Here is a 72,089-nt window from a genome sequence, read left to right as displayed (position 1 = left end):
AAAAAGAGACCCCAATGGTCACTACATTATGATCAAGGGGACAATACTTCAAGAAGAAATAACACTCATTAACATATACTCACCAAACGAAAGAGCACCAAAATATATCAGACAACTGTTGTCCTCTCTGAAAACAGACATCAGAGAAAACACATATGTAGTGGGAGACTTCAACACACCACTATCAACAATGGATAGATCAACAAGACAAAAAATAAGTAAAGAAACTAAAGCTCTAAATAAGGACCTAGAGCATTTGGGCTTAACAGACATCTATAGAACACTAAACCCAAAAAAAACGGAGTACACATTTTTCTCAAGCGCACACGGATCATTCTCTAGGATCGATCACATACTGGGGCACAAGACAAACATCAACAGATACACCAAGATTGAAATCATACCAACCATCTTTTCTGACCACGAAGGCATCAAACTAGAAATAAATCATAAAAAGAAGGCAAGGAACTATCCTACCTCATGGAGATTAAAAGCCACACTACTGGAAGACCACTGGACTAACGAGGAGATCAAAGAAGAAATTAAAAAATTCTTTGAATTGAATGACAAGGAGGACACCAATATCCTAAATGTATGGGATGCAGCAAAAGCAGTAATAAGAGGAAAATATATAGCAATAGAAGCTCACATCAAAAAACAAGAAAGAACTCAAAGAAACAACCTAATCTCGAAGCTCAAAGATCTAGAAAAAGAACAACAAAAAAACCCCAGAACCAGCAGAAGAAAAGAAATAATAAAAACCAAAGCAGAAATAAATGAAATTGAAACTAAAAAAACAATCCAAAAGATCAATGAAACCAAGAGCTGGTTCTTTGAAAAAATAAATAAAATAGACAAACCCCTAGCCAGGCTCACAAAGGAAAAAAGGGAGAAAGCACAAATACACAGAATCATAAATGAAAGAGGAGAAATCACAACGGACACAGCAGAAATCAAAAGAATAATCAGTAACTACTATGAACAGTTATATGGAAACAAGTTCAACAATCTAGAGGAGATGGACAAATTCCTACAACTCTACAATCACCCAACGCTAGATAAAGAAGAAATAGAACACCTAAACAGACCAATTACAAGCAGCGAAATTGAAATGGTAATTAAAAACCTCCCCAAAAACAAAAGCCCAGGACCTGATGGATTTACAAATGAATTCTACCAAACATTCAGAGACGAATTAGTGCCTATCCTTCACAAACTCTTCCAAAAAATTGAGAAGGAAGGGACAATACCAAACACGTTCTATGAAGCCAATATTACACTAATCCCAAAACCGAATAAGGACAACACAAAAAAGGAAAACTATAGGCCAATCTCCCTAATGAACACTGATGCAAAAATCCTCAATAAAATTTTAGCTATCAGAATCCAACAATGTATCCATAAGATAATTCACCACGACCAAGTAGGATTCATTCCAGGGGCACAAGGATGGTTTAACATCCGAAAATCAATCAACGTTATCCAACACATCAACAAAAAGAAATATAAAAACCATATGATAATATCAATAGATGCTGAGAAAGCTTTCGACAAAGTGCAACACCCATTCATGATAAAAGCCCTTGAAATTCTTGGGATACAAGGAACATACCTCAACATCATAAAGGCCATCTATGACAAGCCAACAGCCAGTATCATTCTCAATGGTGAAAAGCTGAAAGCAATTCCATTAAGATCTGGAACAAGACAAGGATGTCCACTCTCACCTCTGCTTTTCAATATAATACTGGAAGTCCTAGCCAGAGCAATAAGACAAGAGAAAGACATCCAAGGAATCCAAATAGGAAAAGAAGAAGTCAAACTATCACTATTTGCAGATGATATGATAATATACATAGAGAACCCCAAAATCTCCACAGAAAAACTAATTCAACTCATCAATCAATTCAGTAAAGTGGCAGGATACAAAATCAACACGCAAAAGTCAGTAGCCTTCCTATACACAAACAATAAATCTGAAGAAGAAGAAATCAAAAAAAACCACCCCTTTTATTATCGAAACAAAAAAAATCAAATATTTGGGAATAAATCTAACAAAAGAGGTAAAGGACCTATACAAAGAAAACTATAAAACACTGTTAAAAGAAATAGAAGAAGACACAAAGAAATGGAAAGACATCCCCTGCTCATGGATTGGAAGAATAAACATTATTAAAATGGCCATCCTACCAAAAGCAATATACAGATTCAATGCTATTCCAATCAAAATCTCAATGGCATTCTTCAAAGAAATAGAACAATTATTGATGAAATTCATATGGAATCACCAAAAACCCCGAATAGCCAAAGCTCTACTGAAAAAAAAAGAAGGAAATGGAGGCATCACACTCCCAGACTTCAAACTATACTACAAAGCCATAATCATCAAAACTGCATGGTATTGGAACAAGAACAGACATACAGACCAATGGAATCGAATAGAAAATCCAGAAATAAACCCACAGATTTATGGTCAACTAATCTTTGACAAAGGAGCGAAGACTATGCATTGGAGCAAAGAAAGTTTGTTCAATAAATGGTGCTGGGAAAACTGGGTCGCTACATGCAAAAGAATGAAGCTTGACCACTACCTCACACCATACACAAAAATCAACTCAAAATGGATTAAAGAACTAGACATAAGACCTGAAACCATAAAATACATAGAAGGAAATATAGGCGAAACACTACGGGATTTGCACATCAAAGACATCTTTACAGACACATCACCCAAAGCAGTGATAGTGAAGAGAAAGATAAACAGCTGGGACTACATCAAATTAAAGAGCTTCTGCACAGCAAAAGAGACAATAACAAAAACAAAGAGAAACCCCACCAACTGGGAGAACATTTTTGCACCCAACACTAATGATAAAGGACTGATCACAAAAATCTGCAAAGAGCTGATGAGACTCAGCAACAACAAAGAAAATAATCCAGTCAAAAAATGGGCAGAAGAGCTAAAAAGAAACTTCTCTGAAGAGGAAATGCAAATGGCCAACAGACATATGAAAAAATGTTCAACATCACTTGTAATCAGGGAAATGCAAATCAAAACTACCATGAGATACCATCTCACACCAGTGAGAATGGCACATATTAAAAAAACTAGCAACAACAAATGTTGGCGAGGATGTGGAGAAAAAGGAACTCTTGTGCACTGTTGGTGGGAGTGCAAACTGGTCCAACCACTATGGAGAGCTGTGTGGAGATTTCTTGACCTACTAAACATAGAGCTTCCATATGATCCAGCAATTCCACTCCTAGGTATTTACCCAAAGGACACAGAAACATCAATTCCAAAGAGCACCTGCACTCCTATGTTTATAGCAGCACTGTTTACAATAGCTAAGCTTTGGAAACAACCCAAATGCCCAAAAATAGATGACTGGATCAAGAAGATGTGGTACATATATACCATGGAATATTACTCAGCATTCAAAAAAGATAAACACATGCAATTTGCAGCAACATGGATGGCACTGGAAGGGATCATGCTCAGCGAAATAAGCCAAAAAGAAAAAGAAAAATACCGGATGGTCTCACTCATAGCAGGAATCTAGAAAACTTAAATAAGGGACCAGGCAAATGAATATAAGAAAGTGAAAATCAAAATCAACAAAAAACTATGAACCAGAGACACTTTTTGGGGGGTGGGGGCGGGAGGGGAAGGATTGGGGTCAGAATGGGGCGTTTGCAATTGTATGGGGGAATATAAAAATAAAATTTAATATTTAAAAAAAAAAAAAAAAAAAGAAAATTTTTAAGCAGGACTAGGATTATAATTTATATTAGGAACACTAGTCACCAACAATATTAATAAACTAAGAGATTAGAGAAAAGTGGTAAGCAATGACAATAAGGGAAGTTAGTTGAAATCATATCATAGTAACCTGGGAGGTAAGTGACAAAGACCTGAGTGAAGTCAATAGGAATGAAAAGTCAAGGTTGGAAATAAATTAAAAGGGAAATATAGGGAAATAGATTCATGTGACAGATGAATGAGGAAAGAACTCAGGATGGCTTTAGAAACTGAATGAATAGTAGTGTACTAACTGCAGTAGAAAATTCAGATGAAGGAAAGCGGGATGGGACATAATAAGTTTGTGCAGTCTCTAGACTACCAAGTGCAATAATCCTGGGCATAGCTTACTATGTGGATCTGGAACTCAACAGGAAGGCAAGTCAGGGCTGAGGGTCTCTCTATGGCTAGAAAACAAATACAAATAGTGGTTGAAAGTATGACTTTAAACTAATTCTTTTTTTTTTTAAGATTATTTATTTATACAAGCACTGGGTACAGTCAGAAGCGCGGGAGGGTGAGAGGATCCACCAGAGCCAGAGCGGGGAGCAGAGCAGGCAGAAGGACCGAAGTACACTGCTGAGGGGAGCAGCGGGCAGCAGGAGAGGTCTGCGCGCCATGTGGGACCCTCCTCCGGTGGCCGGGGAGCAGCCGGGGATCGAACCGGCGCTGCAGAGGCTGCGGGCAGCTTCGCAACCCAGCGCTTAACCGCTGCGCCACCAGGGAGGCCCTAAACTAATTCTTAAAAGAAGACTCAGGAAGTTAGAATAGCACCTATTCCAGTAAGAACCAGAGCTCCAGAATCTTCCATTGTAATTGTCCAAAATTTCATTCTTTCATTTCACCAAAAATGTTCAGATTGAGTGCCTATTATTGCCCAAGGCAATGATTTTTTGCATTCCATATACTAAATATACACTTTTTTATTCCCAGACTAGAATAATATTTTCTAGGGGAGAGACTATGTCATACCTACATCATCTCCTATGACAAGCATAATTTTGGCACAGAGAATGCCCTAAATGTTTACAGAGTTAATTCCTCACACATCTGGTAACCATATAATGCTATTCCTGATCTTCTGTTTGAGTCACAGCTGTTTCTACATTTTAGTCCAAGTTCTTCTGTTTCTCTAGCTCCCACTTTATACTATCCAGTAAAGTCACCCAGTGAACCATAGAGAGATCAAGCAATCACAAAACAAGTCAGGAGAGAACAAGTTCAACCTTAAAGAAGCTGAAAGTAGATACTTTTCTCTCTCCCAGCTATCACTTATGAATAACTCTGGGCCAGAAATAGGAAGTAGAAAGTCACAGTATCACTGACATTGCAATCTGTGGATAATCTGGATACTGCCATGTTGGGAATAAGATGATGCCCCTTTTAAGTGGAATCAAATGTAGTAGAGAAATAACTTGGTCTGTAAGATACCTTTATCCTATTTCAGGTCAATCCACCATATAAAAATTTAACCTGAGGACCTATCAAAAATGACATTATCTTGGGCCTCCTTGTTGGCACAAGGGGTTGAGACACAACTATGAAGCTGTCCACAGCCACTGCAGAACGAGTTCGATCCTGACCAGCCAGGGAGCTACCCACATGGTGCAGCAGACCTCTCCTGACTCACCCGCTGCTTCCCTCAGCAGTATATTTCATCAGTCTGCCTGTTCTATTCCCCACTCTGTCTCTGGTGAATCTTTCATCCCACCCCCCACACCTCTGGCCAGGACCCCAGTTCTTGTTGCTGCACCTCCCCCTGCAGTGACCTTTAGGGCTAACCGGCCCTAGGTCCGGCTGGGCAACCAGCGCGCAGGGGAAGAACAGCAAAACCCTACCTGCTGCACCTCCCCCCACAGTGATCTTTAGGAATGGCTTTCGCCACGGTCCCTAGATCCGGCTGGGCAACCAGCGTGCGGGGAGAGAACAGCCTGAAGCAGAGGAAGTGCAGCGGAAGTTCCCTGAAAAGGCAGAAGCTTATCAATAGATAAGGACCACCAAGAACCACTACAAGAATGCTAAAAATCTTATCCTGTCTTTCTAGAACTACGAACTTTAATCCCTTATTTGTCTTTCTAAACTTCCTTCCTTCTTCTATAATGGTCATTGCTTGTTATGTAGATCACCTCCCTGATGATGATTGACTGAGCCCATGAGCAAGCTAATTTCATTGATATTCATTCCTGTGCTTTTGGAAAACATATATATACTGGTCACAAACTTAAAGAAAATTACACTCAGATTTTCACTCTTGAAGTGTGTCTGTTTGTCATTTCTTTCGCCGAGCCCTGACCACCCTGCACGCTTCTCTCAACCCTGAGGTGGCCTCATCGTCTACTGTCTACTGCTGTGCTGGTCCACGGCACTTGTATACATAAATAACTAAATCTTTAAAAAAATAAAAAATAAAATTTTAAAAAATGACACTATCTTCCAATTGAGAATTTTGAAAAAACAACACTCATAGCATTAAAAAAAATGTTCTTTAAAAAGAAGTTCTAAAATCGGCTATAACTTTCCAAATTAACATTTCCAGTTTTTTCTTCTCCCTTGCATTGGCACTATCAGAACTTAAAACATCTTTCTGAAACTACACAAGCTAGAAATTGAGAATGGATATTAATTTCAGAGAGTTCATCACAATAGCTATGCCTGAATGTGATTGTTTTGAGAAATATCTGATGACATCAAGTTGAAACAGGGAAACTACTGCCACCCTCATCTCATCTGAAGATACTTCCATCCCTGACACATAGAAATCTCAACTGGCTTCCCTTAGGACTCCTACTGGACTTAGTGTTTGTGTCAGTCTTCAACCTCTCTCTTATTTCCATAGGAATGGAAACATTTCTTGCACCTTATTGTTTGCACAGTGTAGACTTGACCATGGGATCCACCTGCAGGTCTGCCTCCAACTCTCTGATTGGATGGACATTATTTTCAGAACCAAGAGAGTAGTTCTGTGAAACAACTGGATGATTCCTGAAATGCAGAACTTCTGATGTTCCAAAGGTGGGATTATAAGGGAACAAAAACCTGTCACCCCAAAAGATGTATTTTGGCAACGTTTCTATCAATGCAATAGGAGAAATTCTAGAGGCTAAGTAGAGACTTTTAGAAAACATTATATGTAAACTGCTCTAGAAGCTTCTCTCCCAAGGTCTAGTCTCTTCATGCTTTTCAATGGAGAAGGCAGAAATTAATCTGCATACTTTTGTCTACTGTGCCTTCTCTGCTGCCCTCCCTAAAGATCTTCCCTTATTGATCAGCTTCACCTGTTATAGCTATTTAAGACAGTGAGTAGTTACTCAGTTGTGCTGGGTTTCTCCCATGTACACAGGATCAATGCATGTTATTATTGAGATTTTTTTGGTCTTTTCTCTTAAAAACTGTTTCATTCTGAAAGAAACTACATTTCCAAAATGTTGAAAACTGAAAAGAAATCATGTTGAAAATTAGCTCCACACAAACATTTGCTCACAAAAAAAAACCCTAAGAACAAATAACATTTGGGAAGTAGTTATCTTGCCCTGACTATGTGTTAAAAGAGAAAAGTCTCCGAATGCTTAATTTCATTTTGAAATGCCTGTCAACCACAGAAGCTGGCAATAGTTGTACCACATTTCCAGAATTATTAGTGAAATGTTAAATACCATATGAGTACCATTGAGAAATAATTGCATAATTGAAAAGCATTTATTTTATAATTTATTACATTAGGATTGCATAAGACATTTAGAACAGAAGAACATTTAAAACAAGTAATATTTTTTACTAAATAAAAGTTTCTAAAATTGAGTTGATCAAAAAGCAACATATTTTTCAATAAATCAATTAGGAATATGGCATATAATATAATGAATTAAGGTAGTGAGGGAGGGACATTGCCTAAATTTGACAACATATTAAACACAGGTAAGCAGTGGCCTATTTTCTCATTTTTCTTATTATCATCATTAATAATTAAGGGCAGTTAATTATTGCCTCTCTGAATTTTAAGTCAAGCTATCACCTTAAGGATCATCTGGAAAGAGTGATGAATTTCAGTTTTTGTCAGCGTATGCACAGGTAGTATTTATGAAAATTAAAAACTTACATTACTTGAAAAAATGCAATTAGCCACATGGAAAACCAACCACAGAGGAGTGGACCTGTTAGTGTGCAGAGTAAGGGGTACTTGGGAGCCCCGAACCAACACACTCTAAATAGGTTCTGCCATCCACCACATAAAGGCAAAGCATTGTCTGAGTGTGAAATAAACTTTAATTGAATCAGCGTGCAAAGAAAGAGAAGAAAGGATAGTACTGTTCAATGAGAGACCCAGTGTTACCCATCCCTTTGTAGGTAAATGTCCAGCCAAACAGGGTTGGCCCAAAGTGGGATTGCTAAGGCCCAAAAGCTTGCTACAAGTTGAGGGCACTTTCTGGCAGGGAACCATAGAAAAGCAGCAGAAGGGGCCAGGCAAGTCTGGGATGAAAGGAGGAAAATCAAATTATAAATCAAAGGAGTAACCACCAATGTTGCCCTCCCTATGAGTCTCTCATCCATGTCTCTTGCCAGTATCTCTACATGTCTCTTCTCCATGTGTCTCTTTCCATGTCTCCCAAATCTCTGATGCAAGTCTAAAGCCAAGAAGCAAGCAGGAGGTCTTCTTCACATGTCTATCTGCTCCATGGTTCTCCTCATATCTTCTCTAAGTCATCTCTAGCATCCCTTTGTCACTCAGCTTCACCCTTCATTACATGGGGCAGAGGACATGGAACCTCCCCTTTCCATGGAGATCCTCTGTAACAGAACCACCAAGCTCCTTCCTGGATACAACTTGATATACAGGTTGCTTATTGAACATAATATTCCTCTTTTACTATAGATTAGTGTCATTTATGTGCTATTTGGGATGATTTGTTATGTTTTGGGTCTGGGAATGCTCAAATTTTTTTCCATATGAATTAATGATAATTGCATCTTTGCTTCACACTACTGAACATTCCACTTTCATAGAGTGGAAGGATCCTATCTAGCATAATAGCAATGGTAGCCAAAATGCCCCTTAGTTTTGCTGATTTACAGAAGTCATCAAAGTGTGCATTTTCATACAGACAGAGCGTTTTCCTTAGATACAATTCTAAAATATCTTGGTCACTTTATCACAGCTAGAATGATAAAGGTAGAGATGTATGAGAAAGTAACTACAAAAGGAAATCAATTTCTCCAACTCCTTATTAATCTACCTAATAAATAATAACACAAGTAACATATTGCATAACATTTTAGTGTGCATCAATAATGCAGTCATCTGATTAATAGAAGCCATGCACTTTAGAAAAAATAAAGGCAAAAAGCAAATGAGATTGCAATCTTTGGCACAGGCCTATTGAATACCTTTGTGTGTATCATTGTAAAAAGAGGACAGTAGCCATCCTTCAAAGAACCTGTGTCAGAGACGGACTGACACAATGACCCTGGAGCTCTCTGTTCCCATTCTTTACAGTGGCAAATAATTAACGAACTATTATTTGTCAACATGAATTAGCCCAATTTCCCTTCTGAGTAGGTAAGAGTCAGGTTTGGAGCCACCATGACCGCTTATGGTGTCCAAAGACAGGAGAGAGGCATCCCCTCCAGAGCAGGGTCAGAGAACAGCCATAAAGCATGACATCCTGCAGGGATTCGGTGGTAGATCCTAGAATCAGACTTTCGGAAAATAATCCGTATCTAGCCATTCACTAAGCACAGAACCTCAAGTAAGTTACTCAACCTCTTTGTGCCTCAGTGTCTCTTTAGTCCATGTGGTTGTGTTAATAGTTAATAGTTAATAGTTACTTCAGGGGTTAAACAAAACAAGGCATATGCATGAACAGAGCTCAAGAAAAGTTGGCCATCAGGCCTTCCTGGTGGCGCAACGGGTTGAGCGCAGTGCTATAAAGCTGTCCACAGCCTCTGCAGTGTGGGTTCAATTCCCAGCCAGCCAGGGAGAAACTCACATGGCACAGCAGACCTCTCCTGTCTCGCACGCTGCTCCCCTCAGCAGTGTCTTCAGTCCGTCTGCCTTTTCTGCTCCCCACTCTGTCTCTGGTGAATTCTCTCACCCTCCCGTGCCTCTGACCATACCCCAGTTCTTGTATAAATAAAAAAATCTTTTAAAAAAGAAAAAAGAAAAGTTGGCCATGACTGTCATTATTCCTGAACATTAAGTGCACTTAGCCTGCATTCTGGGCCACATACAGTGTGTCTGTTGGATGGCGCTCCCCCAAGTTTCTGTGTGCCCCTATTTCTTATGCTGGAGGTTGAAGAGCCCCCACAGACAAACAGTTGAACTACAGTCACAGTTAGAGTTTATACCTAGAGGGAAATATATGAGGACCAGGGATATCGATGAGACGGTAGTGACAGGAGGAACATTCAATGCCAAACTTGAGTGGGGGACTCCGGGGTGGAAATTACTTGAGGAAAGAAGGGCTTGGCCCAAGGAGGTAGGGGTAGGAAAAGAATTAGAGGAAACCATAATTGTAGGTGCAGAGGGTGGTTATTATTTGAAACTATCCCAATTCAGCTATTTTAATGGAGTGATTAAGAGAGAAAAAAAAAGGCTACATTAGGAATTCTGAACTCAGGCAGCAATGCTGGGGATCCTCCTTCTCCCTGATTTGAACAGAAGGCGGAGGTGGCATCAACATATGAGTTGAATCAGCTGAGATCTGACCCTCAGCGAGGCAGGTGGTGGAGGGTAGAGTTGCGCTGCTCGGCTGTCAAAGGCAGCAGCTGTCGAATCCAGGATCAACTAAATGCGAGGTCGACAGATCTTTAGCAACCAGTGCTGAGGTGATGGAAAGAGTCCAAACAACACAGTTAGGTCAGTGGTACAATACACAACAGAGAAACCAGCCCTGAGAGGCAGGCTGATTGCAGGCACTTGTAAGGCGCCTTTTAAGAACCCAAAACCCTCGGGAGAGGAGTCTGGTAGGGGCCATGATTATGTGAGCATGAACCCAGGCAACAGACCCTCCTGGAGATGCCCTAGCTCACAGGCCTTCATTCAGAGTTCCCTGGCAGGTCAGTTTTGGCACAGTTGGCTTTGTGTTATGTAGTATGTGTTGGCCTTTCTCAGGAGAGTCGGTGTTCATTTTTCTGCCTGAATTCAAAGTAAGGAGTCTGGCTTGACATGTCAGAACAAAAGTTGTTCTGAAGATAAATAAGCCACAGCATTCAGATAAAGGAGAGAGGTTCATAGCCCAGAATCAAGCCAAGCCATAATGCGGTCACAGGTGTCAGCTGACCTGAAAACAAGATTCTGTGTCCCTATTTAGGGTAGGAGAGTGGGTGATCATGGAAATCCCTCAATAGATATCTTCTGCTGCTTCTGACCTTTTTTCCAAGAGAATTATGGCTAAAATATGTAACAACTTAAATAGCAGGAGATGAAGAAAAATATCAGATAATTATGACTATATCATGATGATTTCTTGTTTGCACACTTGGATGTGTAAAAAATATCTTTAAGTATTTTAAACCAAACTAAACCAGCCAAAACACTAAGATGCTGAGCCTCCATCCCACCAGACTGTCACAAAATTCAGCCTTCTTGAAATTTCCCATCCTTCAGCTTCTCACTCCGTCCCCTCCCTTGGATGAAGTAAAGGTTAAGCATCTTACAAAAGAATGAAGGCCTTGGGGAGGCCCTTCTTGTCAAGACACATCATTGCCCACTGCCTTTGCTACTGTGATGTCACCTTTGGGTCTAGACATCTTTAAGGAGGGTTGGAGCCTCCCAACTGAGCACCCAGCCTCCCCAGAGGTTCCACTCAATCTATCGGTTGGAGTCACAGAGCCAACGAGGAGCTCCACTCTTAAAGCACAACAGCCCCTCTATTATTTTCCATGAGGGAACAATATTTCTCCCTGCTCTGACTGACATTAGAAGTTTAAAAAAAAATGAAATATATGTAGAAATATGCAGAGCATAAAAGCTTCCTGAATCCCAAAGGCCCAGATCCTGACTTCCTACTTGAAGGCATGAAAGGGGAGTTGGGAAATACATACAAAAAATCATAAATTTCTGTGTCAAAAAAATTATCCTACTGCAAATGAAGAGTCATAGTGACAATTTATTTACTTGTCAAGTCCTTACTTAAGCGTTTCGCACAAGCCAACTACTCTTCTAAGCACTTCACAAACACAAATGATTCAATCCTCATAACATTCCTATATTATCCTTATTTTGCAGTGAAGAAACAAAGACCTGCAGATTAATTAGCATGTCCCAGTTCACAGAGCATATTCAAAGAGTGGCCAGCAGACTCCTCAGACTCTACTCTCACTCACTGTTATGTGCTCCTTCTAAAAGGCAGAAATGGACCTGTGAGCATCACACTGTTATATTCTTTCACTGTTTTCTTCTCCTGCCACCCTCTTGCTCTGAGTCAGCACCACTCCATGTATGTGAGTCACAATTGGCTGGGCTTCTGTTCTGAAGTCTAGACCTGAGACTGTACTCATATCCTCTCATCTTCAACACTTGCTCTTTGCTTCCTCCTCTGTTCTTCCATCTTCATTTTCCCCTTACCCTCAGACTTTAGGAAAGTTTTTGTTCCCTGGTTTCCACCCTCAAAACTCCCTGACTTTTCCTTTTTAGGTTCTCAGAGTAATCTCCTGACCAAGTTCCAACGTCTCAAATCTAACTTTGACATGATGTCTCTGGTCCATGTCCCTGCTGAGATTGTTCTAGCAATCCTCAAGGAGAGAACGGAGTTTGGGAGAATTCTGGGAAAATATGACATATTCTGTATTCCCTGAATTCAGAAACTTCAAAACACTTAAAAATATATAATACAGTTTTTCACAATACAATATAGTTCACATTTGCATTGTTAAGGTACTTAGTACTTTAAATGTCTTCATTTTTCAAATTTTTATTACAAAATAACATGATTCTATTACAGAAATTTAGAAAATAAAGCACTCGAGTTATCACCAAGTATTTTTATATGAGAGATTATTTTCATATCATGTGCATTTATATATGAACCTGATAATAAATCCTTGAGGTAAATTGCGTAAGAGACTTAAGTTGCTTTATACCAATGATTTCAAATGCTTTCGATTACAAACTTTAATAAGAATTAAATAAATAATGGGACAATCCAGGGCACACATATTAAAGCAAGTTTCCTGTAACACCTTTCCTGTCCTGTTTCCTATGTTCAACACACTCTGACTTAATGTATATCATGCTATTTCATTTTTCAAATAAACTCACCAAGTTAGGTGTTAATATGAAAAATGTGCTACTATTGCTTTCCTATTTTTTCAATAAACTCATCTTATCCTTGCTTCTTGCACACACACACACACACACACACACACACACACACACTGCACAGAGATACTTCAAAAATGCACCCCTAGGACAGAAGCTGGCTCTTTTCACAATTCTAAAGACCATAGGAGCATCATGTGAGCACATGGATTTCCTGTCCCTGAGGTCCAAGGGATCAATTGATCAAATACCGGAAGGCTGTGTGTAAGAGTCTATCCTAAAGCAAATGACAATGGTCAAGCTTGTTCTCTCTGTCTGAATGAGGTAGTATTGACCGTGGGACACGCACTATTTGTCAAAGGAGCGATAAGTGATACTTGAGGTTTAGAGCGGGAGCTCTTTACATGCTGACAAGAAAATACACTCCAGCTCTTGTCTAGAATATGCTACATTCAGAATTTTTAGATGATATGGATTAAGAATATAGAATTTCTTAATGATAATGTGCCTTTCTCTGTAATCTTTTTTATGTCTGTGGTATAAAACTAAATTACTTCATTAAGTCATCACAAGTTTTTAGAGAAGTGTCTGGGATAATTTTAAGAAGATTCAAACAATAGTCTTCACCTAAATCCATTAAACTCTACCCTTAATAAGATTTGCAACCAAGACCATTAGGAAATAAAAGTCCATGTCCATGATATATTGAAATCCTAACTCTCAATGTCACAGTTTTGCGAGGTAGGACCTTTAGAAGTTGATTCGATCACAAGAATGGTGTCCTCACGAATACAATCCATTATTGCAAGGGTTAAATATTGTTGAAAAGAAGGAAAGAGGGGCCTCCCTGGTGGCACAAGGGGTTAAGCACAGCGCTGAGAAGCTGTACACAGCCACTGCAGCACAAGTTCGATACCCAGCCAGGGAGGTGACACACATGGCACAGCAGACCTCTCCTGACTCGCTTGCTGCTCCCCTCAGCAGTGTATTTCAGTCAATCTGCCTGTTCTGTTCCCTACTCTGTCTCTGGCAAATCCTCTCACTCCCTACACATCTGGCCTGTACCCCAGTTCTTGTATGCATAAATAAATCAATCTTTAAACAAAAAGAAAGAAAAGAAGGAAACAGTTCATTACTTTCTTTACTTTGCAATTGATTTTATCTTCTCAACCCTAAGGGTATAAAACAGTAAGGAGAGGAAAAAAGTCAAGAAACAAAATGTCCACAAAAAGTGGTGGTAGCAAGGTTGCCTGGAGCAGTGTTTTCACTTAAGAAGGGAGAGTTAATATGACATTGAAATTATAAGCGGAACTTAAATACTACTCTGTCAAGTAAGTAACAATAGACATACTTGCTGGGTCTCTTGGGGGACAGACAATTTCATAGTTATGGCATTTATAAATGCTTTAGTTTCATCAAAACTCTAAGTCTATCATCGCCTAGCACATTACTTAAATTATTTATGTAATTTATTTCAAAGATACATAATCTGTCTCTAGGGGATTCAGTCACTCTTCTCTTTCAAATGTTCATTCAAAACTCATGCACCAGATAAAGGCCGTCCTGTCAGTCATCTTGAATTACCTGAGCATTTCTTGCCTACACAGCTTATGTTTGCACCTGATGACACCGAAAAATCCAACTCGCTTCAGCCTTGTGACTGTACAGGTGAATATGACTAAAGAAAAATCCCATATTCAGGCAGATACTTCAAATTAACAACCACAGTTCACAGTGAGCCTTTAATCTTGTACAGAAATCCAGTTAAACTTTCCTAGTCTCTCGACTTCCCCATCTTCTAGATGATAATCCCACATCTTCATTTTTCTCATACCTCCAAAACCTTCTATTCTACTCACACTTCCAGCAAGAAGGGACCTGCTTTCTAATATAATGAAAAAATTCTAGCAATCAGAAGTGCACACCCTCAGCCTCCACTGCTAACACTTGGACTCATCCACTCAGGCCTCCTTCATTTGCCTTGAATGAATTATTGACAGAATTATCCAAAGCTCAGCCATCCATTTTTGCTTCTCTCACAATCATCAGAAATTTAGTCCCTTCGGAATCATTCCCACCAGAATACAATAATTTGTCTTGGCCCTTCTACACTTCCCACCCATGTGTCCATGCACCCCTTCAATAACCTTTGTAGCAAAACTTATTGAAATGCTTATCTATCTTTTGCCTACATTTGATCTCACTGTAATTCTTTTAAACCCATAACATCAGACTTCTATAAATTCACCAAAATATCTATGGCTAATGTCACAAATGACTTCCATGTTGCTAAATGCAAGGGTCAATTGTCATTTCTCATCCTATTGCACAATTAATCATTCCTCCTCTTTTGTATAGTTTCTTCAGTTTCCAAAAGATTACATTCGTCTATGGCCTCCCTGGTGGCCTAGAGTTAAGCCTCAGCACCATCACTGCTATTGCCTGAGTTGGATCCCTGGCCAGGGGGCTACCACATGGCACAGCAGACCTCTCCTTTCTCACCCACTGCTTCCCTCAGCAGTGTATTTCAGTAGATCCACTTGTTCTGCTCCCCACTCTGACTCTGATGAATCCTCTCACCCCCACACCTCTGGCCTACACCCCAGTTTTTCTACACCCAAAAAAAGATTACATTTCTCAATTTCTTTCCATTCCTTCTCACCCTTTGTGGTCGCTTTCCCAAACTCTTCATATTAGAGTGCTTCAGGCTGCAGTGCTTAACCCAGCAGAAGACTTAGGGTAATGCTTATGAACTTCAATGTTAGCATCCACAAACTTCCTTTGCATGGATTTATTTCACAATTCTGGAAGGGCCCTATGAATGGTTCATCTATTGTAACTAGAATTTAAGACATTTTCTTTTTTGCAATTACCTTCCCCTCTGTTATACTTTCTTGCCTGTCAGGTACTATTCAAGTAGCAGCAATCATTTTGGATATGTAGCCAAAAGCAAGTAAAGTTCAGTAATGTAATTTATGTGATTAACAGTCATTTCATTTACAATTAAACTAATGCAAGTCACCCCATATAGGAGAAGGCTTCAGAGAGTACTCTAATCACCCATGTGCCAGAGGTCCTGTTGCAATTTGAATGCATTCCAAGGCATCTGAGAAATATGTTGATTGAAAGGAAACAGGTTTAAAACATGATCCAGAAACTAGTCTATGGAAAATTCTTCCAATCATCAGACATGCAAAAGTAATCCCTAATCAAAATGGAAGTTCTGCCCTGTCAGGAATACACTCAGTAATGCAGTATTTCAATTAAAAATACATCATTTAGGGCCTCCCCTGTGGCGCAGCGGTTGAGCGCTGGGTTGCAAAGCTGCCCGCAGCCTCTGCGGCGCCGGTTCGATCCCCGGCTGCTCCCCGGCCACCAGAGGAGGGTCCCGCATGGCGCGCAGACCTCTCTTGCAGCGCCCGCTGCTCCCCTCAGCAGTGTACTTCGGTCCTTCTGCCTGCTCTGCTCCCCACTCTGGCTCTGGTGAATTCTCTCACCCTCCCGCGCTTCTGACTGTACCCAGTGCTTGTATAAATAAACAAATAAACAAACAAACAAATAAATAAATAACTCTTTAAAAAAAAATACATCATTTATCTATTTTATAGAATAATATGCAATCAAATAAATTTGAATTCTTGTTTGGGGGGTATAACCTATATCAGTATTACAGTGAGTATGTCTGTGAGTAATGTCATTGTGTTAGGTTATCAAAACCTAAACTGGATCCCAGTAATCAAAAACAGAATTTGATAAACATTTCTATTTTCTAGGGAAAATTTCTAAAGTATTACCATGGGGAGTACTATAAGATTACAAAGGCCAAATAATTGTAGTAAATGAGGTTTCAGTGGTTTATCAATTGTTAAATTTAAAAAAATAGATATTTTATGGAGTTTATAATATTTTTATATTTCTCAACTTATAAGATAAATAATCTATATTAAAAGTTTACTATTGCACATATTTTTTTCTAATGAAGTACCATTATGTCACATCACTGTTAATTTGGAGGCAGTATCAGATTTCTCCCAAATAAAAAATTTGATCACAAACTTGGTACATAAATTTGAGAAAATTTCACAGAATGCAGAAAAAAAGAGAATGAGATGAAAAATGCACTAAAGAAATGGATTTGGCTAGGAAGTCAAAAATTCAAAAATTAATGTTATAAAAATTAAGAAAAAATGCAAAAGAGGAAGAAGGATCAAAGAAATACTAGAAGAAAGTCACAGAGGGTTATGGAGCATCTGGTTCTAAAATAAAGGGCTATAAAAGAGTAACATGAAGGTCCTTGTGGGGACAGAATATCATATCAGATACATGATACACAATTTTTTTTTTTCCTGATCAGTTGCTTGTCTTTTTGCCTTCTTAAAAGCATGTTTTGCAAAGCAAGATTTTAAATTTTTGATGAGGTCCAGTTTATCATTTTCCCTTTCATGAGCTATTTCTTTGTCAGTGATTCTAAGAGTTATTTTCCTGACCCTAAAGCCCAAAGATTTTCTATTTCTAAAGCGTTTATAGTTTTACATTTTGCATTTAAATTCATGATCCATTTTAAGTTACTTTTTGTATAAGTTTTATATAAAGGTTTCAATCAAGGTTCATTTAGTTGCCCATAGATGTCCACTCCACCAGAACCATTTGTTGAAAAGTCACCTCCTCCACTGAACTGATTTTGCTCCTTTTTCAAAAGTCAATGGAGCATATTGGTGTGGGTTTATTTCTGGGTTTGCTACACTGTTCCACTGATCTTTATATGTAACTCTCCATCAATATCTTCTTTTTTCTTAAAGATTTATTTACTCATGCATAGAAGAACTGGGGTGCAGAAGGGTGAGAGAATTCACCCGAGACAGAGCGGGGAACAGAGCAGGCAGACTGACTGAAATACACTGCTGAGGGGAGCAGCGGGCGAGACAGGAGAGGTCTGCTGTGCCAAGTGGGTATCTTGCCGGCTGGTTGGGATCAAACCCGTGCTGCAGAGACTGTGGACAGCTTCACAGTGCTGTGCTCAAAGGCCTGCGCCACCAGGGATGCCCAACCATCAATATCATCTTGCCTTCATTACAATAACTATGTAAGTCTAGAAATCAAGTGAAATAATTCCTTTCATTTATTCTTTTCAAGATGTTTTTGGACATTTTAATACCTGAGTTTTTCAATATAAATTTTTTAAATAAAGATTTATTTATTTATACAAGAACCAGGGTACAGGCCAGATGTGCAGGAGGGTGAGAGGATTCACCAGAGACAGAGTGGGGAACAGAACAGGCAGACTGACAAAATACACTGCTGAGGGGAGCAGCAGGTGAGACAGGAGAGGTCTGCCACGCCATATGGGATTCTCACCAGCCAGCCGGGATCAAACCCACACTGCAGAGGCTGCAGACAGCTTCACATTGTGGCGCTCAACCGCCTGCACTACCAGGGAGGCCCTCAATATAAATTTTGAATAAGCTTATCTATGCCTATAAAATACCTTGATGGAATTGTGATAGGAATCACACTAAACCTATAAATAAATCTAGGAAGAATTCACAGCTATATGATGTCGAGTTTTCAATTCCATTAAACATGATATGCTCTATATGTTTGGTTTCTTTCATTGATCTTTTGTAATTTTTCAGCATAGAGATTCTTTACATATCTTATTAAGTTTATACCTAAGTATGCAATATCTTTAGAGAGGCGCTTAATGGCAGTTTTCAATTTTGTTTCCACATCTTCTGTATTAGTATAAATAAATGTGATAATTTTTTTGTGTGCTAACTTGTATTCTACAGCCTGCTAAATATACTAATTAATTCTAATATTATTGCTTTTGTTTTGAGTCCTTGGCATTTTCTATGTAGAAAATTCCATTATCTGCAAACAAGGGCAATTTTATTTCTTCCTTTAATCTGCATGTCCTTTTTGTTCTCTTTCTTACCTTGTTGTGGTATCTAAAAGTTTCAGTCTTATTTTAACTAGCAGCAATGTCAACAAAACGATTTTAACATTTATATGCAAGAACTAGAAAAGGTTAAGAATAGTCAGTGCACTCCTGAAATACAAGTTATGAAGATCTCTTACAAAATTTCAAAATATTTAGTTGAATATATTCATTTCATACACTGAAAAATTCCACTTTGAGATTTATGCTCTGAAAAACCCCATACACCAGTGTTCTGAAACATACACAATGAAATTCATAGCAGCACTGCTCCTTATAGCAACATACTGGAAACAATATTCATCTGCGGGAGATCCTAATATTAAATAAATCATGTATGTTTGCACTATGGAACATTATACATTGCTGGCCAAAGATGGCCTAGAGCTACATTTAGCAATGCGGCTAATTTTGAAACATCACTTTCAAAATATAAAGTTGCATGAAAGACTAACAGTATAACTGAAATATCAAAATAAAGTAAAAAGGAAATAATATGCTGTTTCAATATGCATGTATATGTGGGAAAACAACAAGGGCATTATAAATGCAACATTTCTGAGAATTATCTTGAGTGGGAAAGACAATGTTAGTCTTATCATTTTTTTCTATAATTTAAATCTTACATTCACAATACATATTTCACCATTTGAAAAACAAAAGATGAGGAATATGCATGCAAACTCATGACAGTGACTGTTTCTCAGGCAAGTAAAAGAGAAAGAGAACTAGAGGTAATAGTTTAAAAGCAAGTAAGTCCTAACAATGTACTTCTTTAATAAGAGGGGAAGAAAATAAAGCAAAATAAGCAAAATATTTACAGGTTAGCAAATATGTAGGGAATACAGGTTTTATATATTCCCTACATGTATTACTCTATGCAACTTTTCTTTTTTGAATTAATTTCTAAATAATCTTTTTTTATGCCTATCTCCTTTGTACCATTACAATGTCTAGACAAAAGATAGGCAGATAGCTAGACAGATTTCAAGGCAGAGAGAGATAATAGGACAAGACTGTGGAGGAACAATACAGACATTTGGTTTCATCCTCCAGGATACAATGAAAGCAGCAACATGATGAATCACAAAATAGCACTTAGCTTTTGGCTGAGTGAGATGATAGATAAGCAAACACTTTCTGTTCATACCATATCTTCATATTGTATATCACTTTACCACCACCTAAATCACTATGGGATCGCCTTCAGACAACAAAATTAACAGAAGGTGAGCAGTGAAATATTTTTTATTCCAGCGTAAGAAATAGTGCTAAGAAATTTACTAGAAATCAGTGACATTGCACCAAATATAAGCAGTCAATGACCGTAAAACACATTTAAGGGCTACATCTATAACACAAACAGACAAAATAACTGGAAGTACAATTGAAATCTGCAAAACTCTAAAAGATATCACTTGAATTCTCAAAGGCACAGCAGTCAAAGTGTGCTCTCCAAAGCGCAGGCAAGAAATTCACACAATGGAAAGATAAAATCTTCAACCACACAAGAGTCTTGTATAACGGGGGAAGAGAAATGAAATTGATATGTCAAAGAACTTAGAGAGTGAAATATGGAAACTATCAGAACCAATAGAAGGGAAAATGCATGTGAAGATAAGAAAATTCAATGTGAAAATTGTGCAAAGATTCATTGAAAATGTCAAATACTTCAAGATGACTTTAGGAAAGTGCATGCTGCTTCTCTGAGGAGAAAAGCCTGCTCTATATCAGCAGAAAACTGAGGATTTGTAAATACACATGCAGTTTATACAAAGTCATTTAAATGTGTCATTATTTCTTCTTTTATGCTAGAGTGTTTGACATCAAGTTAATTGAGATTGAGAGACTATTTCAACAGCCCTAAAGCACACTGGATCTCAAAGAATAACACAAGCTATAAATCTTGGAATGGCAGGGTCAGAGCATGGCTCATCATTTTAATCTCCCCAGAAGTTGGGGCCTCCTTGGTCGCCTAGGGGTTGAGTCTCAGTGCTATCACCACTATGGCCTGAGTTGGATCCCCGGCCAGGAAGCTAACCCATATGGCACAGCAGACCTCTCCTGTCTCGCTGGCTGATCCCCTCAGTATATTTCTGTAAATCAGTCTGTTCTGCTCCCCACTCTCTCTCTGGTGAATCCTCTCAGCCCCCGCACCTCTGGCCTGCACCCCAGCTCTTCTGCACACACACAAAAAAATCAAATAAATATAAAAAAAAAATCTCCCCAGCATTTTCTACATACTTTGTTCATAATAGATGTTCAATAAATTTAAGATAAAAATGAAAAACAGTCCTGCTAGAGAAAATAGGTTGTTTCTACCAATTTAATAACTATTTGTACTTTAAGGTAAATTTAACATATTTTGAGAGTGAGATAATAGGGAACACCAGATTTGCCACACCATTACACTTTTTTTAAAAGATTTTATTTATTTATGCATACAAGAACTGGGATGTAGGTCAGAGGTTGGGGGGAGGGATAAAAGGATTCACCAGAAAGAGAGTGGGAAGCAGAAAAGGCAGATCTACAGAGTACACTGCTGAGGGGAGCAGCAGACGAGTTAGGAGAGGTCTGCTATGCCAACGGGTTAGTTCCCTGGCTGGGGATCAAACTCATGACTGCAGTGGCTGGCAACAGTTTGACAGCATTGCGACTTAACCCCTGCACCACCAGGAAGGTCCCATACCATTATACTTTTAGAGTTACCAAGTTGTGGCTTTCTCCAGCATGGCATGCAAATTCTCGTCACTGTGCTCGGTAAATGATATCTTTCTCTGAGAGTTACTACAGAATGAGAAGAGAAGTTCCACACTAAGAAAATCAGGTCACCTACTCTACCTCTTAAACTATACAGTAAGATCTTCGGCAAATTTTCCTGGCTTTCCATTTCCCCATGTAGAAGATGAAGCTATTATATTAGAAAAGCCTTAAGATCCCTTCCAATTCGTTTACATATTCACTCATGTGAATCTACTAAAATAAAGAAATTCTAAACATAACCAATGATATTCTTAGACTGCACTTTAATTAAAATAGCATTTTCTTTCCTGCTGGCTAAAAAAAATCAGGATATACAACTTCCCAGAATAGCGAGGGCTTTCCTAACAATGCAGTAATGTACCACAAACACCGACAGAGCCATATGAACTTGACAGAGGCAAATTTGTTGTTTCCCAGATTACTATGCATGAACAGACCCACGAAGGAATAATGGGGTTCAGACATTTGGAACAGTATAAAGGCAGAGCTGACTAATGGCAGCAGTACCACATTATGGCTGTTCTCCCACAAATAGGCCAGACTGCCCATGGAAGCAACACAAAGAAAATGATCAATGAATGACCCTACCTGCCCCATCTCATGAAAGCACCACCTCTATGAAGACATATGGTTTAAAATGACTAGCTCTGGTGCAGCAAAGTAGCAACTCCCTGTCCTTATTTAAATAGGTGTTTGGTCTTTTCCAGCCAGGATCTTCCCATATTGGTTAATTGCACACACTGCAACCATTGTACTACAACCAGTACTACAACCAGTTTCTCTTTTAAGTCAAAAGATGCTAAAAGGATCAAAGAAAATAGACAATGAAGCCCAAAAATTTGGTATTCATGGAAATGAATGTAAAAAATCAAGGACTGTGTAATCCTTATGAGTTGGAGGTACACATTGATTCAACATCTCTGTATTCAAGAAATTTACAGCCTTCCATGGATTTTAACATTTCAGAATTCCTTTACTAAACCACAAATAGCTCTATAATAGAAGAAAGATATATAACATGGACCACATATAAACCACAGTGGTTTCCAACCCCAACAGTGTCTAAATTATCAACCCCAAATGAAGAAAATCCCTATACAATTCCATGGCACGGAATTGCACCATGTCAAAAGAATCTTTTGGAATAAACAATTTCTGCAGAACTAAAAGTTCTGTTTTGAAAATGAAAATGATAGAGCCAGACTTTATTTTTTAACTTTGATTTTCTTTTACATGTCTGATTAGGCTTACCAAATTATCTAAGTTAATGAAATGTGATATCCCATTAAATACATCAACTGACAACAATTAATTCTTCAGACCATGTTCTCTGTTGATTGATTATATTTATCAGTGTAATAGAATTTAAGAGATGTAAATCCATAGCACAAAATACAAACTCTGAGAATTTAATTCAAAGAAAATGATTATTTTCTATAAGTGCAAGTATTCACCAGTTCAGTGAATGAGCTTGTTGACTTGTCAACAAATTAATTCAAACTTCACAAAACAAGTTATCAATCTATAAAAAAAAAAGGTCAAATATCATTGGAAACTTTAGCTAGGAGTTCCCTGATTACTACAGAGAAGAACACTTCTTGGTAGTTACATTAGATCTATGTATACCTTGAGCTGCATCCAGATAGGAAGCAGTAGGAAACGTAAAATTCTGGAAAGGAAACTCAGAAATGTAGAGAAATAGAAGTAACTTTGAATTTAGGGAAACCCCAACATCTCTTTATTCATTTCTGGTAATAGCCCAAATTGCTCCAGAGCAAGTTTTCTCACAAATCACCTCAATAATAATGGGCAATCACTGAGATTTCTTAAGTGAGCCTGATGGAAATAGTACAGGGTTTCTCAGGAAATTAAAATCCATTTACATGATTGCAGTGTGTGAAATTAACCAATATGGGAAGAGCCTGGCTGGAAAAGACCAAACACCTATTTAAATATAAAATAGCCCCATAATGAACAATCACCCAATGACTAAAGAACTCAAAGCTATAATTTGTAAAACAGATCTATAATTAGTAGAGTCTGAATAATACAAAGATTATTGTAGGGATTAACATTAGATGTGGGGAGGGCTGAAGTTAATGGACGCAAGTAGTCAATGGATTATGAGAAAATTCACTTGCCTTTCCCTCCACAATTCACACCAGTTCCCTTATACAGAAGACTGAAGAGTATTTACCTACATATTCATTCCCTGAACATAGCAACACAGCATCTGCTCGGCCTTGGGATACACATTTACAGGATTTTTCATGAAACAGAATAACTTTTCTTGGTTCTTATATATTACTAAACAACTAAGAGTCCCTAATAAAAAACACTGCATAGTCATTTAAGTAGCTGTTTAATGTTTGCAGGCTAATCACAGAGGCATCCTTGAATTTTGTTCATTTAACCAGTCAATAAATATAAATGACATTTAACTACAGATAGCAGCTGTCAATGGTATTTTTTTGTTGTTTGTTTTTATGGTGCTTAACCCAGATCATAAAACCAAACGAGCAATGACAGCCATTTTATATATTCAAGTAAAATATTCAACAAACTTTATTGAATCAAGCCCTCTACATCCCATCCACAATCGTGAGGTGGTTTAAAAGGTTTTCACAATTACCTGAGTAAAAAATTATTAAACTTACAGAGGGCAAAAACATACCTTGCCTCTTCTATATCTATTTCAGACATGACTGTTGAATCCTGACAGCAAATGAAGGCAAAATATCCCTATGAGGGCCTCCCTGGTGGCGCAGGGGGTTAAGATGCAAACTATGAAGCTGACTGCAGCCACTGAAGCATGATTTCGATCTCCGGCCTGAGAGCTACCCACATCATGCAGCAGACCTCTCCTGACTCGCCCGCTGCTCCCCTCAGCAGTGTATTTCTGCCAATCTGCCTGTTCTGTTCCCCACTCTGTCTCTGGTGAATCCTCTCATCCCCCGCATTTCTGGCCTGTACCCCAGCTCTTCTATGTATAGATAATGAACTAGTTGTTGGACTCCCCTCTCATTGTCTCAAATATCTCCCATTGCAACCTGGTTCACATTGCATTAGCAATTTCTGTAACCCCCACAGTTCTGGGTTGGCATGTGGCAGATGAGAAAATCATGAACCTGTGTGGTTCTGATAGGGAGCTGGGGCAGGAGAGGAGGGAAGGGCACCAGACCTAGTATAGGAATCTGCACATACACACAGAGCATAGGCTGTACATACACATGATACAACTAATGATCTGTTTTCTTTAAACTGAAACTCTTGCTTTCAACTGAGATTCCTGCTCTGATGTTATCTAAAGGAGTGCTGGACATTGAAGTCATCAGATGCACCAGGGTAAAAATAACCAGGTAAAATAAGCTGGTAAGGTCTAGGGGTTGAACATGTCAAATACCAGAAACATCAACTGTGACAGGCTGTTCTGATGGGCTGTTTGCTTATGATTAACTGTCTTTGTTTAACTCATTACAAAAAGGCCAGCTTGAGATGAGATGGCAGAACGGTTTCTTCAGGGTGCCATGCCCACCATTCTCCCAGATCAATGGGCATGGCAGAACAGTCTCTTCAGAGTGCTATGCCATGCCTGCCTCCCTCTGAGATCAATGGCCAGTGATCTGAGAAATGAAAGTGCTCAGAGGTTCAATTCCTGTCTCCGTTTCTTGGCATCTGTCATGACAGGCAGTGGCACCCGTACCCAGGCCTCTTCTGGTAACAGTCCCAGTCTTAGCTCTAACACATCCCCTTGGCTTCTCCCGTCTTTAGCTTCAAAGATTACATCTTCTGGTGTTTCCCTTCAATGCTCCCCCTTCTTATTTGAGATAAGCAAAGGGGTTAACTAAACTCTGGTTTAAGCATAAAGTACTTTCAGAGACTTTTTTTTTTAAAAGATTTATTTATTTATACAAGCACTGGGTACAGTCAGACGCGCAGGAGGGTGAGAGAATTCCCCAGAGCCAGAGTGGGGAGCAGAGCAGGCAGACTGACAAAGTACACTGTTGAGGGGAGGAGCGGGCACGGCAGGAGAGGTCTGTGCACCATGTGGGACCCTCGCCGGCGGCCGGGGATTGAACCGGCGCTCAGAGGCTGTGGGCAGCTTCGCAGCCCAGTGTTCAACCACTGCACCACCAGGGAGGCCCTTTTTTTTTTTTCCAGAAACTTTTTTTAATTGATCATCCCAGCTGCCAAATAAAACTTGTAAGCAAGCTTTCTCCATCTGGTTAGCATGGGCATTCATGATTGTACAATTTGTGTTGTCATTTGAATATCATATTGAAATACATCGGCCTTTAGATATTTAAGCAAATAACAGGCAAATAAAATGTACTAATTCTTATGAGTATTATTTGCTTCAGTTAGTGTACCTTGTCCTGTACACTATCGCCCAATCTGGGGACTAAATACCAACTTAAACATTAGAATTACCTATGGATAAGGAGCAGATTATTAGAAACACAAACTTTTGGGTCCCTACCTACTGAATCAGAACATCTTGGAGAGGACAACAGGAAGCTACATTATCAATAAACACCCTAAAAATCCTTTTGCATAAAATCTGAGACTTATTGTCAAATCAATGAACCTATATCTTCCCTAAACTATGATTCTGTGATGACAAATGAGCAAACTAATGTCAAGGACATGTCATAAAATTACAAATGTACAAAAGAGGTTAATCAGACAAAACAGGTTTTATTCCTATTTATTCCAACTATTTATTTAAAATAAATTCCATTTATAGGCTTTATTCCTATTATTCCTACTATTCTACACAGTACCTTGTATTTACCTTGCTGTCATAATAATGTTTTACACCATAATTTACCTGATATATGTACTCCCCCTAGTCGGGCTATCAGAGAGAAGTATCAGTGTCTTACAATGCCAAAATCAGTGTTAATTATATATGTTGCAATGAAGGAATAAAGAAGTACAGAACCTACTCCAATAAATATTGTTTTTAGCAAGTAAGTTTACTCAGATATATGAGTTACTTAGAGAAATTCCACTTAAAGTTGCCAGAAGAGCAATATATCTTATTTCATTGTATCTAAGATGCCATTGATCATAAGACACACCATTATTTCATGTAATACCAAGGATGGAAAACTAAAAAGTAAATGTGACACCACCATTGATTATAAGATATACTCCAAATTCAAGATAATAAAAATGTAAAAAAAAAAGTGTATATCTTAGTGTTAGTGAAACAGGAAACTTATTACATGGTGCCTGGATAGCCAGAAAGAGTAAACACATCTCCAAAGAATGTGATTTTCTTAATTGTATTGTCTGTTTTCTCCTGATTCATCATATTACCATGTAAAACAAGTAGGTTCCATACTTCACTTCAGGAACAATAGTCTGAGACATTCAACAGAAAGACATTTCCCAATAAACAGTGTCCAAAGCATATGCAATTCACTGTAAAATGTGAGCCTCAACAGACCCCAACTCACTGATTATTCAAGTAGATCATTTGTCTTTCCACCCAATGTGCAATTTAGACCAGAAAGCTTGATAATATGAGCCTTAAATTCTACTCAGTGTTTAAATGGGTGTAATAAAAATAAGTGGGTGGGCCAGGGACTGAAACTATCAATTTAAATGACTTTTAAACCTAATTAGGTGACTAATTGTGCATCAGAACTTAGTCGATGTACAACATGTCATGTATGGCTAATGATGATTTATTCTAAAATTCTTCATTCAGATTGCTTTATTCTCCATTTTTGATGAGTCACATCAAAAATTAACTATTCTCTGTCTCCAAATTTGTAGAAATTTAGAAATGTCATAAAATAGAACCCAGTGTTACCCAATGAAAAATAAGAAAGTCAAACTTAAAGCCCTCCCTGGATTCTTACACATGGCACAAAATTGAAGCGGTAAATTCTGGTTCATATTTATCAAGCACAAAGAACTAAGCTGGTAATTATTAACATTTCAACACCAAAAAAAGAGCATTGTGTGACTAACACTCCTTGCAAACCTACATTAACATAATAGTAAATAAACTCTTCAAATGTAATTTCCTATGTCAAATTTTGGGGCCCAAGGACAAAGAAAGCAAGAAATTAAACTAGCTTTTATTAAACTGGTCCATAATATGAAAAGTAAGATATTCAAAGAACCTAGGAATTGGACATAGGCAGGCCCCATTGGAATATGGAATTATGATATCAAGGAATTAAAAAGCAGGTCACTAATCTTTTGAAAGTTCACATGAATCAAACTTTTTAAAGAGCGCTTAAGAGATTTGTCTCCTCATCAGCCTTTGTTCTTTAAATACTTGACCTTACTGGGATGCAGCAGGGAGGACAGGGAGGTAGGAGGGGGTCCTTCTAACCTGAACACTGAGAAGATTCCTGCCTTCCAGGTGGAACTCCACAAAGCTAAGAGAAAACTAAGGAGAAAATGTCACTCTTCTCTCTTACTCCACTTGTAGTCTTCCCACTTTTGGTCATTTTCCCCTTGAAACAAACATTTCCTTTTCTTTATCAGCTGTTCTGCCATGTTCAACCAACCATTTCTCTTTTTTTATGCTGTGTATATTTTTTTTATTTTTTAAATTTTTTATATTTTTTACAACATTTATCATTTTTGCACAATATTTGCACTTTTATTTTTGTTATAGTTCCCATACGATTCCCCGCCCCCCCCGTTTTGATCCTACTTCCTCCTCCCCTTCCTGTAGTGTATCTCTGGTTTATAGTTGATTGTTGATTTTGATTTTTACTTTATTATCATTAGCCTTTTTCCTGGTCCCTTATTTAGGTTTTCTAAATTTCTGCTATGAGTGAGACTATCTGGTATTTTTATTTTTCTTTCTGGCTTATTTTACTGAGCATGATCCCTTCCAGCTCCACCCATGATGCTGCAAATTGCATGAGTTTATCTTTTTGATTGCTGAGTAATATTCCATTGTGCATATGTACCACATCTTCTTGATCCATTTTTGGGCATTTGGGTTGTTTCCATGGCTTAGCTATTGTGAATAGTGCTGCTATAAACATAGGGGTGCAGGTACCCTTTTGAATTAATGTTTCTGTGTCATTTGGGTAAATACCTAGGAGTGGAATTGCTGGATCATATGGAAGCTCCATCTTTAGCAGGTTGAGGAATCTCCACACAGCTTTCCATAGTGGTTGGACCAGTTTGTACTCCCACCAGCAGCGCAGGAGAGTTCCTTTTTCACCACATCCTCGCCATCATTTGTTGTTGCTAGTTTTTTTTAATATGTGCCATTCTCACTGGTGTAAGATGGTATCTCATTGTAGTTTTGATTTGCATTTTCCTGATTGCAAGTGATGTTGAACATTTTTTCATATGCCTGTTGGCCATTTGCATTTCCTCTTTGGAGAAGTTTCTTTTTGGCTCTTCTGCCCATTTTTTGACTGGATTATTTACTTTGTTTTTGTTGAGTCTCATCAGCTCTTTGTAGATTTTTGTGAACAGTCCTTTATCATTAGTGTTGTGTGCTATTACAATAAAAATTTCAATGACATTCTTCAAAGAAATAGAACAAATGTTGATGAAATTCATATGGAGTCACCAAAAACCCTGAATAGCCAAAGCTCTCCTGAAAAACAAAAGAAGAAGGGAATGGAGGAATCACACTCCCAGACTTCAAACTATACTACAAAGCCATAATAATCAAGACTGTACGGTATTGGAACAAGAACAAACACACAGACCAATGGCACTGAATAGAAAATCCAGAAATAAACCCACAGATTTATGGTCAACTAATCTTTGACAAAGGAGCAAAGACTATGCATTGGAGCAAAGAAAGTTTGTTCAATAAATGGTGCTGGGAAAACTGGGTCACTACATGCAAAAGAATGAAGCTTGACTACTACCTCACACCAATCAGGGCAGAAGATTATTCCAGGCAAAAAAAAAAAGTTAAATAAAGGAAAGTACTATTTCAGAAGGTGAAGGAAGTTATGTTTATAAAAGATTCGTAGCATCAATACAATACGAACAAGAGCCCAAATATGAAAATATATATATTTCAATCTGTTACAGACTAATGAGAAATGAAAGGCTTTTAAATCAAAGGGGGGGCATAAATCAGAATGCATACCTAGAATGATCACTTTGCTTTAGTTTGAAAAATGGATTGCAGTGGAGCAAGACTGAAGGAAAAGATGCCACTGGAAAGAAGTTATACTATTCCAGAAGGGAGTACATGGCATGGCCTGGGATAAAAACAACTGATAACAGATGAACAGAGATACATAAAAGTAATTGAAGGTAAAAGAGAAAGATAGTTGGTGATTTATTTGGAGGGGTTTGGGGGAAGTGAGGAGGAAGAGGGCAGAAGCAGGTGATGAAAAGAAAATTGAGCAGTTAAGGAGTCAGGTTTCAGCAACTGCTTGAAGACAGGGCACTGGGAAACTGGAGAGGCAGACTGAGGGAAGGGAAAGGAAATGCAGTTTTAGATATTCTTAGAATTCCTAGAAGTCTTACAATGCCACTTCAGAGGCAGGTGAGTTCTCGATGAGAAGATAAGTTGAAAATCGACTGGCACTTGGAAATATAAATCCAGAGATTAGGAAAGAATATAGACTATTTCAACATTATATCTTTTTTAATTATAAATTTTATTTTTATAATCCCCATACAATTGCAACCCTCTTATTTTGACCCCAATCCCTCCCCTCCCGCCCCTCAACATTATATCTTTAATCTTTTATTTATAAACTCATTCTGGGGTTTTGTTAGATAATCTTTGAATTTAACAGTCTAGCTGATACTTACTCAAAACAGTGGAGATCAAAAAATTGGTAAGACACTGGTATAAGGGCAATAAGGAAAGTCTCTGAATGTGTGTCAACTCTTTCCCAGAACACCATAATTTCCCTGAAGAATGGTTTTCCTGATCTCAGTATGCAAAAACAACAAACTACATTTGTTATATAAGACTGATTTTGCTCAATATGTGTTGTACCTCTGCTATTTTCTGAGGACATATCTACATCTAAGTAAATCCAAAAATCTCCACAGCTGATTACCACAGCAAACATGCAACAGACTTTCATCAAAAGTGTGCTTGTTAGAGTCTGATCTCCATCAAAAGGGGAGGTTCCAAGTTCCCTGCCCACTGAACAAAAGGTGGAGTTGAGCAGTGAGGGGAAGCTAGAGAAAATCTTGGAGCTACTTGGAGGAGACACATGGAGCAGAGAAATGTGAAGACCTCCTGCTTGGCTCTCAGCACTGGACTCGCACCAGGGACTTGGGGGACATGGGAAGAGATGCAGAGAGACATTTGGAAGAGTCATAGGTGAGAGACTCATGGGGAGGCAGACAGTGGCAGCCGTTATCTTGACTCATTTTGATTTTGTACATTCTCTTCCAGATTTGCCTGGCCCCTTCTGCTCCTTTCTATGGTTCACTGCCAGAGGTGCCTTAGATTTGTGGGAGGCTTTCAAGCCTCAGTGGCCCTGCTTTGGGCCAACCCTGTTTGTCTGAGCATTTATCCATGAGAAGATGGATAACTTTGAGTGTTTTACTGGGAAACTATTATCCTTTCTTCCCTTCCCTACTCTATGCACACTAATTTTATTGAAGTTCCCTCACATTGAGAGTATGTGTTGTCTTTAACATGGCAGAACCCACTTAGAGAGTGCAGTTTTGGGCATCTTGGGGTACCCCTCAATCTGCATACTAACAGACTGAGGAGAGGAAATGAAAAATGGAGACTTCCTATGCTGTGGAGCTTAGAAGGAAGACTGATTGTCTGTATTCAATAATGCAAGCAAATGTGCAACCCAGCAAGCCTGAGAGAATCTTCTGCAAAGAGCTCTTACATAAATGGCCCAGGACATAAAGGAGGATGCACTGATGGTGTAGTACACAATTGCAAACAGCAACTGGAACTTTCCTCATTCATTTTCCACTCTGGAAAATTCTGCTGATCACTCTAAGGCCTTCACCAATTTCTTTGTCAATTGCATCAGGCGCTTAAGAAAACGTTTTTCACAAACATTCTAGTAATGGATTTTCTTCTGATATTTGCCATGTCCTTTCAGATTTAAACAATGCTTCTCCTTTGGAATCCATTTTCTGAGTTGCCATCCATGAGCAGCACTTAAAAATCAAAATCAACAAGCAACTATAAACCAGAGACACACTACACATGGGGGAGGAGGGAGCAAGAGCAAAACAAGGGGGGTGGAAATTGTATAGGGACTATAACCAAGATGAAAATGCACGCATTGTGCAAAAATGAAAAATGATGTAAAAAATATATAAAATAAAAAACAAAAAAAAAGAAATTTAAAATCAGCTTATAATTCTCTTCAGAGAAAACAATAATGCCTTCAGATACACATTAATGAAGGCCAAAAAAAAAATCCCAATTTCAAACTCATTTCATTTCTCTTCCCATTTACATCTGAATCTGCATTTTACTGTATTCTTTAGGAAAGCTTCCACCATCCACCTCAGAATCAATTCTGTTTTGTACAAATCAAGGTGCACAGCTAATTGGCCATATCTGAAGTCTATTTATATATAGTAAGTCAGTGCCATCATTTCTCTGACAAATACAACTTTATTTTTTCTCACTCCTCAGATATAAAATATATTGCTGCTGGACGGTTTCCTTAGTACAATATGTAGAAAATTAATGACTAGATTTCTTTGAACCAGTGAAACTCCAAATTGTACTTTTCTCACCTAGTACATCTTCATAAGAATTTAGTCTCCTGCCTACTTTTTTAAGTTTTTTAAAGATTTATTTATTTATTTATACAAGCCCTGGGTACAGTCAGAAGCACAGAAGGGTGAGAGAATTTACCAGAGCCAGAGTGGGGAGCAGAACAGACTGATGAAATACACTGCTGAGGGGATCGAACCGGCGCTGCAGAGGCTGCGAGCAGCTTCGCAGCCCAGCACTCAACCGCTGCACTACCGGGGAGGCCCTCTTGCTTTCTTTACCACACAATTACATGTGTCATTCGATCCATACCAAGTCTAGAGAATGGGAATTAACATATAATAATGACACTTTCACCAAAATAATAATAATAATCACTTCTTATTGAGGATATCCTATAAAGAAGAACTTTGCCAAGTTCTTTGTTAAGAGGTTAACATACTTTAATTTTTCTTAACTTTAAAAAAAAAAAATGCTATGACTTAGATGTCTGATTTTATTGCTGTACTTTCACCCCCATTGGTGAGGATGGATTAACCCTTCCTGGGATTATGGAGATGATTGAACATACACCAATTGATAGATGAGATTAGCTAGTTTCTGGGTCATATATACTCATAGCCCAGCTCACGGTTAGGGTTCACCTGGTGCCATGCAGGGCACATGGGCATTGCTTTTGGGAACATGAACCAGCGGTTGTAGGAGGTCGGATTTGTAGTATCAAGAGGGTGAAGTGGCCTCTGGTTCCCATGCAAGGATGTGGTTGGTTTGTTTAAACAATGCAGGGGTGGGGATAGAAAACTATATCCACAAGGATAGGCAGGAAGGGCACTTGGTCCACTTGCTAAGAAGCAAACTTGGTTAGGGGGCCTTATCTGTAGGAAGAGAGTAGGAATGGAAACTTGAGGTTAGGAGAATTAAAGCCAGATGTTAAGGAAACAATCAACTGTAAACTTTAATTGAAGAGACTATACTGTAGTATTTTCTGCTCACATCAGCTGTAGAAACTGAAATTTAGGCAGGTTCAATAATGTCCTGGGGTGACACACGTAGCACATGGTACAGCCAGATTGTCAGCCTCAGTTACTTGGTCTCCAAAGATGAAGCAATATTTATTTCTTGTCTTAAATAATATGTTGTTTTCCATTTCTTTTTTTTTAAGATTTATTTATTTATACAAGAGCCGGGGTACAGGGCAGATGTACTGAAGGGTGAGAGGATTCACCAGAGACAGAGTGGAGAGCAGAGCAGGCAGACTGACGAAACACACTGCTAAGGGGAGCAGCAGGTGAGTCTGAAGAGGTCTGCTGCACCATGTGGGTATCTCCCTGACCAGCTGGGAATCAAACCCATGCTGCAGAGGCTATAGACAGCTTCACAGTGCTGCGCTCCACCCACTGCACCACTGGGGAGGCCCCTCCATTTCTTTTTAAACTTGTCTTTTTTTAAATAAAATATTGTTTAAAATTAATTACATATGTTGACTTTAAAAAAAGATAACCACTTAACTCCTGCTTAGAAATAGTGGTGGGAAGCATAATGGCCCCCTCTCTTAAAGATATCCATGTCCTAACCCCTGGGATCTGTATGTTACCTTTCATGACCAAAAAAGGAATTTACGAATGTGATTAAACTAAGGACTTGGAGTTAGGAAGCATGTTCTGGATTATCCAGGTGGGCTCAATAGAATCACTTGAGGATTCTAAGGGAGGAAGGAGGGTCAGAGAATATGTGATGAGAGAAACAAAGGTGAGGGTCATAGAGCTACTGGTTTGGGGCCCTGAGTCAAGTAATTCAGGCAGCCTCTAAAAGCTGGAAAAGGCAAAGCAATATATTCCTTCCTGGAAACTCTGAATGGAACTAGCCATGACTCCTTGACTGTAGCCCTGTGACTCATTTCAGATTTTTTGACCACCAGACCTGCAAAATAATAAATTCATATTGTCTTAAGCCAGTAAGTACAGAGTAAATTGCTACAGCAGTCACAGGAAACTAACACAGCAAAAGCAAACATCAGCTTTAAAAATTGATTTTATCTCTTTCCATGTCTCCAATTTCCTTCTAGATTTTGGTATTCATAACATTAACCTCTGCTCCTATGGTTTCTCAAAGACCCTTTCAATTGAGAGAGGTTGATATATAATATATACTCGACTTTCCAAATTTTACTTTATCTCCAGCATCTTATTACATTATTACATATTGTCACTCCCCAAGTCACCTCTTACATCTTCTCAAAGATTCCCGTTCCCATTTTATTTTTGCTTTCTACTTCCTTTAATGTAAACCTCAAGTCTTTCTATCATCAATATCTATTTTACTGATTCTTCTCATAATCCATACTTCTCTACTTCTGTGTTCCTCCCTCTCTAATCTACCAACATTATCTCTTACTTAGCTCAAGACTCCGCTTAAATGTATTTCCCTATAAGTCTTTCTTATTGCCCAGGCAAGGTCAGAACCTCAAGTAATACAATCACATCACAGTTGTAGCAGCTACGATTTACTGAATACTTTCTGATTAAGGTCTATCTTTCCCATTAGACACAATCCTTGTTCAAGGATAGTTCATGTCTTATTTACAACTGTATTTCTAACACTGGATCAAGTATCTGGCACATAGTATATATTCAATAAATAGTTGTTGAATAAAGGAATGAGTTTATATGAGGTCTCAGTAATTTCTATAACTTAGAAGTGAACCATTCTTTATTCTAATACTAAATAAGGAAAGGAAAATTATCCTAATAATCAGAATTAAGATGGCATGGCATATAGCAATCAACAGCCTTGGTACCATAGCTGCAATATTTAGATTTGTGGTCAAAACATAATAAACATTTATGTGTTTATATACGCATGCACACAATGAATTTCATAGAGCCATTCTTTATGGTGTTCCACTATAAAGGCTAAAATATTAAACTAAAACACCACTGAGTAGTCTCAATTCAACAGCTGGGTCAGTAAACTATAATAGAATTTATATCACATTACAGATCTTGCTGACTCCAAAACTGACTTCCCATCAGTGCAGCTTCATGGTTGTAAGCTGAGGAGTGACTCGGGCACACTCAGGAGGGCCTCACACTCAGTTTAATTGTTTACTGTTACTATCTTGAAGTTCTTGATAATTATTGTAGTGGGTATGACAATTTGACTTTGGAATCTGCAAATTCACCTGGAATCTGCAAATTATGTAGCCAGTTCCATTTCCCATAAAGAGATATATTCCACAATAGTTTTTAAGATTTTACTATATGTCAAGCATTCAAAATACAAATAAGGGCCTCCCTGGTGGTGCAAGGAGCTAAGTCTCAGCACTATGAAGCTATCCGCATCCACTAGAGCATGAGTTCGATTCCTGGCAGTCAGGGAGCTACCCACATAGTGCAGCAGACCTCTCCTGTCTCTCCTGCTGCTCTGCTCAGCAGTGTATTTCAGTCAATAATCTACCTGTTCTGCTCCCAACTCTGTCTCTGGTGAATCCTCTCACCCTCTCCCCCAGCTCTGGCCCTCTGGTCTGTACCTCAGTTGTTGTATGCATAAATAAATCTTTAAGAAAAATACAAATAAAGGCCTCCCTGGTGGCACTGCGGGTTGAGCTCAGCGCTGTGAAGCTGCCTGCAGCCTCTGCAGCACAGGTTCGATTCCCGTGCCAGAAAGATACCCACATGGTGCGGCAGACCTCTCCTGTCATGCCCACTGCTCCCCTCAGCAGTGTCTTTGGTCCATCTGCCTGTTCTGCTCTTCACTCTGTCTCTGGTGAATCCTATCACCCTCCAGCCCCTCTGGCCTGTACCCCAGCTGTTGTATAAATAAATAAATCTTTAAAAAAAAAAAGAAAAAGAAAAAGAAGATGATGTGTGCAAGAACAATACAGAGAGTCAAAAAATATTTATAAATGATACAAAATAACATTACAAACTCTACCATGGAGACAAATGAAAAGTTAAGTATTCTGCCTGAGAGAACTGAGGAAGCCTTCTCAGAAGAGATCATATTTGAGCCAAATCCTCAAGAATGAATAGGAATTCTCCTCTGGGAAAAGTCACTTCTAATGTAGTTATTAAAAATACTTAATAAGAGATTTAAAAATGACAAGATAATAATGCTGACAAGATAATAGAGCTGTCACCAACTACTTTTTTAGGTCAGAGGATGCACAGGTTTGCTCCTTTCATCACTCCCAAAAGCAAGACCAAGTGTGCTTCCCCACAACCCAGCTAGGAAACAGGAGAATTGGCCTCCTGTTTGCAGTTTATGAAGCCCTTGACATGTGGGTAGCAAGAGGATGGTGAGCATAGAGCATGGGCATCTTGGTGCTAACAAGAAAAGGACAGAGCAGAGGCACAGGCACTGAGTGTGGGTGATAGAACAGGGCTTTCTGTACAGTTTTCTAAGCAACCAAAGTATCTTAGCCAGGACACTCCCATGGGTCAGCTCTCCTTCCAGAAACTTCACCAAGATGATATGTAAGCTCTTGGACATACCTCTGGTAACTCTCTCTCCCCTTCTCTCATCCCCTTTTAATCTCATGGTAATCCTTTCCTCTACAACCTTTTCCATTATTTCTCAAAGAGAAGCCTGCCCTCCCTTCTCAAATCCTATTTCCTTTCTTCACATTATTTTTTATGACATTGTTAAGCAATGAGCCCAAATCATTAACAATTAAATAACCACTTCTCCTTTCCTTAAGGGAAGAGAAGGCTTAATATTTAAAACATCCCAGGAGAGGAAGGATAATATTTGTTTACTATCTTCCTAGTGCAGAAAAGTAAAGGAAGAAAAATTGAAGAGTTAATTCTCCATCTAAGTGACTGGATTTGTGAAGCACAGTATGAGGTTCTGGCTTAGGATCCCTGAGGTGGGGCCCAAGGTTCTTCATAGATTCATTCAGCACCACTAAGTTCTAATGGCTCAAATGGAAATGCACTTTTTTTCTCTTATGCATTTACTATTCTCACAGATCTGAGACTCTCACAAGGCTTCTGCCATTGTAAACTAAAGTTACTTAAAGATGGATCTGCTTCCAGGCTCATTCCAGTGATGTCTGGCAGCATTCACTTCCCTCCCAGCTACTGTACTGAAGTCTTGAGTTCCCCAGATCTTAATCACAAGTCCTCTCCAGGTGACAGGCCACACATCATAGCAGGCTTTACCAGAGAAAGCAAACAGGATGGCAAGAGTGCCAGCAAAGAAGTCACAGTCTTTACACCTAACCTCAGGAGTAGTATCTCTCACTTTTGCCATAGTCTGTGGATCTGAAGCAGGTCAAGGCCCAGAACACACATCAGCCAGGAAGGGAGATGACACAGAGGCATGGCCATCAGGACAATTAGCACTGCTGATGGGAGTATAAATTGTTGCAACCACCCTGGGAAATGGGTTCTTAGTATTTATTAAAGTTGAATATACGATAACCTCTGACCCACTTGTTTGTAGATTACTAAATGTCTTCAAGTGACATTTGAAGTGAATTCACTTTACTTCAAGTGAATTCAAATAAGTGTAAAAAAGAAAAGTTCACAGAAACACTCTCCATGAGATTCAAGCCAACTTAAATGCCAATTGGCAGGAAATGCACAAGTAAATTCTGTCATATCTGTCCAATGAAAGTCAATACCTTAATGAGAATGAGTAAATCACAGCTACTCCTAACAATATGAATAAATCTCCCAAATGGAATTTGAATGAGTAACCTAACAGAGCATACTGCTCAATTCTGCTTATATAAAGTTCAAGTCTATGTAATCTGAGGTGTTAATAGTACAGGTTATCCTAGGAGTAGTGGTGGGACAGGAGCACCAGAGAGCTTCTAGGGTTTTGCCCCAAAACCTTCAATAACTTCCATGTCATTCAGAACTCTTAAAACTCTTAGACTCCACATGCTCTGTCCTCCAAGCTCCCCCAGCTCTCTTTCGACCATCATCCACTATTCCAGGTTCCTTGAACATTCCAACCATGATTGCACTTCATTTTTTCTGTCGCTGTTATGCCTGGAAACTTATTCCCTACCCCCGATTTTGGAATTCCTTGCTTCCTCACCTTTTTGAGGCTTTGTTTAAAATGTAACCTCATCAGAGAACTTCCCGAATCACTCAATATGAAGTCACTTTTAATCTACTTTATTTTTCACCATGCAACTATGAATATCGGATATAGAATACATTTATTTATCTGTTATCTGTCCTCCCCCACTAAAGTGTAAACTCCGTGAGCAGGGATTCTGTTCTTTTTATTGTTGTTTCCATGGAATCTAGAACAGGGCCTCACATGTAGTTACCACTCTGAAATTATTTAAGTGAATAAAGAGAATAAAGGAATATCAGTAAGTAGATGAAGAAGGATCACAGAAAGAGTCAGGATCAATACACACAGGGACAAGGAAAAATCATAAGCCACAGAGAAGTTACCCATTAGGGTTAGCAAAAGAAATGTCAGTGGACCACGTCAATATCTTAAAACCAAGAGAAGCAGAGAAGGCAATATTCAGTTCATACAGGTGTTACTATCCCATGGCTCTATTTTTAGAAAAATGGCAACAAGGATCAAAATCAATACTTGTGGTGGCTACAATTCTCCCCACAAGATATAAAGCAGTCTTTCATCAGGGTTGTCCTAGACTACGGAGAAGCACTCCAGCTCCTTGAGTGCTGTATATGTCAACACAGTTCATTCCCTCTGCTAGAGGCTCAATGAAGGGTTCATAGACATCTTTTTAAAAAAGCAATTTATGTAAACAGAGAGTCAAGAAATCAGTTACACAATCTGACTTTCAAGGAGCTTGTAGTACATCAAACAAATTGTTTAATTGATTTTTGTAGCCATTAGGGTAAGACTGCTGTTTGTTCATAACTACTGCTTAGATTATTGCTTTGGTAAATAAATGTATCTACTGAAAGTGGCAGTTTTTAATCAATTACCACTATATTGGTCACAAATAGAAATGATATGACAAATGTTCCCAATGAACACTGAGTTCATATTTCTTTTTATTCCATGTTCTCATTTGTCTTAGGTCATCTGGCTCAAAGATTTATCTAATTCACATAAACAGCTCATATGCCCACATTAGCAGCCTTCCTTTGTATTTTCCTTTATTTACACTCTGTAAATTTTTAATCATTCTCATTGTCCCTAAGGATGAATGACCACCTAAAATATTAAGTGGAACTGTGTTTTGTCGTGAGTTTTCAAATTCTAGAAGAATGGTGAACCCAATGTAATAGGAGTCAATATTTAACCTGCACACATCCTGAAATAAAAAGATTCCACTCAGCTTGGTTATTAGAACTTTATGACAGCATCTGTCTTCCAATTTCACTTTCAATGGGAGTTGGTCTTGCATTGCATCATCCAAGAGAATTTAGGTGATGGTGTAAATAGACATGAATTGAATGGAAGACAACATATTAGCTAAAATATAAATATTCTTTCCCCTACAACCAGAAAGAAACAGCACTTCAAATTTGACCTTTAGAAAAATATAGGAAACTATAATGACACACATGGCACAGAAAATTATTCATTCATCTATAATCTGGCAACTTATAAGAAGTACCTAAGTATGTATTAATTAATATGATCTTTTATTTACAAATCAAGAAAGATAACATAAAATAACTTTCTTACTGACATATTAAATTCAAATAAACCTATACAGCATGAATTAATTTTATAAAAAAAGGGCAAATAACTAAGTAAGGGTAAAGGAGATCTTACATAAACTACAAGAGAAACAGTATCTATCTTGTTAATTTGTCTTCCAATGGACATCCAATGAAAATAACAAGCATATACAACTAAATATTATCTTTCACTATTGAATCAACTTCAGTTTTAGGCAAGCAGGTGACCAAGATAACTTTTTTTATAAAAGTACTTTTTTTTTAATTATTTAAATTTTATTTTTATATTCCCCTTACAATTACAACCCCTTATTTTTTCATAATAAATTTTATTTTTATATTCCCCATACAATTTCAACCCCCCCATTTTGACCCCAATCCCTCCCCTCCCTCCACCCACCCCCCCAAAAGTGTCTCTGGTTCATAGATTTTTGTTGATTTTGATTTTCACTTTCTTATAGTTATTCATTTTCCTGGTCCCTTATTTAAGTTTTCTAGATTCCTGCTATGAGTGAGACCATCCGGTATTTTTCTTTTTCTTTCTGGCTTATTTCGCTGAGCATGATCCCTTCCAGCGCCATCCATGTTGCTGCAAATTGCATGTGTTTATCTTTTTTGAATGCTGAGTAATATTCCATGGTATATATGTACCACATCTTCTTGATCCAGTCATCTATTTTTGGGCATTTGGGCTGTTTCCAAAGCTTAGCTATTGTAAACAGTGCTGCTATAAACATAGGGATGCAGGTGTTCTTTGGAATAGATGTTTCTGTGTCCTTTGGGTAAATACCTAGGAGTGGAATTGCTGGATCATATGGAAGCTCTATCTTTAGTAGGTCCAGAAATCTCCACACAGCTCTCCATAGTGGTTGGACCAGTTTGCACTCCCACCAACAGTGCAGAAGAGTTCCTTTTTCTCCACACCCTCGCCAACATTTATTGTTGCTAGTTTTTTTAATATGTGCCATTCTCACTGGTGTAAGATGGTATCTCATGGTAGTTTTGATTTGCATTTCCCTGATTACAAGTGATGTTGAACATTTTTTCATAAGCCTGTTGGCCATTTGCATTTCCTCTTCAGAGAAGTTTCTTTTTAGCTCTTCTGCCCATTTTTTGACTGGATTATTTTCTTTGTTGTTGTTGAGTCTCATCAGCACTTTGCAGGTTTTTGTGATCAATCCTTTATCATTAGTGCTGTGTGCAAAAATGTTCTCCCAGTTGGTGGGGTTTCTCTTTGTTTTTGTTATTGTCTCTTTTGCTGTGCAGAAGCTCTTTAATTTGATGTAGTCCCAGCTGTTTATCTTTGCCTTCACTATCACTGCTTTGGGTGATGTGTCTGTAAAGATGTCTTTGATGTGCAAATCACATAGTGTTTCGCTTTATAAAAGTACTTTTATATAAAATTAACACAGTACTATTTTCTCAAAAAGATTCTTCTATCTAGTCCTATTATTGAGTTGGAAAAAGGTTAAGTGGATTGTCCAAAGTACCATGACTTAAAATTGGCACCAAAACTCCTGATATTGACAATAAGAACTTTAAGTAATTAAAGAAAGTAGCTCGGTAAATAGGAAGCTAAGGCAAGAAAGAGGTCATTATTTCTCTTTCAATAGTTACCTTTTTATATATTGTAATACCCAAATTCAGTGGTGGTGGGTGGGTCTGTGTTTATCCTGTGAAACTATCTTCAGCAGAATCAGAATGATACCCTGATTTTGCTACTTTCAGGTTTCATAATGATGTGCATCAGGAAACCATAAGCCTGTTTTGAATATCCCATGACCCATTTTTGCTGGTTAGAACAACCAGTCATGAGCCTCCCTGGTGGCGCAGGCGGTTGAGCACAGCGCTGTGAAACTGTCCGCAGCTTCTGCAGCACTGGTAGGATCCCAGCAGGCTGCCGAGGGTCCCACATGGCTCGGCAGACCTCTCCTGTCCCGCCCGCTGCTCCCCTCAGCAGTGTCCTCCATCTGTCTGCCTGTTCTGCTCCCCACTCTGTCTCTGTTGAATCCTCTCACTCTCCTGTGCCTCTGGCCTGTACCCCAGCTCTTGTATAAAAAATAAATAAATATTTAAAATAAAGATTGCACTATTATTTCACTAAAAAAAAGAGATGCTGAAAACTCATATATTAGCAACATGAGTATTAAAATACGTGGATGTTAAAGAAATAGAGGAAAAATATCAGGTGATGAAAACAATCCAGCACATTTTCCTAAAAAGGTAAATCCTTTCATGTAGATAGGGTAAAAATTTAAAAAGAGAAATCCAATAAAGTTTATCACTAGGTATAAACAAACACCAAATGTGTTCGAGATTTGCATCACATAAAATCTTTCCAGATACAGAAATCCAATGGAGATGAAGTTGGGGGTCATGGAGTCTAACAATCTTATTCAAAAGAATTTGTATTCCTTTAATTTAACCAAGTGCTTGGTTTATAGTTGGTAGTCAATACATATTTGTTGTATAAAATGAGAGAGTGAATATTTACTTTCTAAACACAGAATTTAAACTGATGAGATAATCAAGAGAAGACTATAATGGATTTAGGAATAAGGAAGAATTGATTCATTAGTGCATAAAATATCTAAATAAGGGTCATGAATGTTTAGAAGAGAAATTTGCCTGGAGAAAGGTTGAATAGGAGTATTCATCTATATTAAAAGTATACAAGCATTAGATGGACAAAATTAAAATTAAACTTTTCTTTTGTAGACTACAACAGTCTTATACTGTTCGGTCAATGTAACTTGAAACTTAGTCCCAGTTCATTAATTACATAGGAAATTCATTATTTCAATGAAATATTGTCACTGTGAGTTTTAGTCTCTAACTAATGTATTTTACCTCTTCTTATAAATGAGAAACTTTTTTTTTAAGGAACTATCTCAAATCCATATAAATAATGGTACCAGCTTCACTACCCCAGTTATGGTGGAGGCTCTTGGTACAGTACTGCTGAGCAACATACCCTATTCTCCTGGCCAGGAAGAGGCACATCAGCCAAACCAGGTCTGCAAGAATCAGTAATTTTTCAAAATTTAGTTTGATACAAAAGGTACTCGATTAATTTTGATTGAATGAATGCTATATAACAGAAGTGACTAAGCTTGACGTGTTTCTTTCCCTTAGGGTCATGATATTAGGAGAATATAACCCTGGCCTGTCTTTATTAACTTACTAAAGGAAGCTCATCTTCAGTAGATAATAATGGTGCTGAGATTGAAGGAAAACAGAGACAAGCAGAACTAAGAGATGGAGAAATCGGGGTAGGGGAGAGAGAAAAAAAGAGACTTCATGAAACCATCCCATAATTTCAGGTATTGTAATTAATAAACTCTCTTTTTGCTAAAGTCCATCTGAGTTTGTCTTACTGGCCCAAAGAAGCTCATGAAAAATACAATAATCAGAGGTAGTACTTTAACACACACCTCCCAGTACCCAGTAGAAATAAGGGTGATCAAAGCCATCATTATAGATTTAAATAAAATGTATTTCATTATAGATGTAAATAAAATTCAAAATTACTGTTGGAATAAGCAGAAAATTTTGCTCAGAGTGCACTTTCAATTCATAGTTGCTCACGCATTAAGCCTAATAACATTACTTTAGAAAAAAACAGATAATATTAAGTTCACATATACTGTATATCCTGCATAATATAGAAGTCTCTAAAAAACTAGATGTTTACTATTTTGTTTTCATAATTTAAGACTTTCAAATAGTATTAGAAACACAATATATTAGCAAGTCCTTTTTACATTTCCTTTTTCCTTATTGCTTTGGAAGTCTATTTTAAATTTACCATCAGCTGATGAGCTTCATCTTCTGGACATTAACAGAATCATAAGCTCAGTTTACTACAGGGTCACAAAAGAGATTTTACTTCATGATGAGGTTAAGATTATCTCAAACTGTAATTCTGGTAAAACTAATTTCCCTTATCAGCCTTCGGGAATCAAGCCACATCTGAAACTCTGAAAGTATAGAAGATGAATAAGAAGAAAACACCTCAACTGTAATTCAGCATTTATCTGATAAATATTTCTTGTGCATTCACCATAACAGAAGTCTTGTTCTAGGTGCCAGAGATAAATCCATGGAAAAAGCAGAAAGGACCCTGATGTTATAACCCTGACATTCTAATTAGAGACAGATAATAAAGTCAATGAATGAGATAATTTCAAAGAGAGATAACAAAATATGCATAATATTTTTTTTTATTTTTTTAAAGATTTATTTATTTATTTATTATTCATTTATTTATACAAGCACTGGGTACAGTCAGAAGCGCGGGAGGGTGAGAGAATTCACCAGAGCCAGAGTGGGGAGCAAAGCAGGCAGAAGGACGGAAGTACACTGCTGAGGGGAGCAGCGGGCGGCAGGAGAGGTCTGCGCACCATGTGGGACCCTCCTCCGGTGGCCGGGGAGCAGCCGGGGGATCGAACCAGCGCTGCAGAGGCTGCGGGCAACTTCGCAACCCAGCGCTCAACCGCTGCGCCACCGGGGGAGGCCCTGCATAATATTTTAAAGGTACTTACTGTATTAGAAAAAGGCCAGCTTTGGGAAATCCAGTCTGGGAAGATGTTTTAGTTAAGATCTGAATGAAAATTATTGGGCATATGAAAATCTGGAAGACAAGCCTTCTAAGCAGAGGGAAGCTGGTGTGCAAATGCTCTGAAGAGGAAGAACTTTTGAAATGCAAGAAACACAGCTATTTAATAAGCTCATAGTGTGGGAGCAAGAGGGAAGAGTGGTAAGTGATGGTAGAGAGCTCACTGGACTTGTTGGGAAGCCAATGGAGCATTTTAGTAAGGGGCATGGCAGGATCTAGTTTCCCACTCAGAAAGGTCTCCTGGAAGACGGGGCTCTACGGCTCCATATTAGACCCAGGACACTGGTAGGAAACTAGTATAAGAGTCCAGGGGGACATGTCAGTAACTTGGGCTAAGAGACTGAAGTGAAGATAAGTGTAATAGCATAGGATCCTTTTGGAAGCAGAAATACAAGAGGTGGGTAAAAGAAAAACTTATAACTGCAATACATCTGACAAATTTTAAGAATGTGACCAATCTCTCGGTTAAACTAAATTGTCAAATTTACTCATTCTCAGAACACTTAATGTCATAAAGAAAAATGACTAATCCAACCAATATGATTAAGAATGTAACTTATAATATGATCAACTTCACTGGCCAAGAACAATAATCACTTTTTTATTTATTTTTTTAAGATTTATTTATGCATACAAGAACTGGGGTACAGGCCAGAGGTGTAGGGGGTGAGAGGATTCACCAGAGACAGAGTGGGGAGCAGACCAGGCAGACTGACTGAAATACACTGCTGAGGGAAGCAGCGGGCGAGTCAGGAGAGGTCTGCTGCGCCATGTGGGGTAGCTCCCTGGCCAGGGATCGAACTCGCTTTTTTTTCAGTACATTATTAGGGAGATCACAACCCAAGTTTGAATATTGTAGGTCTTTAAATTAGTGGTTACCAGAAGAAATGAGAAATCAGGTAAAAGGATAGAATATATGGTAAAGGATAGAATTAGATTTTTAGCAAACTTAATGTTTTATATATACATGTTGATTTATAATAACGAACACCTGAAACCTATATAATGTTACAAAACTGTTACTGCAATCAAAATAATTATACAGGTATTTTAGATCTTTAAGCTGATAACCTTATACAGCCTTATACAGAAATCCTCTTAAGAACTCCTTTAGACCTTCTCTCTGTATCACTTAACAAGATCTTTGATTAGTACCACTCACTTTTATGATAGGTTTTATGATTTATTAAGTTGTAAAATTATGCTTATTCATATCCCTCCTCAAAACATTTTTTTTTTTCAAAATAATGACTCAAACATTTTCAATATACATGTCACTTCCTTTTGAAGAATTCTCTCATCTTCATATTTTTGGTTTACTTTTGTTAATGGGGTGGTCCCAGAGAGGGGAGGTTCCAGGTGCGCCCCCACCCCCACCAAAGGAGGGTGGAGCTGAGCAGAGAGGAGGAGAAGCTGGAGAGGAGCCTGGAGAAGGGAGGAAGCAGGATGGAGAGCCAGAAGGAAAGCTGGAAGAGGCACATGGAGCAGAGAGACATGTGAAGAAGCTGCACTGGCTTCTTGGTCCTGGACTGGGGGAAACAGATGTGGGTGAGAGACTCGTGGGGAGGTTAACGATGGCAGCTTTTATCTTGATTTCGATTTTGCTTCTCTGTCCCAGATGTGCTGGGCCCCTTCTGTCCATTTCCTAAAAGTCTACACCAGGAGGCGCCTTAGACTTGCGGCCCTGCTTTGGGCCAATCCTGTTTGGCTGGGCATTTACCCATGAGGGGATGTGCAACATTGGGTGCTTGATTTGGAAACTATATTCTTTGTCTCCTCTTTGTTGTACACTAATTATATTAAAGTTCCTTCCCACTAAAAGTCTTACGCTATAGAGTTTGTCTTGCGTGGATGGCAGTACCGATTTAGAGCAGGTCAGTTTGGGGTTCCTGGGCGGCCCCGCTCCTTGCCCTGTAACACCTTCTCTTCTAGTTCAATTAAGCAATGACTCCATCACTCTTTGATCCTCCATTCACCAGCATTTCCTCCTTGCCACTTTCAATCATCAGCCCTTCACTGTTCTACTGTTCACACTGCAGTTGTTGAGACACATTGGCCAGGAAATCAGACTCTATACCCCATCATTAAAGAACTTCATGTCCTATATTCTAAAAGTCAACATTTCTACTAAAAAGGAGAGAATCTCAGTAAGTTATTCCCCTGGGAAAACATTAAAAATCCCTTTGTAAATCTTTTTTTTTAATAAATTCTTTTTTTTTAAAGATTTATTTATTTATACAAGTGCTGGATACAGTCAGAAGCGCGGGAGGGTGAGAGAATTCACCAGAGTCAGCGCAGAGAGCAGAGCAAGCAGACTGACGAAGTACACTGCTGAGGGGAGCAGCGGGCGCCGGCAGAAGAGGTCTGCGTGCCATGTGGGACCCTCCCCAGCGGCTGGGGATCGAACCTGCGCTGCAGAGGCTGCAGGCAGCTTCGCAACCCAGCACTCAACCGCTGCGCCACCAGGGGAGGCCCCCCTTTGTAGATCTTGAACAGTTTACTTTCCTGACAAATCTGGTAACCCTTTAATAGATTCTTGTTTTACTAGACAATACTTGTGAGCAATATGGTTTCCAAACATTATATGTTAAAATAGATATTTCAATGGCATTCCTTTCAAACAGCCTAGAACTCAGTAAGGAATTATAGAATCCACCTTCCCTCTGACTATTGACCATAGCAGCTCTCTCCTACCCAAAAGCATGAGGCATCTGCTTTTCCACAGACTCTAAGACAAATCTGGAAGTGAATTTTACACTCAAGTATAATGGGAAGCCTGTGTTCAAGAAACAGGGGCAATTTCCCCCTGATGGGAACTCTCCTCTTTCATTTTATGAGGAATATCTATTGACAACAAAGCCCTTTGAAATTTTGAGGCAGTGGGGCTTTTTTCCACATTATCTCATCTTCCCATCTAAACTACAAGCTCCTAGACCACAACAAGGTGTTAGAAAATATTTGTCTAATAAATTACAGCATCCACTTAATTAACAAACAAACCAATAGATGAATAATAAAAAAGTGCTTTGGTGACTAAGATTTGACTTTGAGGGCACTCCCATTTGGACCAAAGTATTCTTTTTAACTTTCAATTCAGTCACATTTGCATTAGAAAGCCTCCTTTGTGCAAACACTCCAGGGCAACTGTGCAAAGTCACTTTGAGAGTAAATGCCATCAAATATTAATAAGATAAGCCAAGGGAAATAAACTTGTAGTTATCCCAGATAAAAAGAGCATTTCCCCCATGAAGTATGAATACATACAGGAATTCAAAGTTCCCTTCTAGACACCAGACAGAGGCAAGGGTAGCAAAGCTAACCGGGAAAAGCTGAGTGGGACATACTGGTAAGATTAAATGGTTGGAAACTCTCTGAAATGATGAACAGGGACCTTCATCTTTAGAAGATGCAGCTATTACAGGGCAATCCCAATGCGAAATGGGTTGGCCTGACTGAGGGTCCTCACCTGCATGCTTATAAAGGATTTAAAATGAGACTCAACTGCAGGCACACACAAAAAAGGTTGAGTAGAGGGTTTACTTACAAAAAGGGGAAATGAAGAAAGGAATAACCCAGGATAAAAGAGAGCGGTAAATTGGTGAATGCATCCTACCAGTTTCACTGAGCTGAGATCCCCAAGAGCAAGCTAAAGCACTCTGGTGAAAAAAACCAACCCCAAAAATGTTTTAAACCTCATAATACAGCAAATATATTCTAATTTGGTCACTGATAAAATTTTTATTTAGTCCTTTGAACTTTAAAAAATACTATGAAAACTCTTTGGCAAAGGGGCCTCCCTAGTGGTGCAAGGGGCTAAGTCTCAGCACTATGTAGCTACCTGCAGCCACTGCAATATGAGTTTGATCCCCGGCCAGGGAGCTACCCAAATGGCATAGCAGAACTCTCCTGTCTCACCCACTGCTCCCCTCAGCAGTGTGTTCAGTCTATCTGCCTATTCTATTCCCCACTCTGTCTCCGGTAAATCCTCTCACCCCACGCACCTCTGGCCTGTTACCCCAGTTCTTGTATGCATAAATAAATAAATCTTAAAAAAAAATCTTTGAGCTAAAAAGAAACTTCTCCGTAGAGGAAATGCAAATGGCCAACAGGCATATGAAAAAATGTTCAACATCACTTGCAATCAGGGAAATGCAAATCAAAACTACATGAGATACCATCTTACACCAGTGAGAATGGCACATATTAAAAAAACTAGCAACAACAAATGTTGGTGAGGGTGTGGAGAAAAAGGAACTCTTCTGCACTGTTGGTGGGAGTGCATACTGGTCCAACCACTATGGAGAGCTGTGTGGAGATTTCTGGACCTACTAAACATAGAGCTTCCATATGACCCAGCAATTCCACTCCTAGGTATTTACCCAAAGGACACAGAAACAGCAATTCCAAAGAGCACCTGCACCCCTATGTTTACAGCAGCACTGTTTACAATAGCTAAGCTTTGGAAACAACCCAAATGCCCAAAAATAGATGACTGGATCAAGAAGATGTGGTACATATATACCATGGAATATTACTCAGCATTCAAAAAAGATAAACACATGCAATTTGCAGCAACATGGATGGCGCTGGAAGGGATCATGCTCAGCGAAATAAGCCAGAAAGAAAAAGAAAAATACCGGATGGTCTCACTCATAGCAGGAATCTAGAAAACCTAAATACGGACCAGGAAAAAGAATAACTATAAGAAAGAAAAAAATCAAAATCAACAAACAACTATGAACCAGAGACACTCTTGGCAGGGGTGGGAGGAGGGGTTGGGGTCAAAAGCAGGGTTGCAATTGTATGGGGAATATAAAAATAAAAAAAAAAATCTTTGGAAAAGCCCCCATGTGATAGAAAGGGTCCCCATACACTTCCAGGCTAGAGGGCCAGGTTCCACTCCACCACCCCATCCACTCAGAACAGGGTCTGGAAAGATTTTCTCAGACTGATCTAGATCTGCTTCCCAAGTCCAAAATTTGGATAAAGTTCATTTACTTTTTTCCAGATTTCTAAGAAAAATGACCCACGGACGACCAAACAATTCAAGTCCTCACTAAAATCAAACCTGCTGTAGCTTTTGTAAGAAAAAGACATCCTCTCTCTTCTATCTTTCCATTACCTGTTTCATCCCAACATATAAAAATGCAACTGCATTTTTTAAATGGATCTTATACACACCCACATAGGTAATCTCTCTTATTAATGCTAATAAATTTTCTGTGTATCAATTAGGGTTTTCTATGTAGACAATCATATCTATAAAGTTAGTAGTGTGTGTTCCTATTTAAGGTAAGCCAAAAAAAAAAAAAGTGGCTTCCAAGGACATTAATATCCAAGTCGCTGGAACTATTATATACATGTGATCTTACACTGTAAGAGAGACTGCAGACATAATTGAGTGAAAAATCTTGAGATGTGAACATTATCCTGGGTTATGTCCAGAAGAACCAGTCTGCCAGCACCTTGACTTAAGCCTAGTGACTGACTTTTGACATCTGACCTCCAAAACTACAAAATAAGTTACTGTTGTGTTACACAAAAATTTGTGATAATTTGTGAATGCAACCATAGGAAATTTTACACTTTCTACCATTTTTGATTTTTTTCTTGTCTTAATACTTTGACTAGAAATTCTAGCAAAATGTGTCAGCAAGTATCTTGTTTTTATTCTGATTAGTTTTCTAACAGATTCTTAATTTTATTGGGAAGGAAAATCTATAATGTTCTAGACTCCTATAGAATTATTAACTCAAGGATATTACCAAAGAAGAATCCAAATTCCTTTTAAAGTCTATAATTCAGGTTGGTATATATTTTTCAAATAATCCTGGCACACTACCTCTAAGGATAACCATTTAATTTGCATGTTTGACATTTGGAACATTTCATGTACCTCATATACCTACATTTATGCGGTCATCATAATAACTCTGTAGATTAGGTACCAATTAAAAAAAAGTAACTAGAAATTCATAAAATTCACAGCCATACAACTGTACTTCATCCTACATAAATCATACTGCCTCTTACAAATTCTTGAAGTCTTCATATTAGCCAGTCAGCTCACTAGGACAGGAGACTGGATAGAGATTTAATGTATAATGCTAAGTAGACATCAACTATCAATTCCCCTAACCCTGATGGTGGTAATTAAGAATTTCCATGGAGCCAGAATCCCATGGAGGGAGAACATTACTCCTGGTAGTGCTATACTCAATGAGGAGTGCAAGAGAAATGCTAATACATGATTCTGCCTTCCATTGATTTACATTTTGGGGTGGGTTTTTTTAAGATTTATTTTTGCATAAGAACTGGGGTACAGTCCAGAAGTGCGGAGGGTGAGGGGAGTCACCAGAGACAGAGTGGGGAGGAGATCAGGCAGATTTACTGAAATGCACTGCTAAGGGGAGTAACAGGCGAGACAGAAGATGTCTGCTGCACCACATGTGGGTTAGCTCCCTGCCCAGGGATCAAACTCAGGTGTCAGTGGTGATAGCACTGAGACTTAATCCCTATGCCAGCTGAAGGTAAATTTAGATATTTGTACAAAATAATTAAGTAGTAATTCCACCCAATATGTTTTTATTCCATTCAATTCAATAATCATTTGCCTGAACTTACTCTGATTTACACACTGACTAAAGATGTCAAAATCTGCATCTGATTTTAAGAAAAAGAAGAAGAGGTGTGGAATCTATTTGAAAGATCTCAGTGCTTAGTGGGGTAAAGTAGACCTGTAAATCATCAAATAAAATTTCAGTATGGACAATACATTAGAGCTCTAGAAACGGAAGATTAAGACATGACTGATCTTTCCTTAAAAATAAAGGAATGCTTACCAGGGAAGGTAATACTTAAGCTAAATCTTAAAGTACAAATCTTTAGTATTTCTATAAATAGAAATTTCTCATTTGAAAATACAAATTTTCATTCCTAAATAAAGTCATTTATTGTATTGGGCATTTCCATGATAAATCATAAATATGCAAACTTGAGAGTGTAACCCACTCACAATTAAACATTAAAATGTTACAAATCATTGTAACTTCGAGCATGGCATTTGCAAAATCAATTCAGTGAAAGGCCAACTGCCAGGAAAATGTATCTCCACATCAGTACCCTCCTGTTGGCTAATACAAAATCTATGTCAATGACCAGATCCATATCATTAATAGAGATTTCTCAAGTTTCATCCATTCCAAAGTTTTATTTTCACACATTTAAAGAATCTTAGAATTCAGAAACATACAGTGTTATTTTCACTACATATTTTCAAAAAAGATCAGATAAATATTTTGATAAAAGCTTCAGTAGTGCTTAACTTCAAATGCATTTATTCTTTTAATACATCCTCACTGAATACCTACTCAGTGCCATGTACAAATCTGGGTATGGAATAAACAACAGTTCACAAGGTAAATAAGAGACAGGAAGGCTACATTCCTAATGTAGAAATAGTCACAATAATTATGTAAGGAACAAATAAATAAGCAAATTTTAGATAAGACTCAGAAGATAGAAAAGTGCTATGAAGAAAATAAATAAAACAGGTGATAGGATAAAGAATTACTAGGGGGCTACAGAAGGAATTTTAGCTAAGATTACCCCAAAATCCCTCTCTAAAAATATGACATATTTATCCAAGGCTAGTATCATGAAAAAGGACCAACTATGAAAAAAATTGGTAAAGAAAATTCCAGGCAGTGAGAACAGCAAATGCAAACATTTTGAGAGAAGAGGTGATCTTGGAGTGTTTAGCAACAAAAAGGAAAATAAGAGTGATTAGAGAACAATGACAGAATGAAAGTGACCAGAGGTCACAATGAAACTCACCAGAGGTGAGTTTATGGGAGATGACTATATACAAGTTACAGAAAATAAGGTGATTTTGGATTCTCTTCCATTGGGTAGTCATTGGATGGATATAAGCAAAGCAATGGTGTGAATGGATTTTAACTTAAAAAAATTATTCTAACTACCATAAAGGGGATTCACCATGGGAAAAAAGAATGAAAACAAGAAAATCAATTAAGAGGCAGGTACAGTTGGGCAAATAAGACAGGTTGGTGAGTTAGACTACAGTTATAGGGGCTGGAAAAATATGACCACATTCATCATGTATTTTGGAAGTAGAGCTAACATCCTTGCAATTTGGATTTTTGGCTTAGGAGGATAATAAAGATAAGATCCAGAAAGAAACTAAAAAACAATTTGGGAGATAAAAAACAGTTATCCTTTGCTACATTAAGTTTGTAATATCTATTATATATCTGAGTGCAGAAGCTAAATAAACTAAAAGTATGATTCTAGAATTGAGAGGAATGATTTAGAAAAGGGGATTTGTCTCTCAAAATTACTATTTTATAGACAGTATTTAAATTCACTGAGTGATAACATAAAAGTATAGAACAAGAAAGGGACCACATACAGACTTCTGTTGTCTCAACTTAAGAATCTAGTAGTGGGCCTCCCTGGTGGCGCAGCGGTTGAGCTCTGGGTTGCGAAGCTGCCCACAGCCTCTGCGGCGCTGGTTCGATCCCCGGCTGCTCCCCGGCCACCGGAGGAGGGTCCCACATGGCGCGCAGACCTCTCCTGCCGCCCGCTGCTCCCCTCAGCAGTGTACTTCAGTCCTTCTGCCTGCTCTGCTCCCCGCTCTGGCTCTGGTGAATTCTCTCACCCTCCCGCGCTTCTGACTGTACCCAGTGCTTGTATAAATAAAATAAATAAATAAATCTTTAAAAAAAAAAAAAGAATCTAGTAGAGGGCTTCCCTAATGGCATAAGGGGTTAAGTCTCAAAGCTATCATGGAGAAGGCCTGAATTTGATCCCCAGCCAGGGAGCTAAGCCACATGGCGGAGCAGACCTCTCCTGTTTTGCCCAGACTCCCCTTAGAAGTGTATTTCTGTAAATCCACCGGTTCTGCTCCCTACTCTGTCTCTGGTGAATCCTCTCACTTCCCCCCTACCCCACCTCTGACTTACACTCCAGTTCATCTATGCAGAAATAAATCTTAAAAAAAAAAAAAGATAATCTAGCAGATGAAGAAGAGAAGCAAGGGAGCTTAAGAAAGAATATCAGTGATGTGGGTAGAAACCAAGGAAATGTGATATCATAATATCTAGAGAACAACTTCAATTAAAAAGCTTTCTGTTAATGGTTGCTGTGAAGTCAAGAAAGATAAGGACAGATAATTAACTCTTGGATACAGTTAACTAGAGGACACTGTTGACTTTGACAGGAACATTTCAAAAGTTTGGTGGCAATAAAAGACTGATTAATGGAATGTGTTAGCTAGCTATTGCTGTATAACAAAATGACCACAACTCAATGGCTTAAAATAACCATATTTCTCACAAGTTTATGCACCAACTGGATGGCTCTGCCAATCTGAACTAGTCTCAGCTCATCTTAGTTTGGTTAATAAGTATTCCTGCAACCAACCAGTGGGTAGCCTAAAGGTCAGCTGCTCTGACATAGCCTCAACTGGAAGAATGATTCAGCTCTGTTTTGTAGGATCTCTCAAGTCTCCCAAAGGACTGTCCTGGCTTAGTTTCAAAATGGTGGCAGAAGTCCAAGAAGGCAAAGATGCACAAAGCCTCCTAAACCCTTGGTTGAATGTCAGTGCCTCATTACACTTCCCCCACATCCTCTTGCAAGCCAACTCCATTCCAGAATTAGAGTGGGTAGAGTCTACAAGGATGCCCATACAGGGAAGCTAGTAACTGAGACTTAAAATGCAACTAAGTCACAGTAGGTGTGCAACAAGGTTAAGAAAAGAAGGACAAATAGGAGAGCATAGGGAGAGCTACAAAAAGAATTGTCATAAAAAGAAGCAGATAGATGTGTACCAAGCTAGAGATGCTGTGAAGTCAGGGACTCTATTTTGTCTACTAGATTTTTTTTTTTTTTTTTTGAGGTGGGATGTGAAAGAGTATGTTCACAGGTTGCATGAGGAGACAGAGACAGAAACAGAACAAAGAGTGCAAAGAGTTATTTATTAGTCCAGGGGACACAAGAATACCTATGAAAACAAACTCAGTGAGTAGAAAGGCTAAAATAAAAGATGTTTGGTCTTATATAAGAGCAGGGACATGTCTTTAAGTACAACAGAAAGGAAGACCATGTGCATACCTGATCTCCTGCATGTTAAACTGGATGTGAATTTCAGAATTTTCAGAGATTAAGAAGGCTGTATAACAAGCCAAGGAAATTTAACCAAAAAGAAAGAAAAGAATTGCTTGCAAATCAAAATAATAGAGTGGTTTTCATAACAAGTGAGTTTATTTCTGCTATAGAATGAAACTTTTGATAGAATAAGAAAATAGTAATCTCAAAAGAAGAATCAGGGGATCAATGTGTTAATTCCAGAAGTCAAAATATTTCACAATGTCTTGTAAACCTACTGATGTAAACTAGGCCCTTAGATGAGTCTCCCACTAAAGTGAAATGGTGTTTTGAATCCATTGTACAAACTTGCATTATTAGTACACTTCTAGAGTATTACATTTTGAATGTGCAGTATTACAATTTATTACACTAACCACTTCAGGAATTGAAATAGCCATTCAGTTAAAGATTGTTTAAATTTGCAAACCACTACATGCATGAAAAATTCATCAGTTCACTATCAAGAGCTGTTGAACTAATTGCCCATGACTTGGGTCAAATGTCTTTTTTGTGCCTAAAACCATTTAGGCAAATTAGTGCAAATGGACATGGCTGAGAGAGAAAAGAAGTCACAAAATTAAACCTTAAAAACCTGAGTTTTTATGCAGTATGTGTAAAAGTTTAGTCATTAAATTGCCACTTAAAAGGGATGTATGGCTAACAATAAACATGAAATATATACTGACTCTCAAAATCAGAAACCCTCTTTCATTCAAATCAGTTCCTAACTTCACTGGAACTCAGACATTAAATAAATATCCAACGACTAAGCTTCTTATATCAATTGTTTGTTCTTCATTTTCACAGAGGTTGAAACCAACACAACATGACTTCTCGGTTAAGAGCAGAAGCTTTCTCATTTAAAAATTCCTATGGGCCTCCCCGGTGGTGCAACGGGTTGAGCGCAGTGCTGTGAAGTTGTCCACAGCCTCTATAGTGCAGGTTCGATTCTCAGCCGGCCAGGGAGATTCCCACATGGCATGGTAGACCTCTCCTGTTGCGCCCGCTGCTCCCCTCAGCAGTGTATTTCAGTTGTCTGCCTGTTCTGCTCCCTGCTCTGTCTCTGGTGAATCCTCTCACCCTCCCGCACCTCTGGCCTATGCCCTAGCTCTTGTATAAAATAAATAAATAAATCTTTTTTAAAAAATGATAAATAAAAATTCCTATAATCCTCCTTAGATATGATTTTGATCAGGTAGATTGCTTTAGACTGTCTATGAGTATCTTAACAGGACAGAATCATGATAAATTAAACAAAGGATGGACTTCTTTAAAAAAATCCTTGACTTCCACTTTCCATTAAAGAAAACTTTCCAAAGTCAAAACTGTTCCAGTATTCTCCATTGGACTCTCAGAAAGCCTAGTTACAACAAAGCATCACATGAAGAAAGGAATGAGGAGGTATAAGGTTTACAGATGTAGATGAGATAGATATGAATGTTGATACACACAGTCATGCAGTGTTTAACAATGGAGATATGTTCTGAGCAATTCATCATTAGGAAATTTTTGTTTTTATGCAAATATAGAATGAATTTCTACAAACCTAGGTGGTATCGCCTACTATATATCTAAGATACATAAAGGACCTCCATTGTATATGTCTTTGTTGACCCAAATACTATTCTGTGCTGCATAACTCTATGTGTGTGTGTGTGTGTGTGTGTGCATGCACAGAGTCATCACAAATATTATAGATCAACCAGTTATGACCTGGAACACACAGAACCAGGAAAGAAAAAGAGCCAGTTGAACTTCCAGAGGAAGAGAAGATATAAGACAAGCTTAATTCACATTGGTAAACATTTATTGAGCAACCTATCATGAATCAAAAATGGTATCATGAATCAAAAATGGTTCAGAAATAGAAATGAGGAAGGGATACATGATAAAGTAGACATATAAACATATATGCTTATAGGTAATATATAAAAGTAGATATATAAGCACCCAATATTCCATGGGTGCTCAAAAGAGGGGCATTTAATTAAGTCTGGGGCTCTAGAATGATGTAAGCTGGAAGATACAACTCCTGGGCTGTATCTTAAAGCGATGGATAGAAACTAGAGATAAAATAGAAGATTTTAAAGTGAGGCAAAGCAGAGGTCCAAGGGCATGAAAAAACACAGTATCTATAGGGGAACTACAAGAAGTAAAGCTAGACCAGGTCATGGAGAATCTAGTTTGCTCAGTCTAAACACTATCCAGTATATAATGGTTTTTGTTTGGAGAATTTCTTTTTTTATTTTTTAAACACAGGAGTCATATGATTTGAAGGGATCAAGACTGGATGCTGAGAAATCAGTTAAGAAGTAATGTAAGGGGAAAAGGAATCATATAGAAAAAATATTGTTAAGGATTTGGCAGATACACAGAACTAGAAGTAGTTCTATGCAAAGAAAGGTAAAGCAGAGAAGGTAGTAATTACAAAAGATGTAACACCAACAGGTGTTACATGATCAATAGGCATGGCAGATAATATAATTTTCAGTCTTGGTAATTTTTCATTCTTCCCCTGCAAACTGAAATGCAAGTGGAGGTGATCACTGAGGCCTGGCCCTAGAGTCTAAAGCAGATATGAATGGGCAGTTCCCGCCATTAGAAAACACCTAGGGACTTTGATGCATGGAAACATCAGAGTACAGAAATTAAACACATCTTGGTGCATCTACAAGATAAAATGACATAAACCAACTAAGATCATTTGGGTGAGGAATTATCATAGGTATGTCAAAAATCTACAGATTATAGGTGAAAATATGTGACCTTTTAGTTTGAAGTTGCTTGTTCTTTGGCCAGATTAAGTAAAAAGAAGGCAAAACCACTAATCTCTACACTCAGCTTTTGTATCATCAAAATCAGACTAATCACATTTGACAACTTCAATTTCAATTTTCCAGGGAGATTCCCACATGGCATGAAACCCAATATTTGTACTTCAACTATTCCTTAAAACTTTTCCACTAACCCTGGTTACTTTGAGGCAGGTAATTAACTAAAGCCACTTAGGAAATTATTAACTGAGAAAAGAGGGTCAAGATTTTGAAGGTTTCAGGGGTATTTGGGAATACTAATACAGGTTTCCTCTACTAATCGAAAATAGGAGCAGTTCGTACAAAAACTAAGTGGAAGTGGCTTAAAGCAAAGAAGCAATTACCATTAATTTTTTTAAAGATTTATTTATTTATGTATACAAGAACTGGGGTACAGGCCAGAGGTGTGGGGGTAATAGGATTCACCAGAGACAGAGTGGGGAACAGAACAGGCAAACTGACTGAAATATACTGCTTAGGGGAGTAATGGGTGAGACAGGAGAGGTCTGTTGCACCATGTGGGTCACCTCCCTGGCCAGGAATCAAACTCGTGCTGCAGTGGCTGCGGATAGCTTCATAGGTTGTGCCACCAGGGAGGCCCAATTACCATTAATTTTTATGGAAAAAAATTTTGAACATTACCAGAAGCAAAAAAAACCTACTACATTATATGAAATAATGCATCAAACTTAAATAATACGAACATACAGTAAAAGCAGGAATGATGTGACAAATACACAGTTCCCTGTTAGGGAGCTCAACAGAAACCACTAGCATTGCTTAGACTGTGCACTACGTAACATACATATAGACTGTGCCTATATAACAGCTCTCTGCAAAACAAAGCTAAAGCTTATTTTTTGCTTTTCATCTTTTGTAGTAAAAGTAGAAATCCTGCTAGGATTTCTTTCGGTTAGTAAAAACAAGTGCTAATGTAGGTCTTCCATAAAAGGGAAGCGATGTAAAGCAAACTTTTGAAAAGTGGGAGATGCCAGAAGTGTAATATATCAAGTAAGCCATTTACTGTTGCCGTTCAAATTTGGTAAAACTCCGCTAAGTGCATCCTGCAAATATTTGAGTCAATATTTCATGAAACTGCATTTACGAAAAAATTCTAGTCTGTAAAAAGAATCAACATTTTGCTTACAAGATGGAATTTAAATAGCAGAACTTATTACATAATCTGAAATCGATTACCTCTCTAGAAAGCTTTAAAAAAAGCAGCTCTACTCTGTTTTTCATCTGTACTGTATAGCAGGATAAACTACATCCTTATTTATGACTGTGAAATTTCTGCACCTAAATCATTATGTTCAACAGCACTGGCCAAGTTCTGCACCTGTAGTTCTCATCAAGCCAAATTTCCAGTAATTAATGAGACAACTACCTATATTACAGCTATTAAGATCAGCTCTCTAATAGGAAAGGAAACATCTCACAAAGGCTGAGTTCAACTCCTTTTAATGGACTTTCAACTTACTGGGGAGGAGATCTATTCCTAGCATAAACACAATCCTCCAGAGATAGTCTTTTTATGATGCTCTTAAATGTCTAATAGGTGTTCAACAGCAGCTATGAACTTGTGAACCCAGAAGGGATTTCGTGGTATTTATAAGTGTGGTTCTATATAGTTCCACACCACATACACACATACACACATACACACACACACACACACCCCCTAATGCAGGCATAGTCGTTACACTATTTTTGTTTAAAATCCCTGTATTTAAAGATTTTTAAAATTTACCAATAAAAGATGAACTACAAAGTGGATTATAGTGACTCTACAAAATCAATAGCTAGCCATGTTAACCAAAAATTACCTAGGAATTGAGTAGCATGGTGTTCTCTACTATTGAAATTTTTAGTTAGATATGTATTTTATTGTCTTCATTTAAGAATCCTACATAAACTTATTCCTCAATAGTAGACATTCTTCATAATACTGATATTAAAAAGGCATTCCAATTTTGAAAGTTGGTTGGAATTCTTTGTTAGGCCTTAGGGACTATTAACTTCCCAACTTCACAACCAGCCATTTAAATTCTCATACTTAAATAAAAGCAAATCTCTGTGCAGCAGATACAATCTTTAAAGACAGAATTTCTAAACAAACTACAATGTAAAAAATAAATGGGGTATTGGCCGATTATATAAAATATATATGGGGCCTCCCCGGTGGCGCAGCGGTTGAGCGCTGGGTTGCGAAGCTGCCCGCGGCCTCTGCGGCGCCAGTTCGATCCCCGGCTGCTCCCCGGCCACCGGAGGAGGGTCCCACATGGCGCGCAGACTTCTCCTGCCGCCCGCTGCTCCCCTCAGCAGTGTGCTTCGGTCCTTCTGCCTGCTCTGCTCCCCGCTCTGGCTCTGGTGAATTCTCTCACCCTCCCGCGCTTCTGACTGTACCCAGTGCATGTATAAACAAAAACAAAGAAAGAAAGAAAGAAAGAAAGAAAACATGCCTCTATATAAAAAAAAAAAATATATGTATATATATATATATATGGTGCGTCCTTTGGTAAACTGAAATAAGATCCTTTAAGATAACTGTTTTTGTGAATTTAGATTTAGTATATGAGATTTAGTAATCTCAGTTCAAGGCAGATTTGTAAACCTTTTTTGTTGAAGGAAAACTATCCTGTTGGTACAAGTTCAGATTTTGGTGAGATTGCACACTCTTTTTTTAATCACTGAATATGTTACTTTTACAAAATTTATTTCTTCTATGATGGCTAATGAGACTAAAGGTCATTTCTCCCTGTGGTAAGCTGAAATACCCATGTATCAGGAATAGTTTATAGCAGGAAACAGCTGAGTCCATTTCTTCAAAAATGTACAAGAAAAAAATGCACTAATGTTTATAAAGTCAGCTGTAAAATATCAGGGAAGGTTCAAGATATTTAGATTGAACCTATCCAGCCAGGAAGAGTAGTCCAATTAAACTCATAGACTATCCCAGTAAAGTTTCCATTGTCACCACCACAGCCTCAGTGTTTGTACTGCTCACCCAGAACATATGTCTGCAACCAAAAAAAAGTTTCGGGGCCTTCTGTCTGTGCACTGACATCTAAAAGCTCATTGTCTATTTCACAAGAGTTAATTCATTGTTTGTGACTTCTTCCTATTACTCTCTTCTGAATTAAGTCCCAAGTGGATCCTTTCCAACCTGCATTCTAGCTTTAATGGAAAGTAGGAAAGCATTTCTGTCTTCTACCTCAGAATGTTAGCTTACAAGCTGAGAGCCTTTAGAAGGGGTATTCAGAAGGTGTTGAAAAGACCATAAATAAGACAAATGTTCACTACAATCTGCTTGGCATCAATATATTTCACTTTGCTATGCTTAAATTTCCAACAACCACGAGAACAAATGTTTATATCTAACATAATGCAACTATTCCTTTTAAAAATAAAAATGCACTTGTTTGCTCCCCAAAAGGAGTTTACTTTTTAAAAGCATACCTCATGCATCTGTCCTAGATAGAATGAGCATAAGGCATATTACTCAACCTGCCACAACTTGGAGGATTTCCCTTTCTTCAAGTCTTCAGAGTCTCTTCAAAGTGAGATTAGAACGCTACAGCACTTTTTGCTAATGTCAACATAAGGTTTATGAATTTACTTCCAACTTTTTTCCTCCTTCATTCAAAGGTTGCTGGTATAAGATGAAGGAGTGCTAAGAATAAAAACCAGCTGCTAATGGAATTTGTTCCTGGTTATGTTGAATCAAAGTCCAAGTTTGCCACAGAAAGTATCAGTTTAATCTGCATGTCCCACTGGAATGATTAATCGTGCTCCTTTTAATAGTACTCCTGATTTTGGGCCTCCCTGGTGGTGCAAGGGGTTAAGATGCAACATATGAAATTCACAGCCACTGCAGCAGGAGCTCAATCCCTGCCCAGGAGCTACCCACATGGCATAGCAGACCTCTCCTGACTCGCCCACTGCTCCCTTTAGCAGTATATTTCAATCTGCCTGTGCAGTTCCCACTCTGTCTCTGGTGAATCCTCTAAGCCCCCACACCTCTGGCCTGTACTGAAGTTCTTGTATGCATAAATAAATAAGTCTTTAAAAATAGCACTCCTGATTTTGATAATAAATTATATATTCACCACACATATTTACTACTTACTCTTGATAATACAGTACTGATGTGCATGTCTAATGACTTGTCTTGGTGGACTGTCTTATCACATTATCCAAATTCACAATATACATGGCCAATGAGCAGCTATTTAAATTTCACTAGAACCTAACAATAAGAAGAGAATAATTACTTATCAAAGATGGCATCACTTTGATGCCCAAAACTCTAGGGATCTCTGCTGTGATTCTCCCAAAAGTGATTTACAAAAAAAAAAAAAAATCCATATACTACATACTTTGAATATCACTGGGTTCACATAGTCATAAGAACCAAATGGTAATAAACTATACTAGAGCTTGATGCTACTGGAAAGATTTCCTTTGATCTGGCAGTCTCTTGCATGATAGAGTGATTATTCTGAGCCTCACTTTGAAATAGCATAGCCATTTCTCCTACATCTGATTAAATCTACCCAACTTGTGCCTTTTTATTAGTCGTATGGTGCATGGAGAGCACAGATGTCTTTTACTTTGAAAGAAATCTTTACAAGGTTCCTTCCTAGATCCACTAAAAGGTAAATGGAGTTGGAGGTCCCCATATCTCATAAATTTTATCTGTCTTCCTCTACCCCACACACAAAGGCACCAGAACATCTACTGATTCCCCAGTCCTTTCAACAGGGTGTTGGAAAACTAGTTTTTGTCTTGAATCTAAAGAGTTAACATGGCCCTAAGACAAGATGAGGAAAATGTATTGCTCTCCCTGTAAGGCAAAAGAAAATTGCTTCCCTTGTTCTCTTTATATTGGAATCAATAAAAATCAAGAGCTATATAGTAGATGCACATACTGTGTTAATTTGTTCCAATAAAGAGATAACATCTGGAACAGCAACTGAAAATTAGTCATTATCTGAATAAGCTGATAAAATCATGTCACATTTTTCAAGACCAATATGCCTTCTGAATGACCAAACAGGTAAGTTAAATGAGGATTCCACTGATTAGTATTGGCTTAAAGTGTTCAAGATATTGGACACAGTTACCCTATAAGTGAATGTAAATTTGGGGAAGGTTAATAAAAGATTTAAGTAAAGTCTTACATTATCACACCCTCCCTTCTTATTCAGCATTCCTGGTGCTCTGAAATGATTTTATTCTTGGAATTGAAGAATTCCCATGACTCTCCAGTATGGTGGCCCTAGACAAGTCTCTTTTACCAGGTCTAAAATCTGCACTGCATTTTTTTTAACCAAATAGTTCTTTTCAACTTTCTCATTTTGCTCATTTATATTTGACATTTCTGTATTTTAGGTTATTGCTTTATTTCCTTTTAAAGGGATTTGGAAATTTAGTTCACTATGTTGTTGTCACTCTTTTTTACTTATTAATATGGACACTTACAGTGCTAAGTTCTCTTTAAATACTGTATTGTAGTACTTCACGTTTTATCAAATTCTCTGTGTTTTTATTTAAAAACTCCATTAGAAATAATATTATTAAATAAAAGTTCCACATGAGGGGGTGTGTTCATTTGTGTGTGTGTGTGTTTGTGTGTATAACCCCTAAGCTTTTTCAAGACACATAGTTAGAAAGCAGGCAAGCAAGGTATATTTGAAAAGATAACTTCAACATTTCTACTTATTTGATTTCTTTTATTCTACTTATTTGAATTTCTTTTCCTACATTATATCAAAGAATTTCTGTCATTTCAACTTCATTTAGCATAATTCACCAGTCCTGTGTTTCCTTCAACTAAGAAAGTAATTAGAGCTGTTCTCAAATGCTCACATTGTTCATTAAACCTAGAGCATATACGATAAGAGTTCAAGTGCAATAAATTCAACTTTATCTAAAATTGTTTTCTTTGCCTACTGCACCTCACACCTCCAGATTCCATTTCCACATATATTCTCCAGGGTTTTACTGTTATAGATTAGAAAAGATTCTAATTTTTTTTTTTTGGTGTGGAAGTTTTCTTTTTCTATGTTTAACATTAAAGATTATTCAGTGGGGCATATTGGGATAAATTCTAGCCATTAACTGGAGGACTAAGACGGAGTGACCACAGGAAAGTGGACCTGACAAGGACACTGCTTTAGGTGAAGAGGTTCAATGTATTCAAGCAAAGGAAGAGAGCATTCTCATATAGAAGAGGAAGAACTGCTTCCACTCTCAAAAGAACATGGGTAGGATTAAGGATAAAAAATGCCCTGAACTGTCCAAAGCTCTCATATAGTCCAATTCCAACTCTCAAGTTCCCCTGTGTCCAGTTCAAGACTGTAATTTTAATAAAAGAGAGACCTGATGAGGTCTCTGAACCTGATGAGGCTATGAACTCAATTATAATTCAGCAACCAAAATTGTTATTTTATAGTAAACTACTTTAGCCCTAGAATTGTAAGAGTTAAGATACTCTATTCATGCATTCATAGAAAGTAAATTGAGGTCTGACCACGATTCAACTGAAAATGTAGGGCTTTGAGGAATGTTATTCTTTTCTTCAAATGCTGCAGCAGTCAGAACTCATCTCCATCGTGTTAATATTCCATATACTCTTCATATTACTATTCAATATTAAGGCTCCAAAGCCTTGCTTTTAGTGGTTATTTCACTCAGAGAATCTTAAGTTCTAATTGTTTCACTGCTGTCAAAATATTGGATATTAAGTACTTGCTACCTGCCTTCTAGTTTAATCTTGTCAGATGTCCATTTACTTGATGACCTGTTTGTAACCACTCTTGAAACCAAATTTTGTATCACTCTACTTTCTTAATAGAAAACAATAGCATATACTCCATCTTGTTTAATCAGAACAGAATCAATCAAAGAATATCAGAGAGCTCACAAAATATTTGAAAAGTCCAATGTATTGCAGACTAAGGCAAGAGATTCGGCAGATAGGAAAAAAATCTTAATGATACTACCATAATGTTCTCAGACATAACACCAGCACTTCTGAACTCAGACTGCACATTTTGCACCAAAGTCATAGAGCCCAGGATCTATACCACTGTTGCTTCTAATAGCTGGATATCGCTCCACCATAATCCACCATCATCAGCAGCAGCAAGATGCATTACATGCTGAGCCATCTTTACATTCACTTTTTATTCAACTACACATAATAATCATAATACTCTCAGCTTATACTTGCCAGAGTCCCCAAGTACTACCTCCACTGTATAGCACTAAATGTACTGTTTGAGGCTCATTTGTAAGAAAAAGAATACAAAATTAGAAATACACAAGAGATATGAAAGTAACTAGCACTGGGAAAAGGAAGTAATTATGTCATGTACATTTTTAGGTTGGTTTAAATTACCTCTGGCAAGTTCCTTTCAAATACAAGATGTAGTCAATCTAGTCCTGCTTGTCTTGGTATAAGAAATACATGCTGTCTATTTGCTTATTTCTGAGGCAATGTAGAATACTAGTATTATATGTATTAACAATGTAATGATACTGATTGATTTGGAGGTAGGGGAAATTGAGATGGAGTAACTTATTAATTAAAGGAAAATCATTTGTTCACAAAGACATTGATAAAGGGACACAAGGGAGACGAGGAAAGATAAAAGCCTAACTGCAGAGAGGCCAAGTCCAACTTAAAATTAATAGGCAATGCTGATAACACACTTCCGGGAGCAGTATAAATATAGAAGCCAAATTAAACCAATCTGAGACTCTGGACTCCATGTCTGTGAGTTCTCTGATGCCTTCTCCAGATTTGGCATCTGTCACCAGAGGCTCTGCTTGTAGATGCATTCCTTTCTGCCATGAACTGATGTCAAAAGGGCAGTTCCAGACCCTGAAGTTCAACTCATGTGGGTCTCCCAAGTCACACCTTAGTGGTTCCTAATCTTCCCCCTCTTAACTGCCAATGGAATTGTTATGCTTATATTATTGTAATGTGGATTTCCCTTAATAAAATCAATTGTGAATATATGTGATAGCATGAATCATAAAGTGAAACCTCTCCATCCATGTAGAAGTTAACATTTTTGAGATTCAAATCTGTTATTACAGAAAGCTAAAATGGTGAGCTGTAGGACTTGAAGCCTTGCATGCATTCTTTGCTGACCACTTAGACATCTGATTTAAGCCCTTTGTTAGAATTATTGGTATTTCTGTGGTTGCTATTTCTTGCACTTACTACTTCCATGATTCCATGGTTACCAAGAGATAAATTAGTTGAAGCATGTTAAGTAATTAGAACAGTACTGGAATAAGGTTAAGAATTCAATGTCAAATATTATTACTATATGTTTCCTTTGCTACTTCTTCGTTTTCTCTTGATTTTTCATAATGATTTAAATACGTGATTGTACATGGTACCCTATAAAAAGTGCCTTCAGAAATTTTATCTATCTTATTTAGTATCGCTGAATTATTTTCTTAATAAAAACGTGTGTTTTGTCCAACTTGAAATTATGGAGGCCTTGGAACACCAGAAGTCCTGTATTTCTAACTTACTCAATGTTTATATGTATAGTCAGAGTAAACAGCCAATTCTTCCAGAATTCATTGTTTTCCACTAAAATAGAGTTGTCTCTAAGAGATACACTAAAGAAGTCAATAAAGATAGTAGCTTTGAATAAAACCAATAGAATTCTAATCCTGGCTCACCCCTTGCTAACTACCATTCATTTAGCAAGTTCCTTCCTTCCATCCTTCACACAGCAGGTTTATTCGTAATTATCAAAACTGGGAACAACCAAGATATCTTTAATAGGTGAAAGGATAAACATACTGAGGTATATCCATTCAATGGAAAATTATTTGTACCTAAAAAGAAATATTTTATTAAACCAGAAAAAGGCAGGATAGACCTGAAATACATACTGGAAGTGAAGGAATCAAGTCTAAAAATGATACATGCTTTATGATTCCAATGGTATGATATTCTGGAAAAGGTAGTGTCTTAGAACACACTCCAGGGAGTCTCCAAGTCCTACCTCCACTGTAGAGCAGCAAACTTATTTCTGCTTGATATTCAGCACCTATCACTAGAGACACCATAAGCCCTTTTCAGATTTCCATAAAAAGTCCCCACAGGAAAATTTTGCTCTGCACTGGGGTCTTTCCAGTAACCAATTTTATCAATTCACCACCACATGATAGCTAAAAGTTCTGTTATTTCTTTTCTTTTTAGCATCAGCCCTCATTTGAATCAAACCAATGTCCACAGTTTTGCCCTTAATAGATAGATACCTTCAGGGGAAAAAAGTACTTGCAGAGAGGCAAATTCCTTGAACCCTTTCAAATTTATCCTGTGAGGACTGAACCTTATTATATGTAAAATGTCTGGCAAAGAACTACTCAATAAATAGTAACTCTTAACACTATTAGTAGCAGTATTACTGATTTCAAAACAAAATCATTTTTGTTATTTATTACGCATGCAGTTATATTCAATGTCCTTAAAATGAATGATAAATAACCATAAGGGGAAGGTGAGACTAACAGCTTCAGAGTATTACATCCGATAGTTTTAGATCACAAATAAATGTGTTTTACTCCATAGCAGTAATTGATGAACTGTTTTTCACAAAGGCAGAAAACACATATTTCACTTGCACCTCTAACTCTGAGCTATACAAGCATTCGTTATTTTATGGGACTACCTCCCACTCCTTACTACCATTCATAAAGTGTTTTCTCACCTTATCCCCTGGACAATGTGAAAAGTGCAAATGCAGCTACTAAGTGTCACACAGAAATTAGAATAATGAGCTTTCTATGTCCAGACCACTGGATGGCTCCCCACACAGTCCCACTTTAGCTAGATAGAAGGTTTGACACAGGTGCTGCTTTTAAAAAGTCTCTTCGTTATGAAAGCTTCAGAAAGGAACTGCCTGTTGAAAAACACCGCTAGAAATTGAGCTTGCATCTATTTTACCAAAATTGTTAAATTCTCTCAGCAGTTTTTTGAATTCTATTCCAAAGTAATATTAAACCATTTAAAACAACACTGCATAATTCAAAAGAAAAGAATGTATATGCCGCAGGAAGGAAAATTGTATAATACTGTGGTTTAATGTAATGGAAGTCAGCATTATCTGAATCTTTCTAATCATAATTTCAGCCATTAAATCACCAGGGATTCCATCAGTACAGACACTATATTCTGACTCAATTACATAGTGCATTAAAAGTAGTGGTTTACAGCATCTATTAGACTTGCCATTACCCTTGTGCCATACTCGACTGACCAAAGGGGTGGGGGAAACCCTTTCTCTTAAGAGAGAAGAAAACTAAAAAGCAAATTCAATGGAAGGCATAATAGTTGCTCCCAGGGAGAATGCTTTAGGTTTCAGTTCATTTCATCTTAAGATGAACGTTTCCACCAAAAACATCAGGGTAAACATCACGCCTCATTACGTCTTCCATTGTTCATACAGCACGCACATAGGTGTGACGCTGATTAATGGGGGAAAATTACAATATTCAATGACTTTGAAGAAGCAATGGGGGAAGAAAACATTTGCTAGACTCCATGAATGAAAAAACTCTATTAACGCTTATACTGGAAGACAATGGCTTCAGCCAGCCCGGCAGGGGAGGGGCTGGGGGGACTTAATGGGTGTTGTTAGAAAGAGCTCAACCCATACATCACTCTGAAATGACAACAAATGGAAAATGAGAAAATAAGCTCCTCACATACATAACACTTGATGGGTATTTAATAATCTCACAAAATATACATGAGAGCTCTAAGAGTAATTTTTATGGTCTGAAACTAAATACAGCCTTGATAAAAACTTTTCCTCTAGAAACCAAACTCACCATATTTCTGACAGAATAATTCCCTAATAGAATCAGTCTTGGTTTTTCAGCAATGCTTTTTCTAAACTAACAGTTATTATCATAGATTAAGTAATCATGAATGTTATAAACTAAATAGGTAAATTGCTCATGTGGATATTTTGCCAAAAACTGAATCTTAAAGAAAAAGGTGTCCTTCTGAGAGAGTAGGAAACAGAAGAAGGTTCATGTGAAAACATGGAACAGCCACCTAGGACCAAGAACAAAAGCCTCAGAAGGCGTCAAGCCCGTTAACACCTTGATCTCAAACTTCTGACTTCTAGAATCACATGAAAAATGCCCAAATATAGATGACTGAATCAAAAAGATGTGGTACACATACACCATGGAATATTACTCAGCATTCAAAAAAGATAAACACGTGCAATTTGCAGCAACATGGATGGAGCTGGAAGGGATCATGCTCAGCGAAATAAGCCAGAAAGAAAAAGAAAAATACCGGATGGTCTCACTCATAGCAGGAATTTAGAAAACCTAAATAAGGGACCAGGAAAATGAATAACTATAAGAAAGTAAAAATCAAAATCAACAAAAAACTAGAGACACTCTATGGGGGATGGGGGGCAGGAAGGGGAGGGATTGGGGTCAAAATAAGGGGGTTGCAATTGTATGGGGAATATAAAATTTATTTTTTTACATAAATAAATAAATAAATAAACTACACAGTCTATAGTGCCTTGTATGGTTGCCCAATACCTTAGCAGACTAATACAAGTACAGACAACCACCAATATTTCAGTTACATTCTACACACCTATCAAAGGAGAATACAGACTGTACTTGAACATGTCCTGTAATATAAACTGACTCAAAGCACTAAATCCACTCTATCAACATTTTGTACTTACCATAAAAGAAAAACAGAAAATAGCCATAACTCCCACAAATAACTGAATTCATTTGGAGTTCTATGATATTTGGATTCCAACAAGAATCAATCTAATTTCTAATTCTATTAATAGAATCTACACATTTATTTAGTGGAAATGGATCACAAGTCTTGAGAACAAGAATATAACAGTCCTCTCTGCATTAAGAATGTTCTAGGTCAAGGGCTTAATGTTATATGAATATTGTTTCTGTCAGAATTCTTTTAAAGTGAGAAAAAAAATCTATTCCAATAATTTTAAGTACTAAAGAATTCTTTCAAAAATTCAGAAATTATAACTAGTCCTTCTCCTCTGGAAAATAATATGGAGTTTTCTCAATATGTTAAAAATAAACCTACTATATTTTCTAGCAATTCCATTCCTACAGATCTGCCCAATGAAAACAAAAGAACTAATTCGAAGGGATACATGCACTCCTATGTTCACTGTAACGCTATTTACAACAGTCAAGTTATGGAAACAATCTAAGTGCCCAAAGAGAGATGAGTGTTAAAGGAAGATGTGGTATATTTATGCAATGGATTGCTACTCAATATATATTGAAAAAAATGTACTCTTGCTATTTGTAAACATTATGGGTAGGACTGGAGGGATAATCCTAAGGAAATAAGTCAGAAATAGTAAGACAAATATCAGATAGTATCACTACTATGGAATATAGAGAAATAAAATGAAGGGTCAGACAGAACTAAACCAAGCGCCAACCTTAGAAGTCCGACTGTAGAATTGGGCTATGCGAGGGATAGGGCTGAGGTTGAGGAAGAAAGGAAAGAGGCGGATCAATGGACTATGGCGGACTAAGGACGCCCTGGTGGTGGGTGTGGTAACACACATGTGAAGAGTTAGGATACTATGCCTCTGAATCATATAGTGTTGTAAACCAAAGTTACTTCCATAAAGTTTTCAAAAGGCATGGGGGTTGGGAAGTGCAATGTGCATTAGAAAAGCTGCAAGTAATCTAAATCTAGTGTGGGCGAAAGACTGAAGATGCAAGGGAATAGGAATGATTTGAAATGAAGCTAAGAAAGACATTTTGGATCAAAGACATATTTTAGAAAAATAACTATTTGGCAGATTGCTTGCAACAGAATTAGTTTTCTTTAGTTGGTAAAGAAAAGAAATACAGATATCTTAGCGTTCCCGTGTTTTGTTAGTCAGTTTACACCACTCACATGAGATGACTGCTAAATTTTCATAAATTGTGTAAGCTGGTTGTTAGTCATTATTGAAAATTAAATTATTAAACTTACAATTAGTATATTAAAATACAATAATGAGCTTCAGACAGGAACCAGCACTTTGTCCAAGTCTAAAACAATGGAGTCTTTCTGATTTGCTTTTCTTACATAAGAGAAATAAATGTCACTAAGACTTCGGCATTAGAAAAAAAAAAATAAAAATAAAATAAAATAAAATACAATAATGAAATATAAATATGTACAATTTAATGTATAGTATACACATCTCAACAGAGCTGCTTTTTAAAATTTTTTGACTTTAAGTGGTGAAATTAACGTAGCATATACATGTTGAGTTTCAGTGACGTACACTTGAAGCTTATAAATTATCATAATTCAATGTTACTTTGCTAAAACTGAGCAATCTAGCAGTCTGAAAATTTTACATAAAGATACATGATTTAAAAATCATAAAACCATAACAATATTTGAAAAAACTACCAAAGACATTCAAAGTACCCCATATGATAAATCAATATGTAAGTAACAATACAGATTTAGAACTGCCTACATGAACAGTAGGAGTCCAACATTTTTGGTAAATATGGGGCAGCCAAACATGCTTTAAAATTGCCTCAGGCTTGCATCAAAGGAACCAAAGTAAATCTGGAGGCTAAAAGAAGGGGTGTTAAGATCGAAGGGATCCCTTAAGGCTGACTGCTATGTAACCTCTCTGCTGTACAAGGAGCAGCATAATTAAACCATTAAGTCAGGATAGAGAAGTTTGAGTTCCATAATGGATGCATGGTGGTTCATTCCACAGTTCTATGTTGAAATTTTCCATAATAACAAGTATTTAAAAATAAATATATTTTAGTTGAGTCATTCAGACAGTAGACTATTGTGTGACTTCCAATGTCATCTTTTCAGAGAGATTTAATAACCTGCAGTATAGCTCAAAATAAAATGTAAGGGCAAAATAAAATGAAGGATGTTATCATGACCCCAATTATTTGTAAATATGTCTGTAAATAAGGAGTAAATCAAAATGTCTACAGTGGTGACCTCTGTGTGAGGGGATTATGAGTGATAATTGTTTTCTTCTTTTTACCTCTATTTTTAAAATTATCTCCAATAAGCAGTTAATATTAAATCTGTATAACAAAATGTTTATATATGTTTATAAAGTTTTGCTATTAATTGGCTGAGCAGTACTAGGTGTTTCTACCCAAAAAGTAAAAGCAGAGAATTTGAAATATGCCTATAATTTTATACTGTGCCTCAAATCTGGCCACATATTAGAATGACTTAAATTATGTTTTTTTTTTAATTGGAGTAACACTGTTTTACAACATCAAATGATTTAGAGGTCTAAACAGCCATTCAGGGGCTGTTCCCACACCACACTCATCACCAGAACACCCTTAAGCCTCAGTCATAGCCCACAATG

The sequence above is a fragment of the Talpa occidentalis genome, unplaced genomic scaffold (assembly GCF_014898055.3).
Source record: "Talpa occidentalis isolate TD23 unplaced genomic scaffold, MPIMG_talOcc4v2.1 talOcc4.9, whole genome shotgun sequence".
NCBI classification, from domain to species: Eukaryota; Metazoa; Chordata; class Mammalia; order Eulipotyphla; family Talpidae; genus Talpa; species Talpa occidentalis.
The sequence above is the reverse complement of the archived record's forward strand: the minus strand, read 5'-3'. Positions refer to the sequence as shown.